The sequence below is a fragment of the Schistocerca americana genome, chromosome 8 (assembly GCF_021461395.2).
Source record: "Schistocerca americana isolate TAMUIC-IGC-003095 chromosome 8, iqSchAmer2.1, whole genome shotgun sequence".
NCBI lineage: Eukaryota > Metazoa > Arthropoda > Insecta > Orthoptera > Acrididae > Schistocerca > Schistocerca americana.
Window position 1 is genome coordinate 221,075,896 of NC_060126.1, and position 72,089 is coordinate 221,147,984.

Sequence of the window (72,089 nt, forward strand, 5' to 3'; positions counted from 1 at the left end):
TTGGTGTAGGTATAGCTTGAAGCGGGTAAAAGCTGTTCATGCGATGAGATATTTGTAAACGATGTCAATTCCTTGTACATTTGAGGGTTTTCATGGTAACGTAACAAAATATTTATGGTAAATATTAAGGTGTGTGTGTGTGTGTGTGTGTGTGTGTGTGTGTGTGTGTGTGTGTGTGTGTGTGTGTGTGTGTGTCGTTATGTGTATGTAGGCGTTGAAAATTTAATAATGTCGGCAGCTGCTGAAAACAGATATGCTACTACTGTAAATATTGTCATTTTTGACATTTAAGATGGATTCAGGTTGCCTTTGAAACCCGTCGTGGAGATAAATAAACAGTGACTGGTAACAGTAAACTTGTTGTTTCATTTAATTAATATAGTTCTACATTATTTACCCGAGCTGTGTTCAAATTGTGACTCATCGCGCGCAGCACTTAGCATAAACAGCCACAGATATTTTCTATGGGATTACATCGGGTGATGTAATGGGCAAATCGAGGATCGACAGGGTGCTATTGTCAAACCAGGAGCATATGTGATTTCCATGACTGGAGCTGTTGTCATCTTGGAAGAAGGGAGAGTCTACAGTTTCCTAATAATGGAGGCATAGAAGAAGGGCAACACTCGGTCACCGAGAAGGTTTTATTAAACAACCCCGTTCACGTTGACTGTGACCTGAACTAGCGGGACCACAAAACATCACAGAACCGCATTCGGCTTTAACTACATCCTTCATACCCTGTAAGTTAAACATTTCACTGGGTTATCATTGCATTCAGCACCTTGTATCATCTGAAAACAGGGGAAACTAACACTCATTGGGCAACCCAACACGCCTGCAGTCAACTACTGTCGAATTTCTGTGTTGTTTTGTCCCATAGGAGACATGCGGCTTTGTCCGTGCTGCCAGCAAATGTCTTTTGCAAGGAACCCTATTCTAAATGCCTATTATATGCAGTTCCCATCAAAATGTTATTTTCGAAATCTATTGTGACGGAATTAAATTCACTAGCAGCACAAATTTTCGCAATTTTCACACCGAGACTCCTTGATATGGGCTTACGTTCATTGACAGCAGCTATTGACGTTAGTTTTGAATCCCACTGACAGGTCGCGACACTCACTGTCAGTTAGGATCTTTCACGACCACTGTTCATACAAAGTGTTACCTGGCTGGGATTGCTACATCATTTCTTCTGTCAACGCTGCAGGTTCTAACACAATGTTACCGTATGTTTGCACGGAATCGAAAAGTCAATATCCATTGTGAAAGCGCATATGGTGTTACTCGAATGCTGCCAATGGAAGCTGAAGCGTTCAGTCACATGTCTGCTACCATACAGTCAAGACGTCTGCTGCTGTACACTTTGTAAGTCGCCAACCTATCGTGCGAAATTGCAAGTAGTCATGCAAAGAGCTCAACATATTTACTGCCCGCAGTTTACGCCATAAAGTGACGCGAACCCATTGATAAAGTTCTGTGATCACAGTTACCAAAGATGGTAACGAGCTCAATTATATCCAACCAACGAGAGGGTAGCGGGAGGGGGAGGTGAAGTTACTCAGAATAAACAGCTAAACTCTGAAGACAGGCGTGCTGTTATCAGTTACCTATGACACAACCTACGGGTACTGAAATAGGGCCTTATAGATTCGATTTGTGCATGAGCAAATTTCTTTGCCAAACAGTTACCTACTATGCTAATAATTTATAAGATTCAGCTGATATACTGAATACAATTATCTACAATGACGCAGACTCAGCGCTCGAAGATCCGGGTGTGACGGTATCTGCGACGACTTACCTTGCTGAAAATTATTTATTATTCAATAGCTTTGCATGGAACGCATGTGCAGCATAATCCCAAACATAAGCTGAAGTATAAGCAAGAACATACCAACTCATAAAAATACACGCAGGTCCCGAAACGGAGGCAAAAGGAAGTAGCTGTAATTGGTAATCCAGGAAAAATGTATACATTAATACGTAAATCGACAGATCTAAATACAATAGATAAATCAGTTAAGTTTCCAGTAGGCAATTTGCGCAATATTTGCCAGTGTCGTAATGGAAAAACATCGCGTAAGAAAACTAGACACACCCTCTGTAACGACTCTAAGATTAAGAAAAAATGTAATATTAGAAATCCCCTGAATATTTAGAAATGTGCCGGCCGCGGTGGTCTCGCGGTTAAGGCGCTCAGTCCGGAACCGCGCGACTGCTACCGTTGCAGGTTCGAATCCTGCCTCGGGCATGGATGTGTGTGATGTCTTTAGGTTAGTTAGGTTTAAGTAGTTCTAAGTTCTAGGGGACTGATGACCACAGAAGTTAAGTCCCATAGTGCTCAGAGCCATTTGAACCATTTAGAAATGTCTACAAAATTCTACTCGTAAGCCAATCAGGAGATGGATTCAGACCACCACATGTGCTGAATCAAACGGAATATGAACAAAGACACGAGATTCTCAAAATTTTCCGCAAAAGCTCAGGAAAAAATAGGACGTAGTTCCCAGTTAACTAACTCGCATGTAAGGATAACTACAAGCTGTTTTCTTACCAAAGCTGCAGTGCTTGCTGATGAAATACCCTCACATTCCCATAAAAAATGTTTGCAAGACTACTTTTTATACTGTGTTGTTCTGGACGAAGACAAGGAGGAAGCAGCCTTACCCCACTTGACAAATACGGAAGAAGAAATGAGCTTTGTGTCTCGAATCGTGATGGTAATAGATACACATTCTGCCTCGCTGCATTATCAGTGGCCATTGTCGTCCAAACCCTTAGCAACCGCCTAAGAGAGTCCTACGCTTTCTACCTCATGCTGTGATACGTTCTGGTAACAGAAACAGGTGACGCATGACTGAACGTCTATGAACAAACAAATGACATCCGTTGAGCTCGGAACGGTCCCGCAGTGTATGAAATGTACCAATTCTAAAAGGAGAACTCTGAACTTAGCAGCTGTAACGGCGCACTGAGAAAGCGATTTCGAGAAGTAAAATAAGGCACCTCGGTGAAGAGAACCCGTGAGTGTTTGAAGTGGACAATATGCACTGCCTTGCCTTCTGTACGTCAGAAGCAAAAATTATAGCAACTGAAACGAACGTAATATAATGTTGAACGAAGTGTGCTTTATGCTACAAGAGTGTGAACCACAGACAACAGTGGAGGAAATTGAAAAACTTTGTATTCACAACACTGGATAGGAAACATGACATTGGGACCTGGAGGAGACGTAGTACTGGCAGTGAAGATTATTACGCGCCAAAAGGATATTTTTTTCACAGATTTAGCGTCACCAGTAGCACAATAGTTGATAACTTCTCGGAAGAAGTAACTGCTTTTGTCAGCTTCTTTTCTCAATTTCTGTTTCAATATCTTCCAGTAAGAATTTATAATTATCCTCGCTCACCCTCAATCTAATTTCGAAACGAGTTCTAGAAAGCGAATTATTTTCGTATATTTTCCTTTTGCTTCCACTTGCTCGTCCGTTTCTTTTTTTTTTTTATTCACCCTTAATGATTGTTTCCTACTTTTCATGTTGTCCACTCCCAAGGCATATAAAATGGCCGCAGAGTAAGATAGAATGACCTATTTCCCTTCGGCACTAAACGCAATGATAGCTGCCATCCGTACGTAAAGTAATAATGAGCGGTTTGTGCCGCAACAAACCGTACGGGTCATTCAACGGTCGCTGTAATATGTTCTGCGTTCCGCGTTCGTACTCCAGCAAATCGCGGAAATTCATTCACGGTGTTGTCATGGGCACCTGAGAACACGGTAGCTCATATCCGCCTTTCTTTCGCGTCCCTGCGTGGACCCATCTTGCTGCACGAATCCAGTACAACCGACTATCACATGCACACCGCTGTCTGCCGTGGATTAGAAGATGACTTAGAGATGAAAAGTCACCTGACTATCTGGTGCCGTATCTGTACCATCCACGGCGCACCGAGTGGTTATAAGTAAAGAACAGCTACTTGCAGAGGTCCAGTGTGCCAGCGAAACGTGTATATATCATAGCCGGTTAATGCCGAACCGATTCACGCCGGAAAAAATTTGGTTCCCGTTTTGCCCACCAGATTGGAGCTGTGAATGCAGGATAAACATATAGAAATGTATCCTTGTGTCATGGAACAAGAAAGGGTCGTGGGCAGAAAAGGTCAAACAGGTGAGAGAGGCATACTTTTATTATTAACCACCGTAAAACAACATGATCAACATTTGCTCACAGCAGTTCCGGTGGAATCTGAGAAACATTTTCCTATATACTGGCCTTCAGATCAGGTAGAGATGGAACGTGTCCCTGGTAAGCGCGTTTAAACATCCCCAGAACCCAAAGTCAAGTAGATTCAGACCAGGTGATTTTACTGGATAAGTATCTGGAAATCCTCTGCAGATAACAAATTCGCGGAGCATTGCATTGAGCTGATCTTTCACAGGGCGAGCAACGATAGGTGTAGCCCCATCTTGCATGAAAACTGTGGTACGCGTTCAGCTGTGCTCTTCCAAAGCAGGAATCACATGCTGTACAAGGAGCTGTCAATAACGTGCAGAAGTCACGGTATACCTAAGACACCTTAATCCATTCTCTTCAGACCGAGAATAAAAGTGCTTGTGAATTCATACCACACAGCTACATACTTCGAGTACAATGGCTCTTCGTGAATAACATATGACTTAACAATACACTGTATTCGGCAGTTCTGAGTAGTCACTGCAGCCTGTAGTGCCAAATACGCCCGGCCATATGTCATCAACTTCGATCGGTGCCCGAAGCAGAAGAGAAAGTTCAGAATGTTGCTGTGGACTATGAGGTATGAAATGCTGCACCGTCTGGATCTTGTGTAGGTACCAGTGTAAAAAAGATCGCAAAACTTTGGGTATTGTTTATCATGGAACAGACAATTTTCGTCAATGCACGAACATTGTCACTTTCCAGGTCACGTGTCACTTGCTTAATTATACCAATAGCAACCTCATCAATGGCTTTCTCACTCAAATGTCACATCAGGCTCACCCTTGTTTTCGTATTTCATTATTCCGTATTAAGATATCTACGAATTTTCGCTGCCGTTCAGCGGTTATAACCCAGACTGGACATCCCCGAGGAACTGCAGTTTAATTATATCCAATCAGTATATACAGAAAGTCACAATCCATTTTTCTCTAAGAAAATATTCTTCATAAGTTTTTACGAGATGATGTCGCTAAACCAGTTTAGATCTCACACTATTAGCTGATATCCATTATACGTTTGGCTGATACTTGTTAAGTACGAAAAACAGAAGCACAGCAGTAGACCCCCGGTTCTTTAAAGAACAGAACTCCTGTGTATGAAGCAGCAGCATATGTCTAGTTACTGTCCAGTTAATTGGTTAAATATTTGAATTTAAGCATTTAAGCACGAAAAAGTTTCGTAAGGGTTTGAAATTATGCCCGAAGTTTGTGGAAGTCGCTAAGAGCTCTCAGTCTCAAATACTGGATGAATTGAAGTCCGGGAATTTGCGCGCCGTCAGTTACGATGGCTCTAGAGTCTAGACAGACACACAGCGTCTGATCTTAAGAGCTGTCTTATTGTGTTAAACTTTTAATATAAGGTTATACAGTTTTTCGGGTAGATTACGACAGAATTATATTTTTAAATTCACTCAATAATCATGCGATATATTAAAAATAAATTTTTTGTTGTCCCAGGAAACAGTTAGACTGGCAACCTACAACCTCATACTCCGATGATAGTAGTATAGATCCTCCAGGTCGTTGTGATGAATATAAAATAAAAATAAGGTATAAATAAATAAAATAAACTTTTCATTCTCATTAGTTATTGTCTATTGGCGAGTCTATCATGCTCGTCCCCAACATCTGTGCACTGTACCTGCCAAAATCACAGGCCGTTGACTTCGTAGATCATTGCTCTTTTTTGCGAGAGCGTTCGACTGAGAGTGCATCAGATAGCGTAATCATTGTAAAAAATTTCATGCTTTCTCGCTGTTGCAAAAAAAAAAAATTGTCTTATGTTACGTGTTATCGATTTCTGAGGTCTTGAAGAATCCCGGACTCGCCTTTCGTCACTTGGAGTTCGACGTCGTAGCGCCTTTTTTTTTCTTTCTTTCTGTTCCACGAAGCTTTTAACGCATTGCGTGAAAACGCAGGGTGGAGGAGTTCGCTTCACCCGCGACCACTTACTGCGGCGCTAACGTACTGCGTACTCGGTTAAGGCGAACGTAGCGTCCACAAAATTTTGAATATTTTGTTTACAGTTATGTTGTAAATTCACTTTGTAACCTGGCAAATAAATACAGCCGACTACTGCTCAAGGCACCACTGTCCACATTTTTCACACTGCTTTACACTGCCTTCTCACAACTGACTGGTCGACTACACGTCTGTGGTTTACAGTTGTTACTTCCTGTTACTACAGTAGTTACTGCGCAGACGTCGCTTATTTCCCAGGAATAATACAGCGTCGGAAATTTTAGGACTGGCGGTAGACACTGCATGACAAACAAAATGTTGCAACCAGAAGACATGGCTGAATGTCAACTTCGTACGAGTATACACCATCGATTACAAAAGATGCAATTCGGAGCGAAAGGTAAACCGGCCACGGCAGTGCACTAGTGTCGTTCTTGTATAGTGTTGTCACTGGGATGTACGGGAAGAGACGGGCACAACGCCGAATACTAATTGATAACTGTGAAGGATACAGCGATGTTGCGGACTCAGCAACTGTCAAAGCTGTATAGGGCCTCATTGTGGGACACCATTTTTCCGGCTGGTTGAATCATGCAGCATCCTGATTTGTAGGGCATTGAAATATGACAGTGAGTGCATATCTGAACATGAGGAAAGGAAAAGTTCGGTCTATCACGCCTAACCACCATAAGGAAAGATTGCCATACTGTGCAACAAGAACATCATAACCCTTTCAGTCTGCACCTGCCATCCGATAACAAGAAATCGACTCCCTAAAACATTCTGCGTCATTCACCACCATTGATGAGAGTCTAGCAGCTGTCGGACTAGGGAATTACAGTCTCATACACCGCTTGCTATTAATACCACAACACAAACGGATGCGTCTGGAGTGGTGCCGTAAATGGGAAGCATGGCCTGCTGATGAATGGTGTCGTATTGTCTTCAGGAATGAATAGCTGTTCTGCACTACCCTGCAAGACCATCGTTCTCCGAGTATAATGGCGACATGGCAATGGTTCCTATTCTTCCAGTGTTTTGGAGAGGCACAGTTGTGTTTCTCTAGTGTCATGGTTGTGGGGCTATGACTGCAGGTCACGGCTGATTGTGACTGAGCGAACTCTGACGGCATAATGGTACGTCTCGGTCATCCTACACCCTCATGTGTTATCTCTCATGCCAATGTGCTGCGGTACCATTTTTCAGCAGGATACTGCTTGTACACACATGTCGCGTGTCACTATAAATTGTCTGCGTAGAAGTACTACAATGGGCAGCAAGATTCTCAGACCTGTTCCCGAGAGAATATCTACGTGACTAGTTCCGATGTCGAATCTGCTCATCATTTTCCATGCAATGAGCGTAAAAACACGTCCTAATTACATTTGGTGAGGTATAGCTTTCTTGATAATTCTGTATGTTTTATATCCCTTGTCAAACTCTGTGGCCGGCCGCGGTGGTCTCGCGGTTAAGGCGCTCAGTCCGGAACCGCGCGACTGCTACGGTCGCAGGTTCGAATCCTGCCTCGGGCATGGATGTGTGTGATGTCCTTAGGTTAGTTAGGTTTAAGTAGTTCTAAGTTCTAGGGGACTGATGACCACAAATGTTAAGTCCCATAGTGCTCAGAGCCATTTTGTCAAACTCTGTTAGCAATAATTGATCACCATAAGGCCGCGAATCAGTTAAATGTTTCGCAGTAGTCAGAAACAAATTAAAAAGTTATGCTATGCATTACTGCAGTGTAGGAGGTGTCAGTGACATTGAGAAACAGCTGAAACTAATAAATTTGAACAGAGCTCTACAGCAAGATGAAATCCCATCAAATCTTATACAGTATTGGCAACCGAATTAATATCACGTTGACCGCAATTCATCCCACATCCTTCAAACAAAAAGCTATGTGCAGTAGCTGGAAGAAAATACAAGTCATACGCAGCTACTATACGGGTAGCAGAAGTGATGCACAAAAAAATACATTCCAATATTCTTGACAATATTCTTGTTTTGGAATCTTAGAATTTATTGTGTATTCACGTGTAATGAGGTAACTCGGATGCAATGTTCCACTGAAGGAAAACAACATCATTCAGAAAACGTTGGTCATGCGAAACCTAAAAAATATGGTTCAGTTGGCTCTAAGCACTATGGGACTTAACATCTGAGTTCATCAGTCCCCTAGACTTACAACTACTTAAACCTAACTAACCTAAGGACATCCATTCTCGGGGCATGATTCGAACCTGCGACCGCAGCATTAGTGCGGTTCTGGACTGAATCGCCTAAGACCGCTCGGCCACAACGGCCAGCATGCGAAACCTAGCTTTAACATTTTTCATATGACATCCTGAAAGGTATGTATAAAGATAGTCAGGTAGCTTCAGTACTTCTTTATGTTCGAAAAGCATTGGTGTCAATATCACACCTACACTTACTGTCGACAGTAGTACAGATAGTTGACAGAGACCCCCTCTCCATGAAGTAAGGACAGCTGTTGGAAAATTGTGAAGAATCAATGACACAAGTAACACATTATTAGAATTCAGTCATTTCTTCACAATGTTGGCAACACACAAACATCCATGCCCGAGGGAGGACTCGAACCTCCGCCGGGACCAGCCGCACAGTCCACGACTGCAGTGCCTTAGACCGCCACAGCTTAAAATCAGAAGAAAGAACAGGTAGAAGCTATCAAGAGTCTTAAAGCCGACAAGAGTATATTGTTAGTCTGCCGATAAGGAAAATGCGGCCGTCGTAATCAAGAATGAAGATAATGAGGAGAAGATCCGGGGCCTATTAGATCCGACGACGTACCAGCAACTAAGGGCAGATCCGACGCTGCGGCTGGAAAAACACTTGTCCTTTCTGCTCCAGCCGCACGTGAAAAATGGCTCTGAGTACTATGGGACAACTTCTGAGGTCATCAGTCCCCGAGAACTTAGAACTACTTAAACCTAAGTAACCTAAGGACATCACACACATCCATGACCGAGGCAGGATTCGAACCTGCGACCGTAGCGGTCGCGTGGTTCCAGACTGAAGCGCCTAGAACCGCTCAGACACTCCGGCCCACCCGCACGTGAAGAAGACATACATATATAAAGACTCAGGACATTTCATTGAGTAGCTGAAGAAACTAAATCTTAGTCAGAAACGACATCTTAGTCAGCTTTGATGTGCTTTTTCCTTTGTTTACCAGAATGCTACCCAGTGATTCTCTGGAGCACATCGGTTCAGCTTTGTCGCAAGACATCACCAAACTCTTTCATGCATGTCACACATTGGCCATTTCACGTGGAATGCCAACTCATATGAATATTTGGAAGGCGTCGCCGTGAATAGTCATCCTAGTCCAGTGGTGGCCAACTTATTCATAGATATTTCGAAGCACAGGCACTGGAATTGGCACGTTGCAAACCAAAGGCGTGGTTCAGATACGTCGATGATACCTTCGTTATGTGGAGCCGTGGTGAGGAACGGCTCAGTGACTTCCTAAGAAGTTGGATGCTTGGACAGCATCCATGTCAAAATAAACTTTAACAGGGAAGTAGACTGGAAGTGACTGGTACCAGTAAACTTGTTGTTTCATTTAATGAAGTAGAAAAGGGCAAACACTTACCCCTGCTAGATCCGCTGATCACAAGGGACAGTGAAAACGTGGGACAGAGCGGGTATTGAAAACCGACACACACGGACAGATACGTGCACAAATTGTCAAATAACCACCCGAGCCAGAAAAGAGGTATGATTAATACGCTCGTAACACGACTGAGACGAATATGTAAGCCGCAGCCCCTCAGTCACTAGACGTAACACCTGGAAAGCATTCTGAGGAGCAATGGGTACTACAGCAGTTATACAAGAAGTGTAACAGAGTCAAACACTAGGCGAAGTGACACGTTGGAAATAGAAATGTCGGGTACAGCCATTCTGCCATACATTCCCCTAGTGACGGACAGACTCGGCAACGTACTGCGCAAACACGGTGTAAAGATTATTCATAAACCGAGAAAGAAGATCGAAGAGTGATATCGGCAAAGGAGAAAAGGGAACCACTTGCAATGTCGGAAATATACCTCATACGACGTACATGCGGAAAAGTTAATTTTGCAATGACTGAACGATCAGTCAACGCCATGATCATAGAACATAAGCGGCATTGCAGGTTGGGGCAAGTGGAGAAATCGGCCGTGGCAGAGCACGCGCTCTTTGAGGGCGATCAAATAGTAAAATTCGCCGAGACGGAAGTTCTGGCTGCAGAGGACAGCTACCACATCCGCTTGTTCAAGGGAGCTATAGAAATACACAAACATGATAACATCTTCAAGAAGAAAGAAGGTGGACGGATCCTGAATTCCCGTGCAGCAGCGAGCGACCGTCGCAGGTAGCATGAGGAGAACCGCAATGGAAATGACCACGGAAAAGCCCTTGGACGTCGGCGCGCCCTGTATGAGGCGTGTTTTATAAGTAAATACCGTTTTGAAATTAAAAAAAGACGTGCTAAGATATCTCAATAATTTTATTTTTACATGAAAGACTGTACCTTAATCTACGCACTAACGCCATTACAGTCTGATTCTTCCTTGTTTACGTTGTGTACTGAGTGTTTAAGATGCCTCCGATAATCGTGAGTCCCGGGCTGTTATAAGATTTCTTAGTCCTAAAGGCCTAAAGGCGATCTATATTCATCGTGAGATCTGTGCGGTTTACAGAGAAAACATTATGAGTGATGGAATGGTAAGAAAGTGGGTGAGAGCACTTAAAGATGGCCACGCAAATGTGCATGATGAACAACGGAGTGGGCGTCCTTCGGTTGTAAATGAAAGTTTGGTGCAGGAAGTGGATAATAAGGTGAGGGAAAACATACGCTTTACGATCTCCTCCTTGAGGGATGACTTTCCTAATGTTTCTCGTAGTCTTTTGTAAGACATTGTGACCGAGCACGTTGGGTACCGAAAATGTTGACGGATGTGCACAAAATCAAACGTTCAGACAGTGCATTGGCCGGCCGCGGTGGCCGAGCGGTTCCTGGCGCTTCAGTCTGGAACCGCGCGACCGCTACGGTCGCCGGTTCGAATCCTGCCTCGGGCGTGTGTGTGTGTGTGATGTCCTTAGGTTAGTTAGGTTTAAGTAGTTCTAAGTTCTAGGGGACTGATGACCTCAGAAGTTAAGTCCCATAGTGCTCAGAGCCATTTGAGCCATTTCTTAGACAGTCCTTGAGCGGTACCACAACGACGGTGATGGTTTCTTAAGCCAAATTGTTACGGGCGATGAAACATGGGTGGCCTACGTCACATCAGAATCAAAGCAACAGTCCACGGAAGTTGAGCAAGGGCATCGTTTAGCGGCAAGACAATGCCCGCCCGCAGGTGGCGAATCAGACCAAAGATCTCTCCACATCTTTTCGATGGGAAACTCTAGATCATCCTCCGTACAGCCCCGATCTTGTGCCCAGTGACTACCATCTGTTCCTGCACTTGAAGGAACACCTGGGCAGTTAGCGTCTTGAAGACGATGACGAAGTCAAAACAGTGGTGATTCAGTTGTTAACAAGTCAGGCGGCAGACCTCTATTAGGAGAGTATTCAAAACTGGTACAACGTTATGACAAGTGCCTCAATATTGACGGAAATTATGTAGAAAAGTAGATTAAGGTACAGGCTTTCATGTAAAAATAAAATTATTGAGACATCTTAGCACGTCTTTTTTCTTTTATTTAAAACGGTACTTACTTAAAAAACACGCCTGGTACATATGTATAATCTGCGGCTACGAGCTGAACTCCGGTCCACCATCAACAATGGAGGGTGAAACTTTGACAATGGCAGCCGCTCGTCCTGGTGAAACGTCAGGAGAATCATCAAACAAACATCAGCCAAAGAACACAAGACAAAAACCAACATATAGTTTGTCAGTATTCCTCAAATTTGTGGGAGCAGTAAGAAATATTACTAACATGGGATATCAAACGTATACGAAGAAGGGCAGAAAGGATGATTGCAATTGTGTTTCATCTGTGGGAGACGATCAGGTAGACGCTGGAAAATCTGGACTACGATGCGCTGGAAGACAAACAGAAGCTGTCCCGGAAAAGTTTGTGTACAAATTTCCAAGATCCAGCATTAAGCGAGGAATCAGGAAACGTACTGCAACCCCCTACATTTTGCCCCCATAGGGATCTTGAGGACAAGTCTACAATATCTAGTTCGTGCATAATTTCGTAGCATTTTGCCATAAGTTTAAAAACATAACAGATACACATAACAGAGATTTCAGTCATCAATAATATATTCTCCTTCACTATTTACAACACTCTGCCCACGCTGAGGTAACTTTTCTATTCCACGTCTATAAAAACCACGTGGGTTTGAGGCTAAGAACTCTTTGAGCCGTGTTCGGCGCGTGTTTTCATGCGGAAAGAAGTTCGTGAGGATTGTTCCCTAGAGAGCGGAAAAGATGAAAATCTCAGGGCGTAAGATCAGGTGAATAAGGTGGGTGCGGAATGACTGTCCATTCCATCCCCTGTATAATTTTTTCACAATAAATCTCAGCAGTGTAGGTTAAACCTCCGGGTAACAATTTATAGCAGGCCACAGCGTCGCTGTTCCACAACATGCATAACATTATCTTTTGTAGATGCGCGCAGGTCTTTATACGGAGATCGGCTGCTTTTTTTTCGGTTAAACCTATCCTTTCTGTTCTCTGTATTAGAATAATCACAGCATTTCACATCGCCAGTAACCATACAAGATAGAAGTGGTCGGTGTTGTTCACGAGCCAACTGATGACGAGCAAGCACTTTTGTGATTTTGATAAGAATATGCTGTGCCCATACACCCCATTTTTGAATCTTCCCCAGCGCAAGCAAATGTCTGACAATGACGGAGTGATCACAGTCTATCACATTTGCCAGTTCTCGTGTATAGTGACGTAGATCATTGAGAATTAATGCGTTCAAACGATCTTCATCAAACCTTAAAAATCTTCTTGAACGTGGAGAGTCATTAATATCAAAACGATCCTCTTTAAACGACAAAACCATTTTCTTGCAGTGCTCTGACCAATGGCGCTATCCCAATACACGGCGTAACTGTTTCTAACTGCACTGCTGTCACTCCTCAACTGAAATCAAACAGATGAATATGTCGGAAGTGTTCCGATTTCTGCAACTGGCACTCCATTTTGTAGCATCCACAGCTCCACTATCTCCGAAAGACAAAATGACAGTATGTAAAGTGGAACATCAACAGCAACTAGAAATAAAATGTGAAAATCAATAAATAAGCGCATAGTAATAGAAATACCAACACGCCAAGCAAAAACGCTACGACATTATGCACCATCCTAGTAATTACAGTTTAACAAAAGGAATTTGGCAAACAGCCGTGCAAACTGAGTTTCAGTCAACTCTTCGAAGGACGATATCCAGAAACAGATGGCCCAAGAATATCAAAAGCAATTATTTCTGAGGGGTGCATATGGGGCCTGAAGATAGCATACTGAACTGCCGAAACTGATAGCGAAAATAAAGTAAAATAACTTCGCAACTAGCACCACTGTTTGGCGAATTTCTTTGTTAAACATTTGACGAGCTGCTGTCCGGTGTCCACAGTGGATCACGAAAGGCTAAAGATTACAGTGTGCACGTGGGCAAATAAGCAATTATTCTTTCCGGACTCCATACAGGAATGGAACGAAGGACGCTCTAATCATTGATTCAATTGGAAGGTGCTCAGCTATTCATTTCACAGTTGTGTTTACAGTATTTATGTAAATATAAGTATAATATGTAAATATGTAAGTATAAATATGTAAATATAAATATAAATAAAAACTATTGCCACATATTAGTTAACTAGTTTCATAATAAAATTCAGATGTGTATTATATTCAACAAGCTATTAGGGTAAAATACAATAAGAAGAACAGATTCTGTAACTGATTACAAAAAGTGTTCGATGCTACATAGAAACTGAACTTTTAGTTAGTTAAAATTTTCTAAGCATCACCGTTCTAGATGTGGAAGCTATAAATGAACCGGTGTAAGGCGCTGCAGTCATGGACTGTGCGGCTGGTCCCGGCGGAGGTTCGAGTCCTCTCTCGGGCATAGGTGTGTGTGTGTTTGTCCTTAGGATAATTTAGGTTAAGTAGTGTGTAAGTTTAGGGACTGATGACCTTAGCAGTGAAGTCCCTTAAGATTTCACATACATTTGGACATATAAATGTACTATAAAATTATCGATGTAATCAAGTTTTGGAGAACATTGTATGGGAAATGATAATTACGACACTTAACTCTCATGTTTCATAAAACGTAAACTAAAGATTACGCTTGTTCTTCGAAACTGTGGCAGTTTCTTTGTCTTCCAAATTCAACTTTTCTCTGCTGGCAGGCGCTTAAATAGAACAAAATATTATGAACACACCACACCGCGAAACAGATGACGCGTTATGGCGGTATTGGAGTGTGCCGTGGTAAGTCAAGTATACACTCAGAGGAGGCGAATGGGCAATCAATCTAGCAGTAACACTGACCATGTATGGGGAAATCCACACATTTCAGCGACTTTCACAAAAGGTGATAGCCATGGCCTGTCGCTTGGGAGCGCTCATCTCGGAGACGGTGAAACTGTCTGTTAGCGTGCTGCCGACGTGAACATTTATTGAAGGTGGTTGAGGGCCGGTGATACCACGACTAGGCGAAAAGTTATTGCACGTTCACGACTAATCACAAGACGCGGACGTCGAAGCCTTTCTTGCTCTATGAAGCAGGACAGGCGTACCTCTCGACAGAGTGACTTGGTGCAGGCACAAGCGTTCGGAGCATACCGTTTAGCGCAAGTTGTTGAACATGGCGCTTCGCAGTAGACCCCTACGTGATCCCATGTTAGCACAACTTCATCGTCAGTTACAACTACAGTGGGCATGGGATCATCGAGAGTGGACCACGTCGGAGGAATCACTTTTCGCGTTACATCAGGTCGATTTACATCTCCGAATATGCCGTCACCTAGGCGAACGGCTGCAAGAATGCACCGCTCCACTAAAGACGCATGCCTGAGGGGCCATTATTATGGCATGGGCGACATTCAACTGGTCCTCCACGTGGTCTGTTGTAGTAATCAAAACTCCTATCTCACCTGTAATTACGTGACCACTTGTATTCCTTTTCCGACGATGATGGCCTCTTCTAGCAAGATAGCTGTTCGTGTCACAAGGTCAGAATCGTGCTACAGTGATGTGCGAAGGATGATAATAAACTCACGCTGTCTTGGTCACCAAAGTCCCCTGATCTGAACCCGATGCCACTCATCTGGGACGCTATCAGGCGTCAGCTCCGCTCCGACAACCAACCGCCACATAACTTACAGGAATTGTATAACCTGTGCACAGACATCTGGGGCCATTTACATGCGGAAACCTACCCAGGACATGTCGAACTGATCCCACGCAGAATCGAAAGTGTATTGCGTCCCAAAGGTTTCTCTATTAAGGAGTTGGTCATAATGTTTTGGCTCCTAACTTAGTGTGTGCCTATATGGTTATATATTTAACTTCGCTGACAATCAAATTATCTAATAATAATGTGACAAGTATGAAAGATGAAATATCCTTCACGATTAAAGAAAGTCGGTTATCTAAATACTAACTAGCTTAGAGCCCGCTGCTTCGCTCACGTAACCTGTATAGCCTGCAGTGATATTTTGTTTTGATTTAATCGAATTTTTATATTGTTCACAAATTGCAATATCTTCTAAGCTTTTCACTCCAATTAAGGTCATATAAACATGATCTTTTCCGGATGTACTTCTGACCAAAAAGCGATACTGATAGCTGAAACCAAAGCTTTTGTTAATCATGACTTTTGCGTTATTGTGGGAATATTTCCATAGTGCCCTAACAAATGTAATTTTTTATAAATTTAGCTTTAATTTTTCTCAATGTGACGAAACATTTTCTTAAAAATATTCACCCTCTATTGCACTCACATATGCGTTGAATTTCCAGAAACAACGAAACACGTATTTTTTTTACTTCTAGCAGAGAAGTCTAATACCGTCATAGAGGTAGCCTTATAAATTCTTTAGTAGTTCTGCAGTAGTTATTTATTTTTTTAATCTCATTTTGTTCGTTATAGTTCGTTCCAATTGTTCGTGGCGGACGTCACCTGACGCCTGTTGAAGTCCGTTATTGATCCATTCACTCATTTTTTTTTATTACAGAGGGCAGCTAACCCTCTAACCGTCTAACCGAACACGCTGAGCTACCGTGCCAGCGTTTCTTTTTTTTTTTTTTTTTGTTCGCTTTTGTTCGTTGTATTCGCTTGGGGTGGACGTCGTAAGACGTCCAATTAAGTTCGTTGATGATCGATTAACTCAGTTTTTTTTATTACAAAGGGTACGTAACCCTCTGACCGCCCACTCAGCTACCAGGGGTGGACACTGGAGGCTGTTAGTTGTCGGTGGCGGTTTTAGAGCAAGAATTGGCGCGGAGACGTATGCGCGTTGTTGCCCGTCCCAGGAACGTCCTTTGTCGAAGTCTAGGCCCTCTGCTAATACTGTTTGCATGGGTTTCTGCACCATTTAAGCTGGAAATCCGATACCGTGAACTAGCTGTCTCCAGTGGCGGACGCACGGATGACAGTCCAAATATTGTGGCAAGAAGTCAACATGATTCGGCTGCAATCACGAAACCGCGTAGAATATTCAGTACGCCGGGAAAGTTTGAACAATAACGCGTATTTTTTATGTGTAATCAGGAAGTCAAACATTACTGTCCATAGATGTAGCTTCATATTTCCAAAAAAAAAGTTTCACCCACTGTTTCACCCTCCTTAGTGTTAAATTTTCAGAAATGCTGATACACGTATTTCTTTATTTCTGACGGAGAAACCAAATACAAATTTTCGTAGGTCTAGCTTCAACATTGCCTTATTTCATCCCATTAGGATTGTAATTTTGAAAACTTCCTTCCTAAACAACGCCTACAGTACAAGATCCAAACCTCCTCGAAATTTCAAGTTTCTGTCCTTAGCGGTTTGGGCTGGGCGATGATGATTCAGTCAGGACATTGCCTTTTGTGTATAGCAGTTTCGTAAATATGAGAACAAATTATGGAGTGAAAACACATTTAAAATTGAGATTTTCTCTTCTTCAGTTGAATAACTCAGTGTTGTTGTTGTGGTCTTCAGTCCTGAGACTGGTTTGATGCAGCTCTCCATGCTACTCTATCCTGTGCAAGCTTCTTCATCTCCCAGTACTTATTGCAACCTACATCCTTCTGAATATGTTTAGTGTATTCATTTCTTGGTCTCCCTCTACGGTTTTTACCCTCCACGCTGCCCTCCAATGCTAAATTTGTAATCCCTTGATTCCCTCATGCCTCATAACATATGCTACCAACCGGTCCCTTCTTCTTGTCAAGTTGTGCTACAAGCTCTTCTTCTCCCCAATTATATTCAATACCTCCTCACTAGTTATGTGATCTACCCATCTAATCTTCAACATTCTTCTGTAGCACCACATTTCGAAAACTTCTATTCTCTTCTTGTCCAAACTATTTATCGTCCATGTTTCACTTCCATACATGGCTGCACTCCATACAAATACTTTCAGAAACGACACTTAAATCTATTGTTGTTGTTGTTGTTGTGGTCTTCAGTCCTGAGACTGGTTTGATGCAGCTCTCCATGCTACTCTATCCTGTGCAAGGTTTTTCATCTCCCAGTACCTACTGCAACCTACATCCTTCTGAATCTGCTTAGTGTATTCATATCTTGGTCTCCCTCTACGGTTTTTACCCTCCACGCTGCCCTCCAATGCTAAAATTGTGATCCCTTGATTCCCTCATGCCTCATAACATATGCTACCAACCGGTCCCTTCTTCTTGTCAAGTTGTGCTACAAACTCTTCTTCTCCCCAATTATATTCAATACCTCCTCACTAGTTATGTGATCTACCCATCTAATCTTCAGCATTCTTCTGTAGCACCACATTTCGAAAGCTTCTATTCTCTTCTTGTCCAAACTATTTATCGTCCATGTTTCACTTCCATACATGGCTACACTCCATACGAATACTTTAAGAAATGACTTCCTGACACTTAAATCAATACTGGATGTTAACAAATTTCTCTTCTTCAGAAACGCTTTCCTTGCCATTGCCAGCCTACATTTTATATCCTCTCTACTTCGACCATCATCAGTTATTTTGCTCCCCAAATAGCAAAACTCCTTTACTACTTTAAGTGCCTCGTTTCCTAATCTAATTCCCTCAGCATCACCCGACTTAATTGGACTACATTCCATTATCCTTGTTTTGCTTTTGTTGATGTTCATCTTATATCCTCGTTTCAAGACACTTTCCATTCCATTCAACTGCTCTTCCAAGTCCTTTGCTGTCTCTGACAGAATTACAATGTCATCGGCGAACCTCAAAGTTTTTATTTCTTCTCCATGAATTTTAATACCTACTCCAAATTTTTCTTTTGTTTCCTTTACTGCTTGCTCAATATACAGATTGAACAACATCGGGGAGAGGCTACAACCCTGTCTTACTCCCTTCCCAACCACTGCTTCCCTTTCATGTCCCTCGACTCTTATAACTGCCATCTGGTTTCTGTACAAATTGTAAATAGCCTTTCGCTCCCTGTATTTTACCCCTGCCACCTTCAGAATTTGAAAGAGAGTATTCCAGTCAACATTGTCAAAAGCTTTCTCTAAGTCTACAAATGCTAGAAACGTAGGTTTGCCTTTCCTTAATCTTTCTTCTAAGATAAGTCGTAAGGTCAGTATTGCCTCACGTGTTCCAGTGTTTCTACGGAATCCAAACTGATCTTCCCCGAGGTTGGCTTCTACTAGTTTTTCCATTCGTCTGTAAAGAATTCGTGTTAGTATTTTGCAGCTGTGACTTATTAAGCTAATAGTTCGGTAATTTTCACATCTGTCAACACCTGCTTCCTTTGGGATTGGAATTATTATATTCTTCTTGAAGTCTGAGGGTATTTCGCCTGTTTCATACATCTTGCTCACCAGATGGTAGAGTTTTGTCAGGACTGGCTCTCCCAAGGCCATCAGTAGTTCCAATGGGATATTGTCTACTCCGGGGGCCTTGTTTCGACTCAGGTCTTTCAGTGCTCTGTCAAACTCTTCACGCAGTATCATATCTCCCATTTCATCTTCATCTACATCCTCTTCCATTTCCATAATATTGTCCTCAAGTACATTGCCCTTGTATAGACCCTCTATATACTCCTTCCACCTTTCTGCTTTTTCTTCTTTGCTTAGAACTGGGTTATCATTTGAGCTCTTGATATTCACACAAGTCGTTCTCTTATCTCCAAAGGTCTCTTTAATTTTCCTGTAGGCGGTATCTATCTTACCCCTAGTGAGATAGGCCTCTACATCCTTACATTTGTCCTCTAGCCATCCCTGCTTAGCCATTTTGCACTTCCTGTCGATCTCATTTTTGAGACGTTTGTATTCCTTTTTGCCTGTTTCACTTACTGCATTTTTATATTTTCTCCTTTCATCAATTAAATTCAATATTTCTTCTGTTACCCAAGGATTTCTACTAGCCCTCGTCTTTTTACCTACTTGATCCTCTGCTGCCTTCACTACTTCATCCCTCAAAGCTACCCATTCTTCTTCTACTGTATTTATTTCCCCCATTCCTGTCAATTGCTCCCTTATACTCTCCCTGAATCTCTGTACAACCTCTGGTTCTTTTAGTTTATCCAGGTCCCATCTCCTTAAATTCCCACCTTTTTGCAGTTTCTTCAGTTTTAATCTACAGGTCATAACCAATAGATTGTGGTCAGAGTCCACATCTGCCCCTGGAAATGTCTTACAATTTAAAACCTGGTTCCTAAATCTCTGTCTTACCATTATATAATCTATCTGATACCTTTTAGTATATCCAGGGTTCTTCCATGTATACAACCTTCTTTCATGATTCTTAAACCAAGTGTTAGTTATGATTATGTTGTGCTCTGTGCAAAATTCTACCAGGCGGCTTCCTCTTTCATTTCTGTCCCCCAATCCATATTCACCCACTATGTTTCCTTCTCTCCCTTTTCCTATACTCGAATTCCAGTCACCCATGACTATTAAATTTTCGTCTCCCTTCACAATCTGAATAATTTCTTTTATTTCATCATACATTTCTTCAATTTCTTCCGTCATCTGCAGAGCTAGTTGGCATATAAACTTGTACTACTGTAGTAGGTGTGGGCTTCGTATCTATCTTGGCCACAATAAAGCGTTCACTATGCTGTTTGTAGTAGCTTACCCGCATTCCTATTTTCCTATTCATTATTAAACCTACTCCTGCATTACCCCTATTTGATTTTGTGTTTATAACCCTGTAGTCACCTGACCAGAAGTCTTGTTCCTCCTGCCACCGAACTTCACTAATTCCCACTATATCTAACTTCAACCTATCCATTTCCCTTTTTAAATTTTCTAACCTACCTGCCCGATTAAGGGATCTGACATTCCACGTTCCGATCCGTAGAACGCCAGTTTTCTTTCTCCTGATAACGACATCCTCTTGAGTAGTCCCCGCCCGGAGATCCGAATGGGGGACTATTTTACCTCCGGAATATTTTACCCAAGAGGACGCCATCATCATGTAATCATACAGTAAAGCTGCATGCCCTCGGGAAAAATTACGGCTGTAGTTTCCCCTTGGTTTCAGCCGTTCGCAGTACCAGCACAGCAAGGCCGTTTTGGTTATTGTTACAAGGCCAGATCAGTCAATCATCCAGACTGTTGCCCTTGCACCTACTGAAAAGGCTGCTGCCCCTCTTCAGGAACCACACGTTTGTCTGGCCTCTCAACAGATACCCCTCCGTTGTGGTTGCACCTACGGTACGGCTATCTGTATCGCTGAGGCACGCAAGCCTCCCCACCAACGGCAAGGTCCATGGTTCATGGGGGGGGACTTATGTTAACAAATTTCTCTTCCTCAGAAACGCTTTCCTTGCCATTGCCAGTCTTCATTTTATATTCTCTCTACTTCGACCATCATCAGTTATTTTGCTCCCCAAATAGCAAAACTTCTTTACTACTTCGAGTGTCTCATTTCCTAATCTAATTCCCTCAGCATCACCCTACTACATACCATTATCTTCGTTTTGCTTTTGTCGATATCTTCCTTTCAAGACACTGTCCTTTCCCTTCAACTGCTCTTCCAAGTCCTTTGCTGTCTCTGACAGAATTACAATGTCATCGGCGAACCTCAGAGTTTTTATTTCTTCTCCATGGATTTTAATACCTACTCGGATTTTTTCTTTTGTTTCCTTTACTGCTTGCTCAATATACAGATTGAATAACATCGGTGAGATGCTACAACCCTGTCTCACTCCCTTCCCAACCACTGCTTCCCTTTCATGCCCCTCGACTCTTATAACTGCCATCTGGTTTCTGTAAATTGTAAATAGCCTTTCGCTCCCTGTATTTTACCCCTGCCACCTTCAGAATTTGAAAGAGAGTATTCCAGTCAACATTGTCAAAAGCTTTCTCTACGTCTACAAATGCTAGAATCGTAGGTTTGCCTTTCCTTAATTTTTCTTCAATGATAAGTCGTGAGGTCAGTATTGCCTCACGTGTTTCAACATTTCTACGGAATCCAAACTGATCTTCCCCGAGGTTGGCTTCTACCAGTTTTTCCATTCGTCTGTAAAGATTTCGAGTTAGTAATTTGCAGCTGTGACTTATTAAACTGATAGTTCGGTAATTTTCACATCTGTCAACACCTGCTTTCTTTGGGATTGGAATTATTATATTCTTCTTGAAGTCTGAGGGAATTTCGCCTGTCTCATAAATCCTGCTCACAAGATGGTATAGTTTTGTCAGGACTAGCTCTCCCAAGGCTGTCAATAGTTCTAATGGAATGTTGTCTACTCCCGGGGCCTTGTTGCAACTCAGGTCCTTCAGTGCTCTGTCAAACTCTTCACGCATTATCGTATCTCCCATTTCATCTTCATGTACAGCCTCTTCCATTTCCATAAAATTGTCCTCAAGTACATCGCCCTTGTATAGACCCTCTATACTTTGCTTAGAACTGCGTTTCCGTCTGAACTCTTGATATTCATATAAGTGGCTCTCTGAAATGAGATTTTCACTCTGCAGCGGAGTGTGCGCTGATATGAAACTTCCTGGCAGATTAAAACTGTGTGCCGGACCGAGACCTGAACTCGGGACCTTTGCCTTTCGCGGCAAGTGTTCTACCAACACAGCTACCCCGTCCTCACAGTTATACTTCTGCCAGTACCTCGTCCCCTATCTTCCAAACTTTACAGAAGCTCTCCTGCGAACCTTGCAGAACTAGCACTCCTGAAAGAAAGGATATTGCGGAGACACGGCTTAGTCACAGCCTGGGGGAGTGCTAGTTCTGCAAGGTTCGCAGGAGAGCTTTTGCAAAGTTTGGAAGATAGGGGACGAGGTACTGGCAGAAGTATAACTGTGAGGACGGGGCATGACTCGTGCTTGGGTAGCTGTGTTGGTAGAGCATTTGCCCGCGAAAGGCAAAGGTCCCGAGTTCGAGTCTCGGTCCGGCACACAGTTTTAATCTGCCAGGAAGTTTCAAGTGGCTCTCTTTTCTCCAAAGGTCTCTTTAATTTTCCTGTAGGCACTGTCTATCTTGCCCCTAGTGAGATAAGCCTCTGCATCCTTACATTTGTCCTCTAGCCATCCCTGCTTAGCCATTTTGCATTTCCTTTCGAACTCATTTTTGAGACGATTGTATTCCTCTTTGCCTGTTTCATTTAATGCATTTTTATATTTTCTCATTTCATCAATTAAATTCAATATTTCTTCTGTTACCCAAGGATTTCTACTAGCCCTCGTCTTTTTACCTACTTGATCCTCTGCTGCCTTCACTACATCATCCGTCAGAGCTACCCATTCTTCTTCTACTGTATTTCTTTCCCCCATTCCTGTCAATTTTTTCCTTATGCTCTCCCTGAAACTCTGTACAACCCCTGGTTTAGTCAGTTTATCCAGGTCCCACCTCCTTAAATTTCCACTTTTTTGCAGTTTCTTCAGATTTAATCTAAAGTTCATAACCAATAGATTCTGGTCGGAGTCCACATCTGCCCCTGGATACGTCTTACAATTTAAAACCTGGTTCCTAAATCTCTGTCTTACCGTTATATAATCTATCTGATACCTTCTAGTAGCTCCAGGATTCTTCCATGTATACAACCTTCTTTTATGATTCTTGAACCAAGTGTTAGCTATGATTAAGTTACGCTCTCCCCACCAACGGCAAGATCCATGGTTCATGGGGGGGGAATGACTCTACCTCTCCCAAAGTTTAAATGCTCCAAGATAGCTGTTTCATCAGTACATGCAGTGCACTACGACTGTTCTGAACGAAGCACAGTGGTGTCAGCGTCTAGCTGGATCATGTTAATTTTGCCTTGCAGCGTCATAAAAACGTAATAATATTGTGATCTGGGGCTCTGTCACTTATTTGATACTGTTATTTTCCTAAATTTATAGAAAATTAAAGAGAAACGTGCATTTATTAGCATGATACAAAGAGAAAAGGACATTGATTAACATGATACAGGGAAAATCTATGTTAATTAGTGGTGTAATAAGGTGAAACAACTTTTAACAAAATCCTGAAAAAATAATCCTGCAGATAAGACGAAAATTACAGGGCTTCCGAATTACGAAATGTTATCAGTGTAATTAACTGCAGCAACTACAACGAAATAGCCCGAAGGGAGGGACTGAAGGACACTGAGTACTGGAAAACCCCTGAAACGATTTTGCAAAGTGTGGACGACAATGAAACTTTACTGTTAGATTAACAAAGATTATCTAACAGGAGAGAAGATATCAGTCAGGGAGTAATGGACAGAATGAAGAAGACGAGGTCAGACCCATTCCATTAAATGAATGTATCTACAGACACAAAGATCAGACTGTACAACGCTACTGTAAGGAATGCGGTACTATAAACGGCTGAGACGATAGCACTTGGAAGACATAACGCAGAATAAATAAAGAAGATAGAAAAATAACGACGAAAACACTGCGTCGTAAAAGCGATTGTGAGAGATGGATGTGACGACCAGGGTAAAACTGCCCCAGATCGTGATGATACTATCAGGGAAATTTGGTAATTAGGAATATAGATAAAACGATCAAAAGTGGAGCATGTGAAAGGGCAGATAGCACAAGGGGGACTACAGTAATCAAATGATTTGTTAACCCTCTAACGATAAGGTGAAGTTTCCTGATATAAACGGTAAGGTGGGGTTGGATCAGACCCCACCCTACAAATATTGATTTTTTGGGGTAAAATAAAAAATGAATAATGGGAAAAGTTTTATTATCAATTACACACATATAATATTTCTTATAAGAAGAAGTTTTTTATTTTTATAGTAAATAAATAAGAAAATAAAGTACTTTGGAAAAAATAGGAACTTGATTACAAAAAAATACCTTAATAGAAATATTCTCTATAAAATTATTGAAAACATAGTAATAATCAGTAGATTCAGACATCAACTAGGAACTTGAGTGCTTTAGAAATTCTAAAGATAGGAACTAAACGAGAAACATCTCTTACTAATTGTAGAAAAAAATTATAGTGTCAGCAGTTTCGAAATATAAAGTTCTCAATAATGTCTTTGTACACATAATGTAATAGGAACAAATAATGAATGTATAATGTTATCCTGGAAACGATCACGTACAGCCCTGAAAATGCATATTTGGCCCAATTTATCATATCTCAGTTTCTCTACAGCCAGAGCATATAATAACTTTATGCTCCCCACATATAGAACGATTACACTTACTACAAAAAGCATTTCCCTTCCTATCTTTTGATCTGTCACAAAAATCACTTTTCTTTAGTGGCTGTGCTTGGGTAGACTTGTCTAATTAGATTGGTTCTTTTTCTAAAAGTTTTCCAAAAGACGAACGGAGCTCACGGGGAAGATGTGTGTTATTCAACCTCTTATCCATAAGAGGTTTTGTCAAAGAGAGCGCAAGATTTTTGAGAAATGAGATTCTCGCGTCATTTGAAAAGCTGTCCATTTTACTATTGCTTTTGTAAATGATAAAACTATTTGTAGCAGCGATGTCTAAAATAGCATAAAAGTAGCCTACCGCATGGGCCATCTTCTCGATTTTCTTTTTGTGGTGCTGCTGCTGCTGTGGCAAAGCTTATCTAATACATCGACCGCTCGTTTAGTTAGATTGTAGAACTCCACAATTTCAGGCTTATTTCATTTTTCATTTATCTCTCCAGAGAAGTGCAAAGACGATATCTGTAAAACTTTTTTATTTTTCTTTGGGGTAAATGACACCAAAGTTTTGTCGTCCTGATACAGGAGGAGGGAGGAGGATATTAGTGTTTAACGTCCCGTCGACAACGAGGTCATTAGAGACGGAGCGCAAGCTCGGGTGAGGGAAGGATGGGGAAGGAAATCGGCCGTGCCCTTTCAAAGGAACCATCCCGGCATTTGCCTGAAGCGATTTAGGGAAATCACGGAAAACCTAAATCAGGATGGCCGGAGACGGGATTGAACCGTCGTCCTCCCGAATGCGAGTCCAGTGTGCTAACCACTGCGCTACCTCGCTCGGTCGTCCTGATACATTAATGTTGAAGAGCCTACTGGAGCGGAAAGCAGCATTGATGATGGTATTTGCGGTTTGTTCCTCCTTAATGTATCTACTAATGTGAGTTCCTTTGCCGGCCGTAGTGGCCGAGCGGTTCTAGGCGCTTCAGTCTGGAACAGCGACCGCTACGGTCCCAGGTTCGAGTCCTGCCTCGGGCATGGATGTGTGTGATGTCCTTAGGTTAGTTAGGTTTAATTAGTTCTAAACTTCTAGGGAACTGATGACCTCAGATGTTAAGTCCCATAGTGCTCAGAGCCATTTTTTTTTTTTAGTTTCTTTTGGAGGAGGGCGTCAGTTACCTCTAGTAAGGAGAACCAATTGTCCGCTGTAATGTTTCTATTAGAACCACTGATAGATTCCGTCAGGCGCAAAACATACTGGGCAGGTAAAGGCAAATCTCCAGGTCTCTTCTTTATTCTGTTGTCCTTGTCAGTGTATGGAATGCCACGCCAAAAATAGAATGTCCTTACGTCACATGTGACATTATTTTCAACCCATATTTGTCGGGTTTCGATGGGATATAAGTTTTGAATGGACAGGCACCCCGAAAACTCAGTAGAGTCTCATCTACTGTGACATTTGCAGATGGACTATAATTTTTTTCACTGATAAGTTCAAACATGTCCCACACTTCTCTGAAAGCCGCAAATTTGTCGTTGATCTTTCTGGCCTCTGGTGGCTTTATCATCGAAGCGGAGGTTTTCTAGAAGAAATGCAAACCTTTTCTTGCACATAGTGCAACGGAATACCGGAGGTCCATAGGTTGCTGAGAACATCTCATCTACAATGAGCATAGAATTTTTTAGGACACCACTCATGAAGAGAAGGCCCATCAACCCTTTTATTTCAACGCTCTCTGTCGGTGAATGAAACTGAACCGTATTGTACTTTTGCCTAGATTTCTCAATTTCAAGATTTGTGTACAAAATAATTTTTTCAATAATTTTCGAATCTATAAATAATAAAAATATTTCCAATTCACTAGACCCCCCCTTGCTTCCCCACGTGGACCAGGGAGATGAGTAATAACATCTGATAATGGTGTCCTAGAAAATTTTGAGTGGATGGGTTTGTTGGTCCATACTGTCTCTAAGTCTTTACCTAGCTCAAAATTTCTCTCATCTCACTGAGAATTAACATACTCGACTGCTCCTGCCGCACAATGAAATACATCATCCTCGTCATCAGTATTAGATAATACATCATCCTCGGTTTCTGAACTGTTTTCTGCATCGATATTGTCGCCATCCTCTGACTCAACCTCCTGTCGGAGAAACTCGTTGTATATCTACTCAGGAGTTCTAAGGAGCTGATGCGCCATTTTAGTAAGATACTAGAAGAGAAAACAAAATTTACATGTAATATAAACATCAATATGGGGTTGAATCCTCCCCACAAAGGAAACTAATAAGTGTGACGTAAACAGTAAGGTGGGGTCGGATCCAACCCGAGCGTGGGTAATATAGGTTTCGGATAGAGAGGGTAGCTACAGGTCACTCACCAGACTGACGTGGCCTTCTCGGCGTTCTCGGGACGACTGGCTGGTAGGGTAGCTGGAACCACAGCGCTCTCAGAAAAGGGAGTGGGGAGTTATAATCAAAACAGACTCGCTGGGGTCGGATCCAACCCGAGCCTTACCGTTAGAGTGTTAAATTCAAAAAGAACTGGTCGGAATTGTGGATCATTATAGAAGGTGAGAGAAGACGTCAGTTAAGTCAAATGCATGTGTGCAAGTGCCGAATCAGCAGAGAATAAGGTGGCGTGGCGAAGATGAGTCGGAAAAAGTGTAGTCTGCTACAGACAGCAGAGTTACGGATGTGCAGGTCATTTATTAACGGCGCTGCATAAGAAAGGCTCTGTACTGTGGTGGGGAAAGGTGCAAAATGTTCACACGGTACAGGGTGCCTCGTAACGGCCAAGCAGCATTTGGCGCGTATACATTGTCGAGGTAAGGAAACTCGTTGCGGGACCTTTATACAGCTGACAGGTATTATCTGTATCGTTTTCAATAGGTTACCTCTGGCTCAGTCCGATGCATGACAGGAGCCGAAGCGAAGTGATGAATTACAGGCTGTACGCAATAAAGAAATGTCATTTGGGTTGTCAGCACAGCAGGCGTTAAACAGCGAGACGACGTACTTCTGAATTTGTAATTCCAGTAGAGGGCGACACCTTTGCTGCCCTACTTGGCATTGCCTGTTACGTAGGTGGAAATAGAGCGCTGCTCGGTACTATTCCATCTGCTGGATATGCGGACTGGACGGCCTGACATATAGAATCGATTTGAATATCAATCGGCGAGTCCACTTCCGGAGCCGACTCCCAGCCTTCTAGTTACGAATAGAGCTAGCGCACAACAGCCTGCACCCAATATTCGATGATAGCCAGCAATCCACTACTTTTTCGATTCGGGATAGGACAATTTTTTGAAAATATCTACCAGCCAGGTTAGGACTCTTGACTCAGAATAACACTTTTCTAATATTGTCCTTGAGGTCGGATCTCTTCCAAACCAGAGTTAGACATTGTGTTAAATTGATTGCTTAATAATTAGTATGAACTGTGACTCCACACTGTCATTCAGTAGATGTGTTACCTGTAGCCAACTTGGAGGAACCGATATAATCACTTTTATACGTGTTAATTATTCTAGTGCTGTCAGGCCTAGCAAAGCTTTTTGCTACAGGGTACAGTGTAACAGAGAAAAATACAGCAGCAACCATGAAAAGGGAAGGACAATTGGAGAAACAAATACTCTCCAACCAGTATGCCAGAAGTGATGAATGATACAGGAAACGGGAAGGGAGTAACGGATGGAGGATATTGAAAGTCTCGGAAGAAGAGGAGGAAAGAGGTGATTATGGGAGAAGAGGAAGGACACGCAATCCATGAATGGGCTACAGCTGGTCCTACAGCAGCCAAGTAGGTTGTTGAACACGAAAAGGATCAGCTGGTGGCTACCTCACTCCGTTGTCTTCTACAGCTCTTGCCGTCCCAGGCGGAGAAAATGAACGGAGCCAGCCCTGTTTGGGAGCACGGTGCATATTAGCATGATGGCAGGACTTTACATTGATTATATATCCAGTATTGAACAGTGTAGGGCGTCGGAATTGTTTCTAGTTCTTTGAGTTGTTGAATTCTGGTAAATGCGGGGGAATATCACGACTGTAATTAAAAAGAAACAAGTTGTAAGAAAAATATTGAGATAATCTAAAATTAGAATTAATCTAAGCACAATATTGAGGGTTGGGGTTTCACTGGCTTTATACAATGATAAAAGACACCATAGCAAGGTACACAGGACTACGATCGAAGTGGAGAGGAGATACTGAAGCAAGAGAGCATATCAAGCTAACAGAGGAAGAAATGCTTCAAATGGCTCTAAGCACTATGGGACTTAACATCTGAGATCATCAGTGCCCTAGACTTAGAACTACTTGAACCTAAGGACATCACACACATCCATGCCCAAGGTGGGATTCGGACCTGCGACCGTAGCAGCAGACCGTAGTTCCAGACTGAAGCGCCTAGAACCGTTCGGCCACAACGGGCGGTGACCGAGGAAGAGATTTCATGGTTTGCGGCATGGTTTGCCATTGTAGCGCGGTATACTGACAGTGGTGTGTTCTGCTCAAGGCGGCAAACAGTTGGAGTGCTAGTAACTGCAATGCGGTAAATGCCTGAAGCAAGACACATCTGCGACAATGACGAAGCTGCAGCTGTTGGTCCGACTCGAAGCTTTATATGAATGGGCAGCACGTGGGTTCGCTTGTGCCACACTCCTGTAAGCTTAAGACTTCAAAAGACAGACCCGGGGCATTGTCCGAAGCCTACCTGCTTAGACATAGGAACTGTCTTTCGCTGGTCAAGGTTTCTCATTTTGATGTGCTTTCAACAGTCGGAAAGGTGGGTCTCTCTGCATCTGTATGCCTCGATGAAGGAGAAGCACGCTAGTTTAAAACATTCGGTTCTTAACGGTTGCCGCTGTTTCCAGTAAATTATTAACTCTCGTCAAAATGACGGTAGCCTAACTCTGTTTCCATATTTAGTTCCTCAGTATGTTAGGAACGATTATCATTAAAATTATTTTCTTCCGTAAGTTCGATAATTATTTAAATCGTAATTCGATATTCAAGTAACTCGGAATAAAATTTAGCGCAAAATTATGGTTATACTGATGGGTTGTTAGTTGCTAAGGAGGCTTGAAACTTTCACCTGATTGATTGTTTGTTAATCCCTACGCGACTCTCTGTTTGGATCCTTGTGTGGATGCTCACGATCTGGCGCTCCTGGGATAGTACGTTGTGCTACAGGTTAAGTAGGAGACTAAGGTGGAAGTGCGGGAAAAATGTAGAAGAACGTACTCATTGACCTATTTGCCAGAGATCAACGTTGGGATAGCGTATAGCAAAATACAGGAAAATTAACATTGGAGTACACAAGAGAAGAGGATACTGAACATTTCGGAGGAAGAAGAGCTGGAGAGGTGAAGAGAAAGGATGAAGTGACAACAGCGGTATGAGAAACAAACGCAGTCAATTAAGGTGTTACACTGAGTAACACAGACTTTGTAACGAAAGGAGAAGAGTGCTTTTCTGGCAGTCGCTGCCCAAAACCAGCCAGCGGCGGAAGCTGGCCCTTCCAGAGCCCATTGAGCCCATTAAGCCTTGCGGCTCGCAGCGAACGCTAGTCGGCTGGTTGGCGCGTGCCTGTGTGAGCGCGTCCCCCTCTCGCCACCCGCGCCGTGGCAGCCCCACGATGACGCCGCTCCTGATGCCGCGGCGAAATTCACGCAGTAGGATACGCGGCGCCGGCCTGCGTGAGCTAACGCGCCGCCCACTGCCACATTACTGCTCCATATACCGCAGGCATCCGCGGCCCGCCGGCTGTCATAACAGTAACCATTCCACGCGAGATGGGCCGGAACGTGAATGGACCTACCTGCGCGTGTAATCACATGTGGGGCGTCGCAGTTCCCTCTCCCTTAAAGGGGCCACGTGCATGAGCGCACATCCAGAATGTTACACATTTCGGCCACACTTCAAAAATCGAATCCGCTCAATAATTCAGCCCGAAACAATAGTTACTATTCAAATAATCACGTGGAGATTGACAGAAGTGTCATAAAAGCATGAAATAACTCGTCCAATTACAAGTTACATCAAATTCCTCTATAATGCACAGTTATTACACGTCCGAAGAGAAGTATTTTTAGTGACAAACTAGAAGACATGGAGGTATATTACATATACAGTGTGTTAGGTGTATAAGTGCAGAAACGTTTATTGTTGATTGAGGACAGTGTACTGAACAACGTAATACATCATCTACATCTACACACATACTCCGCAATCCACCACACGGTGCATGGCGGAGGGTACCTCGTACCACAACTAGCAACTTTTCTACCTGTTCCACTCCCAAACAGAAAGAGGGAAAAATGACTGTCTATATGCCTCTGTACGAACCCTAATCTCTCTTATCTTATCCTTGTCGTCTTTTCGCGAAATATAAGTTCGCGGCAGTAAAATTGTACTGCAGTCAGCCTCAAATACTGGTTCTCTAAATTTCCTCAGTAGCGATTCACGAAAAGAACGCCTCCTTTCCTCCAGAGACTCCCACCCGAGTTCCTGAAGCATTTCCGTAACACTCGCGTGGTGATCAAACCTACCAGTAACAAATCTAGCAGCCCCCCTCTGAATTGCTTCTATGTCCTCCCTCAATTCGACCTGATAGGGATCCCAAACGCTGGAACACTACTCGAGAATAGGTCGTGTTACTGTTTTATAATCCGTCTCCTTTACAGATGAACCACATCTTCCCAAAATTCTACCAATGAAACGAAGACGACTATCCGCCCTGCCATTACATGCTTGTCCCAATTGATATTGCTCTGCAATGTTACGACGAAATATTTAATCGACGTGACTGTGTCAAGCGCTACACTATTAATGGAGTATTCAAAGATTACGGGACTCTTCTTCCTATTCATCTGCATTAATTTACATTTATCTATATTTAGAGTTATCTGCCATTCTTTACTCCAATCACAAATCCTGTCCAAGTCATCTTGTATCCTCCTACAGTCACTCAACGACGACACCTTCCCGTACACCACAGCATCATCAGCAAACAGTCGCACATTGCTATCCACCCCATCCAAAAGATCATTTACGTAGATAGAAAACAACAGCGGACCTACCACACTTCCCTAGATGATACCCTCACCTCCAATGAACACTCACCATCGAGGACAACGTACTGGGTTCTATTAGATATGAAGTAAGATAATATAGACAAGATAATCATAGATATTAAGTGTAGTAAGTTCTTAGGTTGATTAGTGCCTCGAAATACATGCGGCAAAATCAAGCAGTAAATGTTTATTTTCCCCTCTGCAGCAGATCGTTGTTGAAACGTGGATCAGTGGATGCAAATAGGTTAGTCTATACTGACAGGCATAATCCACTTAGAGAGCTGTTACGGCTGTGAAGAAAGGTAATAAATTATGTGACTTGTTTGCGGAAAGACTGTTAGACGCTTTAAGATACCAATAATCACAATAATTGCACTTATACCCGTAACGCCCTGTGTATTTGTCATGTGACATGCAGATGAAAGGAATTTCTACTACCTTTTCATAACATCTGCCATACCACCCAATAAAAAATACATTTTACTAAAATATGCCAAACATGGAACAGCAGCTGGCAAGGATAAAAGTGTTCTAATTGAGAGGTGTTTTGTAATAAGTATTTTGTAAACCATGTACTCACTCGTTCCATCACCTAGCATCTACGATTCGCATGGTTCCACAGAGTCTAATAAATCTACACAACACAATTAAGTGGTCACTTTTTCGAAACCCCGTAACTGTCTCCTATTGCGACGTAGCAGTTTTAAATTTTGTTCAGAGGTGCCTATACTACACATGGATTTCTTTTAATTCCACTCTATAGCCACAAAAATTTGTGATTGTCTCTATAAACTTGATGCATGAGTAGGTTTCAATTGTTACCTGAAGTTATCGTATGGTATTTCGGCGTAACATAGTGCCTGTTACCCATTTCCTCTTTCGATAATTAAAAGAAAATAAATTAAATTCTGTTTTTTATATATTTTGTTTTATTATTGTAAGAAATTAAAGTAGTTTTATCGCCTACTTGTGCATACATACTCCTTAAATGTACACAGTAGCGGTACTTGAAAACTTTGTATGATAAATATATTCGTTTTTCTGTCGCAACTGCATCCCATTTCGCTGCACATAGAAGCGCCGTTCACGCACCGATTCTCGTGGCACTGTGGTCTGGTTTGCATTATGTAAGGGGGAGTGAAACGAAAACGAGAGATACTATATGACTGTCATGGTGCGGAAGTTGGAAACGCAGTGGGTGTGTGTGTAAGGGGTGGGGCAAATGAAAGTGGCCGGGAGAGTAGAGTTACAGGGTACAATGAAACACAGCGTAGGAAAGAAAATATAGTGTAGACCGAGTGCAGCAGATAAGGAAAGTGACCACCATTCATCTCTTGGAGCTTTTGGGTCCTGGTCAGCAGGTTGCTGAAGGTGCATCGAAGCTGGACTGCTAGAATTGCTGCAATATTATCCCTAATACTCTGCTGCAGTTCTTGAAGACTATGAGGGTTGTTGCGATACACCTCAGACTTGAGGGCTCCCCACACAAATTAATCGCACATTGGCAGATCAGGTAACCCGAGTGGTCAACTGGGCCCGCGACCAATCTGACCTCTGCTAACAACAACGTCAGGCGTATTGTAAAAAAATGGTTCAAATGGCTCTGAGCACCATGCGACTTAACTGCTGAGATTATCAGTCGCCTAGAACTTACAACTAATTAAACCAAAACTAACCTAAGGACATCACACACATCCATGCGTGAGGCGCCCGCACCTCGTGGTCGTGCGGTAGCGTTCTCGCTTCCCACGCTCGGGTTCCCGGGTTCGATTCCCGGCGGAGTCAGGGATTTTATCTGCCTCGTGATGGCTGGGTGTTGTGTGCTGTCCTTAGGTTAGTTAGGTTTAAGTAGTTCTACGTTCTAGGGGACTGATGACCATAGATGTTAAGTCCCATAGTGCTCAGAGCCATGCCTGAGGCAGGATTCGAACCTGCGACCGTAGCGGTCACTCGGCTCCAGACTGTTGCGCCCAGAACCGCACGGCCACTCCGGCCGGCGCGTATTGTAAAGATTGTGTAAATGTGCTCAAAGGATTGGCCGGCTTTGTGAGCAGTTGCTCAATCCGGTTGGAAGTAATTGTAGGCCATTCCCTCCTCCATTAATGCTGCCAAAGTGGTTTCAAAATGGTGGCAATGCAATTTGTTAAAGTAATGAAACGCGCCGAAGTCAGTGTCTGATGAAAGAAGATGGGACCTCAACCTACTGATCATGAAGTGGCTTTTCGAGAAAGTTATGCGGGTTCTCCGCTGCCACGGAGCTGCGACATTGTGAGTTGACATAACCACTTAGGTGCAACCAGGCATCATCAGACATAGAGAACAGATGCATAAATAAGCCATTCATTTTTATCCCAGCTAACAAAACTGGAGGCGCTAAGGAGCATCTGACGGTTTTAATGTATGTTCTAAGACGCCTGGTAGCGTAGCGACGCACGTGCAGGTTCAGGTGTAGTATTCGTCTGCATGATCGACGTGATTAGACTGTCTCTTACGGCAGTAGTCGTGTGGATTGGGTAGGTTTTTGAAGCATTTTCCGAAAAACAGGTACCATATTTTCTGATATGCCGACGCGTTTCGTAATGTTTCTGCACTTCTTGAAAAGAGATCCTGTCTGACGCCATTTTCGGACTAAGCGTTACATGGCACTCTTTACTGCCACTTTGACAACATTAAATTTCTCAGCAAACAACTGACCATACCGCCTCTATGACTTTGTTGTCACGTAACTTTCCACAACACTCGCTACTCTACCGTGAGTACCATAGTCTTATTTGCACTGCTCCACTCAAAATGACACGGCCAGCAACTCTACGCACTGTACCGGTGTGGATCACGTGGCGGGCGTATAGGTGATGTGCGTGTCATGGATTGTCGTTATATGCATGCATTCACGCCCATCCGTATCCACACGTCCGGGACACATCTACTTGCTCCATGCTGCAGAAGTTACCTCCATTGGGAATCAGGCGGAATCAGGCGGGATACCGCTGTGCCATTTCTCTTTTACATCTGCTCCACGAGGAGTCAGGGAATCGTCTGTGCGTCTGACTTCGATATGGTGGCGGGGAAAGAGGAAATGTGGTGTCACCGCCAGACACCACACTTGCTAGGTGGTAGCTTTAAATCGGCCGCGGTCCATTACTACATGTCGGACCTGCGTGTCGCCACTGTCAGTGATCGCAGACCGAGCGCCACCAGACGGCAGGTCTCGAGAGACGTACTAGCACTCGCCCCAGTTGTACGGACGACTTTGCTAGCGACTACACGGACGAAGACTAGCTCATTTGCAGAGCAGCTAGTTAGAATAGCCTTCAGCTAAGTCCATGGCTACGACCTAGCAAGGCGCCATTAGCATTACATTGCATTTATCTAGAGAGAGTCTCACTTGTATCATCAAGAACGCTGTATACAAATGATGGATTAAAGTTAAGTATTCCAGCAGCTACGTACTTTTCTTTATAGCATTCATTACGTATCCTGTTTCAGACCTCACGCCACCCTGCGTGAGTTAGCGCGTGCATCTTGGCCGCCTCTTTCTATTAGTGTACGTAGTGTTGGCAAGTCTGCCGATACTACACATAAGGAACAACAACGTGTAGTGCGGTTTTGACTACGGTAGGAGTGTCAGAAAATGAAATTCATGCCTGTTGTCTGCTGTCTATGGCGAACACAGTTTGTCCCGTGCGTGAGTGCCTGCTATTTGGAGAAGATCGGGCAGGACAGGCTGATCGTGCCATTCATTATCCCTTCTGCCATGGTTGCGGTGGATGCTGTCGTCAGAAATGATCGATCGTGGAGGGCAAAAGACATTCGGCTCATGTTGCCTGTGGGTATTACGTGGCGTAGAACCGTAATAACACACTTTCAGAGTAAGAATTAACATTTATTTCGGGACTGAACAGAGCGAATACAGAAATGGATGTCGAACATTGCGCGAGTGAACAAGGACAGAAAAACCAAGCCAAAGAAAGTAATGAAAGAAGTGCCACTTCGCGTCAGAGACGCCATTGTCACGGTACCATTCGCAATATCATGACACAGAAAATCTGTGCGCATTCCCACAGCCTGACGGGGGAGCGGAAGCTGTGCAGAACGTCACCACCGCTGCAGCACATGGAACGCTATCAACATGAAACGTATTGTTTCCTATTCCGTATTGTCGCGAGAAATAAAAACACGATGTCGTCATTTTAGCCGGCCAACAAAAGCCGGAGTCAACAATGGAAAAACGTGGGGCACCCCTATAGGAAAAAGTCTAAAGCCATGCAGGCCACTTCCGGAGAAGTCGTATGACCTTTATCTTTGACTGCAATGGCCCGCTGCTCACTTACTTTCTGGAACACGGCGCCACAATTACTGCATAGCGGTATGTGGAGACGTGGCAAAACCGAAGTGCGTTATCAAGTCCAAATTCCCAGGACGGCACCATTATGTTACAGATAATAACTACCCACATGTTGCCAAAGTTGTTGTCCGCCCCCGGTAGCTGAGTGGTCAGAGCGACAGAATGTCAATCCTAAGGACCCGGGTTCGATTCCCGGCTGGGTCGGAGTTTTCTCCGCTCAGGGACTGGGTGTTGTCCTAATCTTCATCATTTCATCCCCATCGACGGGCAAGTCGCCCAAGTGGCGTCAAATCGAAAGACTTGCACCCCGCCAACGGTCTACCCCACGTGAGGCCCTAGTCACACGACCCCTCCCCTCACTCGACAAAGTAGTTTCGACTCATCACGAAGTTTCACTTGGAAAACCTTATACGTCCTCCATACAATCCAGATCTCTCTGTTTCCGATTCCGTATTTTTGGAGCCCGAAAAAAAGCTATTCGTTCGAGTGGATTTGCTTCGGACGAAGTGACGCACGCTTGGACACAGTCACGGATCCATAGACAACCGCAAACATTTTTCCGTGATGACATTGTCTGTCTTGTCCAACAGTGGAGCAAATTTATTAAGAGTTATGACGATTACTTTTGAAATAATAAATAGCTTACTTACTTTCTTCCGATATGTCTCATTTTATTTGACTGTTATCTTGTATTACATACATATAGTCCACGATACTGTAACTCTATTAAGTTAATATACGCTTCTTCTGTTCTAATGAGGTATGTTTCAGCACATTTTTGAGATAGTGTTTCCTACACATTTAATTGTTTATTCTTTGTAAGATGCAGATTGTCTAGTAACTGTATTTTTAATCCTTTTACGGAAAGATGTGAAGATTCTAATTGTGGTCGGAAATCGATTGTCTGAAGACAATTTTGCTATGGTGGTAGATTTTCATAAAAAAAATAAATTATCTTCTTCCTGGAATAATACACTCCTGGAAATTGAAATAAGAACACCGTGAATTCATTGTCTCAGGAAGGGGAAACTTTATTGACACATTCCTGGGGTCAGATACATCACATGATCACACCGACAGAACCACAGGCACATAGACACAGGCAACAGAGCATGCACAATGTTGGCACTAGTACAGTGTATATCCACCTTTCGCAGCAATGCAGGCTGCTATTCTCCCATGGAGACGATCGTAGAGATGCTGGATGTAGTCCTGTGGAACGGCTTGCCATGCCATTTCCACCTGGCGCCTCAGTTGGACCAGCGTTCGTGCTAGACGTGCAGACCGCGTGAGACGACGCTTCATCCAGTCCCAAACATGCTCAATGGGGGACAGATCCGGAGATCTTGCTGGCCAGGGTAGTTGACTTACACCTTCTAGAGCACGTTGGGTGGCACGGGATACATGCGGACGTGCATTGTCCTGTTGGAACAGCAAGTTCCCTTGCCGGTCTAGGAATGGTAGAACGATGGGTTCGATGGTTTGGATGTACCGTGCACTATTCAGTGCCCCCTCGACGATCACCAGTGGTGTACGGCCAGTGTAGGAGATCGCTCCCCACACCATGATGCCGGGTGTTGGCCCTGTGTGCCTCGGTCGTATGCAGTCCTGATTGTGGCACTCACCCGCACGGCGCCAAACACACATACGACCATCATTGGCACCAAGGCAGAAGCGACTCTCATCGCTGAAGACGACACGTCTCCATTCGTCCCTCCATTCACGCCTGTCGCGACACCACTGGAGGCGGGCTGCACGATGTTGGGGCGTGAGCGGAAGACAGCCTAACGGTGTGCGGGACCGTAGCCCAGCTTCATGGAGACGGTTGCGAATGGTCCTCGCCGATACCCCAGGAGCAACAGTGTCCCTAATTTGCTGGGAAGTGGCGGTGCGGTCCCCTACGGCACTGCGTAGGATCCTACGGTCTTGGCGTGCATCCGTGCGTCGCTGCGGTCCGGTCCCAGGTCGATGGGCACGTGCACCTTCCGCCGACCACTGGCGATAACATCGATGTACTGTGGAGACCTTACGCCCCACGTGTTGAGCAATTCGGCGGTACGTCCACCCGGCCTCCCATATGCCCACTATACGCCCTCGCTCAAAGTCCGTCAACTGCACATACGGTTCACGTCCACGCTGTCGCGGCATGCTACCAGTGTTAAAGACTGCGATGGAGCTCCGTATGCCACGGCAAACTGGCTGACACTGACGGCGGCGGTGCACAAATGCCGCGCAGCTAGCGCCATTCGACGGCCAACACCGCGGTTCCTGGTGTGTCCGCTGTGCCGTGCGTGTGATCATTGCTTGTACAGCCCTCTCGCAGTGTCCGGAGCAAGTATGGTGGGTCTGACACACCGGTGTCAATGTGTTCTTTTTTCCATTTCCAGGAGTGTATATTTACTCGCGATTATGTCTCAGACTGTAATAGTACATACGAAAATAGGTAAACTATCGTTATTTGCTATCCTCCCTTGTGCTGCAGCTTTTAGGGTCAGCAGGTGCAAATTTGTTGTAATGGTGTTCAATTTTTCTTTTTTTGTCACTTTCCATTCCACCCTGTGATGGAAGGGGACAGGTTGTTTTAAAATTTACTTAGGCTCCTTACAGCCCAGCTGAGTTTTAGTTTTAGTTTAATTTTTAATTTATTACAATTTATTAGGTGAAGGTGTTTATCAGTTATTTTTTTATGCAATCTCCTACAGTAATACTTCAGGTTTTCCATTTCTTAAGGATTACATTATTGTAATTAAAACATGGGGAAAATAAAGAGATTTCTGATATTATATTGAGCTGGATATATACTATTAGATAAATTTATATAAACAAAATATATTTAGTAGGAAAGAAGGAGTTGGTTAAATTCTAATTGTGTGTGTCTTTTTTTGGATGAGATACTCCGATACTATAAAAATTTGCTGCCGAAACGCGTTATTTGATATTGCCGTGTTGCCAGTTAGCTTACTCTTTCATGATACTCCTTTCAATGCTATAAAATTCTGTTTATTAAAGGTGTTGCATTGTTTCACAATTTTGTCAGTTTCGACAACTACGTTCTTACGTGTGAAAATGAAAAACCGGGGGTGGGGCTGTTGTTGTGTATGCGTTACGTATATTGTTGACTTCGTACATGTGTAATTACTGTGTAGCTTATTTCTTAAAACTGCGTTTTTGACCATATTGAACTCTAGTGTCTGTGTGTGTGCGTGTGTCCGTGAGTGTGTGTGAGTAGCGTTTGTGAAATATATGGTACATGGTGGTAAGCTTTTGCTTCGTCGTGAGGGTGGAGGTTGGTTGCTGTGGGAAACGGCAATGAAAAATTCAAAATGATTCAAATGGCTCTGAGCACTATGGGACTTGACTTCTGAGGTCATCAGTCCCCTATAACTTAGAACTACTTAAACCTAACTAACCTAAGGACCCAGAATGAGATTTTCACTCTGCAGCGGAGTGTGCACTGATATGCAACTTCCTGGAAGATTAAAACTGTGTGCCCGACCGAGACTCGAACTCGGGACCTGGCCGTGCGGTTAAAGGCGCTGCAGTCTGGAACCGCAAGACCGCTACGGTCGCAGGTTCGAATCCTGCCTCGGGCATGGATGTTTGTGATGTCCTTAGGTTAGGTGGGTTTAACTAGTTCTAAGTTCTAGGGGACCAATGACCTCAGCAGTTGAGTCCCATAGTGCTCAGAGCCATTTGAACTCGGGACCTTTGCCTTTCGCGGGCAAGTGCTCTACCATCTGAGCTACCGAAGCACGACACGCCCGCTCCTCACAGATACAGCCAGTATCTCGTCTCCTGCCTTCCAAACTTTACAGAAGCTCTCCTGCGAACCTTGCAGAACCAGCACTCCTGAAAGAAAGGATACTGCGGAGACATGGCTTAGCCACAGCCTGGGGGATGTGAGGACCGGGTGTGAGTCGTGCTTCGGTAGCTCAGTTGGTAGAACACTTGCCCGTGAAAGGCAAAGGTCCCGAGTTCAAGTCTCGATCGGGCACACAGTTTTAATCTGCCAGGAAGTTTCATATCAGCACACACTCCGCTGCAGAGTGAAAATCTCATTCTGGAAACATCCCCCAGGCTGTGGCTAAGCCATGTCTCCGCAGTATCCTTTCTTTCAGGAGTGCTGGTTCTGCAAGGTTCGCAGGAGAGCTTCTGTAAAGTTTGGAAGGCAGGAGACGAGATACTGGCAGAAGTAAAGCTGTGAGGACCGGGCATGAGTCGTGCTTCGGTAGCTCAGATGGTAGAGCACTTGTCCGCGAAAGGCAAAGGTCCCGAGTTCTCGGTCGGGCACACAGTTTTAATCTGCCAGGAAGTTTCTTAACCCAAGGCCATTACACACATCCATGCCGGAGGCAGGATTCGAACCTGCGCCCGTAGCGGACGCGCGGCTCCTGACTGGAGAGCCTAGAACCGCTTGGCCACCCCGGCCGGTCGCACCCTGTAGATCGTGTTTACAGTTAATGATCGTCTTTGCTCTAGTGACGCGATTACTTGCGTAATGCAAAATTTATTTAAAGAGCTAGTCTGAAAGTGTACGTTTTGCAGACAAAGATTTCATTGGGACATGTGTCCATAGGGGCCCTTACTGTGAACCTTACGTGGCTGATGAAACTGTTTTCACAGCCGTTATGCACAACAACCCTTCGGTTTGGCGACGTACGAAAAGTCTCCCACGCCAAGATGTTGTAGGATATATGTGTGAGTGTACCTGTCTATCACAGTTTGAAGGCGATTGATATTGACTTGGCTGGGAAGTTTAATAAACAGCAATTGATTGGAGGTCCAAATGTTTTTCGTGGACTGCATCTGAACTTTACCTTTGATGTGCAAGCAGTGTTTGGAGGTAATACCTGGCTCACACGCTGTAGTATGGGGCAATCAAGCAGATTATGGAGGCCTTGATGCATTTCCAGATGCTAACATTTTGGCTGGGAAGACATGGAGTATTGCTGAGACTACAGGACTGTTGGCTAAACAGCCTTATGGTACTCTTGTTCCAAGCTAGCCTGAAAGTGAACGTTTTGCAGACAAAGATTTCATTGGGACATGTATCCGATGGGGCCCTTACTGTGAACCTTACGTGGCTGATGAAACTGTTTTCACAGCCGTTATGCACAACAACCCTTCGCTCTGGCGACGTACGAAAAGTCTCCCACGCCAAGATGTTGTGAGATATATGCGTATGTGTAACGGCGTAAATGTGTAGAGGTGAGTGGTTTCCTCCTGGGCTGGCGCCAGCGAGGTCTCCGCCGCGCGCGCCGGTCGGACGGCAGGTGGCGGCGGCCCGCGCCTCCCTTGGACGGGCAATCCACGTGCGGCTTTGTTCGGCGCAGCGCCTCGCCTAATTGTGACGCCGCCGAGCCCGCATTGTCAGCAAGTCGCCGGCGGCCGCGCGCCCCGTCTCCTGGTGGCCGCTGCATACCTACCCCGCGCACGTCGCCGCTTGCTGCCCTGCGTTCGTGCGTTCATAGTTAGCCTCACCACTACGTTGCTCCCGTAGTACGCTGTTCAGTGCAGAGCAGGAACTTGCTATGTTGTCAAATCATCGATTACGTTTACGATTACATCATTGACGTTTAATCGTGGAGGGCAGACAATAATCGGTCACAAGACATTGATGTTGAATGATGAAAAAAAAATGGTTTAAATGGCTCTGAGCACTATGGGACTCAACTGCTGAGGTCATTGGTCCCCTAGAACTTAGAACTACTTAAACCTAACTAACCTAAGGACATCACACACATCCATGCCCGAGGCAGGATTCGAACCTGCGACCGTAGCGGTCTCGCGGTTCCAGACTGCAGCGCCAGAACCGCGCGGCCACTTCGGTCGGCTTGAATGATGGCAATATGGAATGGCGAAAGAAGTAACTTACAAATACATCTAAGATCATATCTATTAACATCGAGAAGAATATAATAATTCCAATCCCAAAGAAAGCGGCTGTTGACAGATGTGAAAATTACAGAACTATCAGTTTAATAAGCACAGTACACGAATTCCTTACAGACGAATGGAAAAACCGGTAGAAGCCGACCTCGGGGTAGATCAGTTTGGATTCCGTAGAAATGTTGGAACACGTGAGGCAATACTGATCCTACGAATTATCTTACAAAATAGATTGAGGAAAGGCAAACCTACACTTCTAGCATATCCCCGATGGTATTCAATCTGTATATTGAGCAAGCAGTAAAGGAAACAAAAGAAAAATTCGGAATAGGAATTAAAATCCACGGAGAACAAATTAAAACTTTGAGATTTGCCAGTGACATTGTAATTCTGTCAGAGACAGCAAAGGACCTGAAAGAGCAGCTGAACAGAATGGACAGTGTCTTGAAAGGAGGGTATAAGATGAACATCAACAAAAGCAAAACGAGGATAATGGAATGTAGTTGATTTAAATTGGATGATTCTGAGGGTATTAGATTAGGAAATGAGACGCTTAAAGTAGTAAAGGAGTTTTGCTATTTGGGGAGCAAAATAACTGAGAATGGTCGAAGTAGAGAGGATATAAAATGTAGACTGGCAGAGGCAAGAAATTTGTTAACATTGAGTATAGATTTAAGTGTCAGGAAGTCTTTTCTGAAAGTATTTGTATGGATTGTAGCCATGTATGGAAGTGAAACATGGACGATAAATAGTTTGGACAAGAAGAGAACAGAAGCTTTCGAAATGTGGCGCTACAGAAGAATGCTGAAGGTTCGATGGGTAGATCACATAACTAATGAGGAGATATTGAGTAGAATTGGGGAGAACAGAAATTTGTGGCACAACTTGACTAGAAGAAGGGATCCGTTGGTAGGACTTGTTCTGAGGCATCAAGGGATCACAAATTTAGTATTGGAGGGCAGCGTGGAGGGTAAAAATAGAAGAGGGTGACCAAGAGATGAATACACTAAACAGATTCAGAAGGATGTAGGTATCAGTAGGTACTGCGAGATGAAGAAGCTTCCACTGGATAGAGTAGCATGGAGAGCTGCATCAAACCAGTCTCTGGACTGAAGACCACAACAACAACATCTATTAAGCAAAAGTTGGAGCAATCACTGATATTTATGTCAGACTAATACTAAAGTACATGTTTACTTTTCTGGCTCAAATGGCTCTCAGCACTATGGGACTTAACATTTGAGGTCATCAGTCCTCCAGAACTTAGAGCCACTTAAACCTAACTAACCTAAGGACATCACACACATCCATTCCCGAGGCAGAATTCGAACCTGCGGCCGTTGCGGTCGCGCGGTTCCAGACTGAAGTGCCTAGAACCGCTCGGCCACCCCGGCCGGCTTACTTTTTTGTTCCAGGAGATTTTTCCGAAGTTGTTGTTATATAAATAGTTTACTAGGTGGTTATAATTCAAGTATAGCTACCCACGGAGGTACAGCGTGGGCTGTAATTATCGTACTGTAACGAAACTTGGTATATATGCTGATGCGTTAATGCAGAAGTTGTAAGTAGGCTGTTTATGTTTTCTCTATGTAAGTAGGCTGTTTATGTTTTCTCTATGTAAGTAGGCTGTTAGGCTGTTTAGGTTTTTTATTGGTAACGCCACCTCAATATGAAAATCACTGGCTGTGCTGTGTGCAGTCTGTGGCTAGTTTGCATTGTTGTCTGCCATTGTAGTGTTGGGCAGCGGCAGCTGGATGTGAACAGCGCGTAGCGTTGCGCAGTTGGAGGTGAGCCGCCAGCAGTGGTGGATGTGGGGAGAGAGATGGCGGAGGTTTGTAATTTGTCATGAACTGATATATATATTATGACTTGTGATGATATCAAGGTAAATACATTGTTCGTTCTCTATTAATATCTTTCATTTGCTAACTACCCCTATCAGTAGTTAGTGCCTTCAGTAGTTTGAATCTTTTATTTAGCTGGCAGTAGTGGCGCTCGCTGTATTGCAGTAGCTTGAGCAGCGAAGATTTTTGTGAGGTAAGTGATTTGTGAAAGGTATAGTTTAATGTTAGTCAGGGCCATTCTTTTGTAGGGAATTTTGAAAGTCAGATTGCGTTGCGCTAACAAAATATTGTGTGTCAGGTTAAGGACAGTCGTGTATAAATTGTTCAAAGGGGACGTTTCATATGGCGACCCTGCCAGGATACCTCACTGGAATCTTCTGATTTTTTCTTGTAGTTTGTGTAATTAGTGTAGATTTTGTTTATTGCTAGCGCGTAATTGTAGAGAGAATCTCCTTTGTAGTTGTAGCCTTTCATTGTTGTACAGTAAAACAGTTGTGGCATGCATGTAGATTTGCACCAAGTATTTCGCAGCTGCAATTAACTAGATATTATTTTCAGTGCTAAGTTAATGTGTTCTCTTACTTTTGCTCTTCAAATTGTGCTTTTCTGTGTTGTCGTGTGAAATACTGTGACAATAATGGCGTGTGGAAAACGTAATACTAGGCTCCAAAGTAAACTGAGAAATGACAGTGAAAATGAAAGGAGTGTGTTAGCGCCACCGAGTAATGAATTAACTGATGTTCAAAGTAGTAATTTGGTAATTGTGCATAGGGAAATGGAGCGGGCTGCAAACAATGGTGTAGACAGTGAAACAGGTAGTGAACAGGGAAGCATTATCGATCGATCGGTCGGCAACAGCTCGCCTCAGGAATCCGAAATGACAGGACACAATTTCGCAAATACTGTAGATTCAGGTTTTGGGTTATCACCGTTTTCTCAAATAAGTCAAGACGCATTTTCTGCTTGTCAAAATGTGAATGTTGCCGGTGCAAATGCACTGCCGAAAAGCGTAGAGAAACAGATTCCAGACACTAATACATTATTATTGCAATTAATGCAACAAATGGAACAAAATCAGAGACAAATGGGACAAAATCTTAAAAAGTTAGACACAGTGGAACAAAATCTCAAAAAGTTAGACACAATGGAACAAAATCAGAGACAAACACAGCAAAAGCTTCAAAAGTTAGACACAATGGAACAAAATCTTAAAAAGTTAGACTCATTGGAGCAAACTCTTGAACGAACACGTGAGGATTTAACTGCTGAGTTACATCACATTGAATCGAAATGTCAAAAAGTCTGTAATGACGTAAAAACACAAATTTGTGAGCATTTCCAACCTATTTTTTCGCGTCATGAAAATGCATTACAGAATCATGAAGCAGCCATAAAAGAACTGCAAACTATTGTTCATGAAAATCACAACACCTTGCAAGCTAAAATTGACTCAGTTGCATCTACCGATTCGGTTATGCAACTTGCAAAAACTCAGGAAAACTTAAAGGTCACAGTAGACACGATTGCAACACAAATGGACACTCTGAAACTTGGTTCAGAAAAACATAGAGAGGAAATGATTTCACTATCGGATAAAGTAGCCGAACTTTCAGATCAGTTCACTAACTTATCTACAAAGGTAGATGATGATCTGAATGACACAACACCTGTAGCTTTCATGGACACTGAAGAGTATGAACAAATTAGAAAATTCAAACAAAATCAAAATCAAATCAATACACAGTACAAAAGAGAAATCCGGGAAGTGCAAGATCAGTTGGCACAAGTAGTACAAGAATTATGTATTTCAGAGGACACCCACGCCCCAATACGGGAAGAGGGACATAGAAATACGGAACAGCCACAAAATAATAACACAGCGCATTTCGGAAATTATGAAAGAAATTGGCAATGTGCACCGAATTTTGAGATTGAACAGCCGACACGACGTAACAATGACCGACATGCGACTCGCCGACATGATGATTTTGACTATAAGCTGTTCATTACTACACGTAAATTCAAAACATTTAAGAATTCTGGCAACGACATTCATCCACAAGCATGGCTCCATCAATTCTCTCATTGTTTTCCTCCCAACTGGCCGTTAGAACACAGATTAGAATTCATGTGTGGCTATTTAGAGAATGAACCAGCTGTAAGAATGCGATCGGTCATTCACGATTGCCACAGTGAAGGAGAATTTTACCATGCCTTCCTCTCAGCATATTGGTCTCAAGCTACACAAGACCGTGTAAAACATAACATCATAATGATGAAACACTTCGAACAATCTGAATTTTCCAGTCTTGTGAAATATTTTGAAGACATGTTGCACAAGAATCAATACCTGTCAAACCCATACAGCCCCTCAGAACTCATCCGCATTTGCTTAATCAAATTACCTGAACATTTACGGCATATTATTTTAGCAGGACGTTGCAAAGACGACATTGAAGCATTTCAGGGACTGTTACAAGAATTAGAAATTGACACTGACAATCGTGGAACGCGAAACCAGGAACACAACAATTACAGGTCACATCCGTCACAATTCCGTGACGACAGAAACGATAACTGGACGCGACAAGGCTATTCTCACCACACAAATCGTGACCAAAATAGACACCACCCGTACGACAACCGTTGGCAGAGTAGTAATAACTACAGAGAAAGATCGCATTTCTGTAGTAATGACTATCACAGAGACAATCAGAGAAACAGACAATATGGGAACCAAAACAAGTATTATCAAGCGAGGCAGAATAACTTCAGACGCAACAGTTCGGCGCAGAGTTACGATTCAGGGATAAATTCTCCACCACATGACCGACAAACAAGAAACTATGTAAACTACCGACAAAACGACAGACGTGAATTTCATCAGAACTGGCGGGATTCTAACAGAGCTGGGCCCTCTCAGAGAGGCGAATTTGTGGAAGTTAGGCCTCCTAATCCCAGTAACGACGCGCGCCAACAAAGAAACAGACAATGACTCGCACCGCAGGCAGCCGCGTGCGCCGGCTGGCTCAGGGAAAAATAACATTGACGCTAACCTTGAGCAAAATTCCCGTATTCTTTACGGACGAATACCGCATGATAATTGCATTCAAGTTGAAACTCTGCGTATTGAGAAGAGGAAAAGGTTTACACCACATTTCACATGTAAAACCGTTTATTGAAAGATAATCTGATTTTAACTTTGTCTTTGCCATAAAACGTTTCACTTCACATTACTAGTATGCTTTAGAAACTGTTACCATACAACAATGTTTGAAGTTAAATATCCAGTCAAGAACCAAGAGAACTTATTTAAACAGAAACTACGAATGCATTGTTATTGTGAACAGACGTCACAGTGTTATTGTGTGTGTACATTCTTGCTTGTTTGTTGCACGATTACGTAACGACTATAAGGCTCACATACTTAGAACATTTACCAGTACTGCTAATGAGATTTTAATGCAACATTTTGGTTTACTTGAAAATACATTCCGGATTTAAAGTACTTTCTGTGAGATACCAGATGAGACAATAGTTAGTTTATGTGACAGCTACACGATTTTATCACGACGCTACTAATGAGTGACAATTTACAATGTTGCTTTTGCGGTGTTTCTGTTTTATATCTGCACAGTTTTCTGCTTTATTCTGGAAAGTAAAACATGTTTTATTAGTAACTTTTGTGGTATAGCTACAATGAGACAGCCTTTTTTGTGGCACAACAATACGTTACTGTACAGTACTTTCTTCATCACGCCAATAAGCTTAATAACTATGATATCTATACGCAAAGCATTTCACTTTTGTTTATCATGAGGTAAGTACATTGGCTTCTGCAGAACTTAGCTTTCGGAGGACGATAACTACGACACTTCCACAGAGATTATGTTACAAGACGCACAGTTTAGCGCTACAGTACACGTATTTGAGTGATCAATTTTATACTTAAAACATTTATTTTTAAAGATTTTTGAATTACAAAGAAAGTTTTCCGTGATATATTTCATCCCATTGGTGTAATCTGTAACACCTGAGGGTATAATTGCATAAATCCTCAGGGGGGTACACGCCTACTTTGTGTACCATGTGTGTGGCAACCACAAGGAACCCTAGCTAATATGGTATTTGCTTATATAACTTTACACATCGGTACCATATTTCTCTAACACACAAATTACACAGCTATCTGATCATGTAACTGAGAGATAAACTTTTTTTACTACATCTGTGACACATGTTTACGCAATTACACAGTTGGGTAACTTCACACTTATGAAACTGTATTTTGTCTGTACTTTGAGAAACGCTCATATTTTTTGGAATCATTGTGATACTATGAGAGCTTTGAATGACGTATTTCGTATGGATTCATGATTTTTAAAGTACGTTTGAGGCAGCTGACACTTTTGACATGAGCAGAGAATTTTTTTAGGCTTAGAAATTATTGGAGGAAGTTACGACGATTTTGAGATTTGACTGAAGTGTTATGATGTTATTATTACGACGACGATGTGTACTATGCTGTTGAGGTATGTTTATGATAAATAAGCTGATGCTATATGAGGAATCTGATTATGCTATGTAGCTATTATGATGAAATATTGAAGACGTTGAAACGTCCCCTTTGAACAATTTTACACTACTGACCTTAAACTGACACACAATATTTTGTTAGCGCAACGCAATCTGACTTTCAAAATTCCCTACTAAAGAATGGCCCTGACTAGCATTAAACTATACCTTTCACAAATCACTTACCTCACAAAATCTTCGCTGCTCAAGCTACTGCAATACAGCGAGCGCCACTACTGCCAGCTAAATAAAAGATTCAAACTACTGAAGGCACTAACTACTGATAGGGATAGTTAGCAAATGAAAGATATTAATAGAGAACAAACAATGTATTTACCTTGATATCATCATATATAAATATACCAGTTCATGAAAAATTACAAAACTCCGCCATCTCTCTCCCCACATCCACCACTGCTGGCGGCTCACCTCCAACTGCGCAACGCTACGCGCTGTTCACAGCCGGCTGCCGCTGCCCAACACTACAATGGCGAGTATTACAACAATGCAAAGCAGCCACAGACTGCACACAGCACAGCCAGTGATTTTCATATTGAGGGCTACGTAACGTTGCCAATAAGAAAACATAAACAGCCTACTTACATAGAGAAAACATAAACAGCCTACTTACAACGTGTTGATGAATATGAATATGTATATGTGTAATAAGGTAAGGAATAAGGAGTAGGGGTTAGGGACTCTGATTTATGAAAAGGTTGTTGGAAACCAAGAATCGTACTTTAAGAGTTATGAAATGTGTGTGTATATGCATGAATGTATTACAATGCAGACGAAAATTTTTTGGACACTGTTATATCAATAGCATTTTGTTTCTACAGATTTGCAACGCTAATTCTTGACCTGTGAAATATTTCTATGTGAGACTGTCACTGTAGCGGAAACTGCTGTCGTAAATATTTCCGTACGAAAGTTAAGTGACCACCTGCACGTAATGCGTTGTGGCGCCCATCTGGGCCAGCCGCCCGGAGAAAAAGCCATTAGGTAGAAAAAAAAAAAAAAGAGGCCATTAACCTCGCTTCTGACATTCCTTTGTAGAAAGCATCGCAAAAACGACACGGTCGAACTTGAAAACATATGATTACACTAGCTCTTAATTTACGATATTTACTGAAATGCCTACTAAAATGACAAGAAATATTTTTACATCTGCACACCTGATTATGACAAGCGTCTTTCTATGAGCGTTGAGAGAATTTCTACTAACTTATGAAATGTCACATGACTACTGAATGATATTTTTATGCTTTGCTTTTCATAGTTGCTTATTTCATTTGAAATCTGTTTTCCAGCTGTGTTGCAGCATTGCTTTTATAAAATAAAATGCATTTGCTAATGTGAATACTTTCTGTCAACAGATCTATTAAATAATTATTTTATGATCCACATTCTTTAAAAAAGGAGCACTTGGAAAGGAAAGAACAATAAGAAGGAACTAGTAACTGCATTCATAATTTTCTTTTCAAGTAATTGGTAACTTTTTGGTAGAATAACTTCTTGTGGTGCACCACTTTAATTACTTAGGCATTAAGATGTGAATATACATTTCCCTTATCTGCATTGTTGTTTTTACTGTAATATTTTTTCTGCTTGAGCTATGTCACGTTTAGATATATGTTTTTTTTATTTTGCTGCTGCTATTTGCCAGGCATAGTGCTACTGAACTTTAATTTGTGTTACTCTGCTAAGCCAGATTTATTTATTTTTTGTTTTGTTTGCTGCTCATTGCCTTATATTAGTTGTAATTTATGCTGCTTGCTTTGCCTTTTGTATTTTTTATCATTGCTGTTTGTATTAATTGTTTTGTGCTGCTGCATTGCCTCGTCCCTTAGTTTAATATCTGAGCTCAGTAGATTTAAGTTAGCTTAAGAGGGGGTAGACTATATAAGAAACGAACTATGGAGAATAGGGGAAGAATGCTTTGAAAGTTACATGAAAACAGTTTGGGCCTAAATGAGTATTGTACAATGAGCCATATTTATTTTGAAAGAAATATGAATAGAATACAGAAAGCAGGTATAGATAGGACTTTTTGGGAATAATGACGAATGAAGGGACATCTCCGAGAAATAATGCAAAATACTGCAGTACAACAAACCCTGTCCTTTCTTTTTGTGTTATCCCACTATATATTTGTGTACCCTTGTGTATTTGTTTTCTTCCTGTCTCTGTGTAGTTTCATAGAACTTTTTCTTCTTTTAATATTAAGCTACATTCACTATGATGAGGAATACTGTTATCCTCAAATATAATTGGCATTAATAATATGTTATTTACTTTGTAAAGATATTAGACATTATTCATTCTGTTTAAATGCTCATGTGTGAAGTTGATGTTTCGCAAGTTATTCTGATCTTCTATGTATGTACTCATGTCATAATTCCTGTAACACTGACGTATATGTCTATTTCTATTCTTTTGTAAAGCCCCTATTACTACAAATGTTATCTATATTGTTATGTTTTTAATGATGTATTTTGTACCTTTGTTATTGTATTCTCATGTTATAAAATTGTAATTGTTACCAGTTCTTCAAATTAAGTAACATTTCACTGCACACGTTTCTGTTGGTCATAGTACATAGACAATATGTGAGAAGTAGGGACTGATAGTGTTTGCACGTGTGTTAATAATTCAGCAAGGGACTGGATAACAGCATTGCTGGTTCTAAGGACAATTCCAAAAACTTTGTGAGTGCACAAGTGGTGGTTTATGGACTTGCTATATTCTCCGCAAGACTCTTCGATGATGAATGTGCACCTGCACAATCGCAACAGATGGCTGCTGGTCATCTCTACAAGGACTACAGTGGGTCTGCACCTCTGGTGGCCCACCAATACCATTATCTCTACAAGGACTACAGTGGGTCTACATCTTTGATGATCCATCAGTACCATTATTTCTACAAGGACTGCAGTGGGTCTGCGCCTCTGGTGGCCCACCAATATCGTAATCTCTCCCAGGACTACAGTGGGTCTGCTCTGTGATGACCTACCAATATTCATCAAAACTTCGACTGACTCTGCAGTGGGTTTGCTCTGTTGTGACCCAATACTTGTCTGCATGTCGAGAGTCAGCACTGTCTCTCCGTTGGAAGGACAACACTACTTCTTCAAGACTGCATGGAAATCCACTACTTCCGTGTGCATTTTCTTCTACTGCTCAGACTTTGAGAAAAACACTATATTTTACCGTAATGAATGATCAGGACTGTCTTTATGGACTGTGACAAAATTTTAGCTTTTGACCAACGTTGTATAAATAAGTGTGTGCATTTGATATCTTTGTTATTGTAATTATGAAAAATTTTATCAAATCATTATTGGCCACTGCCCAAAAAAAAATTTGTAAAATTTTTGTGGGGAGCATGGGGGCTATGTAAGTAGGCTGTTTATGTTTTCTCTATGTAAGTAGGCTGTTTATGTTTTCTCTATGTAAGTAGGCTGTTAGGCTGTTTAGGCTTTTTATTGGTAACGCCACCTCAATATGAAAATCACTGGCTGTGCTGTGTGCAGTCTGTGGCTAGTTTGCATTGTTGTCTGCCATTGTAGTGTTGGGCAGCGGCAGCTGGATGTGAACAGCGCGTAGCGTTGCGCAGTTGGAGGTGAGCCGCCAGCAGTGGTGGATGTGGGGAGAGAGATGGCGGAGGTTTGTAATTTGTCATGAACTGATATATATATTATGACTTGTGATGATATCAAGGTAAATACATTGTTCGTTCTCTATTAATATCTTTCATTTGCTAACTACCACTATCAGTAGTTAGTGCCTTCAGTAGTTTGAATCTTTTATTTAGCTGGCAGTAGTGGCGCTCGCTGTATTGCAGTAGCTTGAGCAGCAAAGATTTTTGTGAGGTAAGTGATTTGTGAAAGGTATAGTTTAATGTTAGTCAGGGCCATTCTTTTGTAGGGAATTTTGAAAGTCAGATTGCGTTGCGCTAACAAAATATTGTGTGTCAGGTTAAGGACAGTCGTGTATAAATTGTTCAAAGGGGACGTTTCAAAGTGATTTAAGATGGAAAATAGTAGTTCAAATTCTGGCCACGAGATACAAATCTGGCTCTTCACAGCATCTCGTCGGCGTCTCTGGTGCTCATATTCAACAAATTGAGTAAGTGGCGGTTAATAACAAAATGCCCTACTCACGTGTTTGACATTTTCTGCTTACGTCCCACTCCTCATCCATTACATATGTAAACATTTCTAAATGTCTTTCTTGCACTCACAGCGCCAAATTTGCACCTGGTGGCCAAAACTGGAACTAATTTCTTTTTAGCGTAAATCAGTTCTGCTACGTTACAATATCTACCAAGTTTGGCTTCCATACGACCATTACAGCCTACAACGGATCTCTGTCACTAGTTGCAGTTCCATTATACGAGTAATAACACAGTAGATTATTCACCGTCTTTTGTGACTATAATAATATTCTTATTTAGACGATAGACCTTCAGCATTTTTTTAAAAAATTATCCACAGTGGTCACTGCGATAAAGTGGTCTTTCTCAAAAATCTGTATGCCTTTTTCGTAAACAGTTGCAATTTTCTAAAGTTACTGGTGTTACACATGTTGCTTTTTCTCTACATCATTCCTGGTGTTCTTCTCCACATATGTGTCGCATTTTAATACGCTGCACTTCATTGACACAATATATATTCCTTTCTAGACAATGTTGTGTACATCCACTATCGCCTTAGGTACTATATTTTGATGTTGCCGGATGAAGTCTTCTTTTGTTTTATTGTTGTAGTTCAAATGGTTCAAATGTCTCTGAGCACTATGGGACTCAACAGCTGAGGTCATCAGTCCCCTAGAACATAGAACTACCTAAACATAACTAACCTAAGGACATCACACACATCCATGCCCGAGGCAGGATTCGAACCTGCGACCGTAGCGATCGCGCGGTTCCAGACTGAAGCGCCTACAATCGCTCGGCCACCACGGCCTGCTATTGTTGTAGTTTGTGATATTCGCTATTTTTGACTTCATTAAAACAGCAAATAGTTAATACTTTCAGCCAGAAGGCAAATACTTGTTAATAAAGAATGATTATTGTATAATAAGGCGTCGTATAGCGCCGGTGGAATTTTCTAAATAATGTAATTCGTCGTCTTTGGGTAGAAATATAAACAGAAAAATACGGATAGATATGCGATCCTTCACTATTTTGTTCGCTGGAGAACAAATGAAGCCTTGAGCGCTAAAGACTTTTACTGTTTTCTTAAGTAAGACGGACGCAGATTTGTGGGAGTCTGATCTAATTTTTACTAAATGTATAAAAACGTGTTATGTCTAAGTTTGAGTGAAGTGTAAAAAGAAGAACTGTTATAACTTATCGTGACGACGCACGAGCGACTCAAGAGGACAATGGCTACATAAAAGAGCGCTCAATGGACATGAAATGGACATAAAAATCTACTGCCAATGTGGTACTAAGCTCAAGGTACGATATATGTTTTAGTTATAATAAATATTTGTTCTGGGAATACTAAATCATTTAGCAGTGCTCATTCCTGTCATCTCCTCAGTATTATTTTCATTTTAATTATGCATTTTGCTAAGATTACAGACACCAAGATCAGCAGTCCAATGTGCGTGTTACATTGATAAAAAGAAAACTGTTTTATCGTCTTCTTGCATCAGCTTTAATATTGAATTTCCCTTTTGTGTGATGTTACAGTTGTTTTTGCGCCCTTAAGAACTTTCTGGTCCCTTAGGAGATTGTTTTGTCATAACAATAACTTCACACCCGTGCATGATCGTATCTACGATCATGAAGTAATTAGAAAGACGATAACGCAATTTCTTAATCAATAGCACGCTAGTTGTGACTGCCTTAAGCCACGCAAAACTGCAAGTAAAAACTATTCACATTTCACAATGCAATATTTTATGTCAATGGTCAGTCCTCGATTCTTACGCCAGTTGTGATTGATAAAACATTAAGCGAAATCTCAAACTCCAACTTTTCAATTGAATAACAACATCACTTTTATTTTGTTACATCACAAGTTATCGAAGCGTCTGCTGTTCTTCTGTGTACGTGTTGTATTAATAGCAGACATTTCCTTTTCCTTACTTCCGGCTTAACGTACTAAGGAATTCTTCCCCATTTTCCTAATCTCTTTCGTAACAACGCCAATACTAGGACACAAATCATCAACTCACTGACATCGTCCGTCGACGAATACGACGTTTCTATCCTTCCAAATGATTCCTCAGTCATGTTTGATATAAACAAAGACCGCGTGAAAATGAAATATGTCTATTATTTGTGACAGTCATCCTTCGAAGGAGTAAGGTTATTCGAGAAGCGACAGATCCCAAAAATCAGGAAAACCTTGTGTAATAAAGTACAAGCAGTTATATTTACCTATACGTCTATCAAACGTAACGTTACGTATCATAAATCCTCTTAAATAATCCGTAACATCGTTTTTACTCGTATCGTATCGTTTAATACACAGTATTTGACATCACGAAAGCATGAGCTGCATGAACGATGAAGCGCAATAGTGCAATATTCCATCCTTAGCTCCTTCGCTCACATTTACCTGCTCCTTTCACCTTTGATGAGCTGCAATCGTGTTATAGTGATGGATGTTATGAGACATTTTCAGAAAAACATTCGCTTACATGATGAAAAAATTGTTATCAGTGGCAGCTGCTGTGTATATGGGAAGAGTTAAACAACACATACCACGAGAGGCAGCCACCTCACATGCTTACCTGCTAGCCCGGCGCCTTGTAAGTGCGAGCCGGCCGTGGTGGCCGAGCAGTTCTAGGCGCTAGATCTGGAACCACGCGACCGCTACGGTCGCAGGTTCGAATCCTGCCTGAGGCATGGATGTATGTGATGTCCTTAGGTTAGTTAGGTTTAAGTAGTTTTAAGTTCAAGGGGACTGATGACTTCAGAAGTTAAGTCCCATAGTGCTCAGAGCCATTTGAACCATTTGAACGTTAATCTAATGACCTTGTTGTTGACGGGACGTTAAACACTAACCTGCTCTTCATCCTTCTTCCTGCAGCGCCAGCAGTGCAGGTAGTTCCTGCAATTCGCCTAGTACAGGCAGTGCCAGCAATGCCTGCACTTATGTTACAGAGCACATTTCCTCGAGTACCATGCAGAAGAGAACAGTTTCCGACTTAGCAGAAGGGGTGACGGTTCTGGCTGAAAAAATTAGTTTTTTCGATGACACCAGTTCTTTTGGCGTCCCCTTCAACCTGACGGATAAAATTGCTCAAAATAACCAATTTATAAAATGACTGATTCTCGGCTTTTTATTTCTGTTACTTCCAATAATAAAGGTACACTTCGAATAAAGACTAAACACTTCTAATGAAGGTGAAGCAGTAGAACAACACAGACGACCTTATATTGAGGCTGTGGCGGAAATCGGTCTTATTGTCCCCAGCACAGATGGCGAAGGTGAAGCAGACAGTGCCACAAGAGTGAAAGGTCACAGTTTGATGAATTCTCTGGTTTGTCACTTTTGGATGATATCAATTTTTCACGTTAAAGAAACCACAAATGTTGCTGTCCCGACACCAGCATTTGTCTTCAAATAACAGCCACAGTCTCCAACCATGTCATCATACGACAAAATTGCATTGTACTTCACTGCTACCCAATCTGTCAAATACTTCCAAAACAGAGATAGCACCATTCTGCTACAAAACTGATGTCCGAGGACGAAAGCGAGAAACAATCTTATAGATGATGTGAGGGTTATCTTGCACGTTGCACGTACATGCACACCATCTACTAGCGCATGCCGCACGATAACACGTACATTATTGTCTGTGCAGTGCTGCGCCGATTCTTCTGTCAGGTGTTTGTTGCTAGCTTCCGGCTGTAGGTTCAAATGGCTCTGAGCACTATGGGACTTATCATCTGAGGTCATCAGTCCACTAGAACTTAGAACTACTTAAACCTAACTAACCTAAGGACATCGCACACATCCATGCCTGAGGCTGGATTGGAACTTGCTACCGTAACGGTCGCGCGGTTCCAGACTGTAGCTCCTAGAACCGATCGGCCACTCCGACCGGCCCAGCTGTAGGTATTGTTATTAAAACAGAGCTGAGCACTTGGCCCATTTTCAATAATAACCCAATATTTCGAAGCAATGTTAACTTTACGAATAAAGTCTCTTCGATTTAAAAAAAAAATTTTTTACTTAAAAGAAGGTTGTATCATTGATGCTGTAGCAAATTTACGTGCCGGATTTTTATTGAGTTGTTAGTAAAAATTAGAAAAAAATGTTGTACCGGAGACCAAAGAAATACCGAACAATACCGGTTATTCACAACTAAATAAAGGTATCGGCTTTAACCGGTCGATTTTTCCCGACCCTATTTAGCACTAGCTACTTACGGAGCAATAGATTAAGTCCACTACGGGAATCTGCATAGTACTTTCAGTCACAGAGACAATATCATAGACTGCCAAGCGACAGCAAAGTTTTCATATTTCATTGTATTAGGTATAGGACACCAACTGCCACGCATAAAGCTTTTACAAAAGTTAAGCAAAGTTTTGTATCATCACAGTTAATAAACGTTATTAATTACTTGTTACCAGAATGAGAAATTCTCCTGTAGTAGCACAAGAAAAGGCGAATGTGTCCTGGACAGAGTTAGGAATGTGAAGGAAGGGAAACAGCTTCTCGACTTGTCTCGTAGCTGCAAAGATACTTAAATCAAAATACCTTGTGTTATTCGCGATTGTTTACTTGTGAGTATTAGTACTTATGTAATATAATGCATCGTGCCGAGTAAAGCAACATGATGTTATGTAGTATAACATGCCATCCAACATAGCATTTGTCACGTCATGCAGTAAAACACAGCGTGTATTTAAAGTTTAGGATGCATGCATCCTCCCTCTGGGATACTTCCTATCGCAGATGCACCCCCCCCCCGCCCCCCCCCCCCCGCCCCCTCCGAGAGTTCCTATTGCAGATGTAGTCTACTCTCTAGGGGAACATACATTTGTACCTATTTGCTTTTAAACCGCTACCATACACATCCTTGGGGTGGATCTAAGACAGGTCACTACGTTGAGACAGTAGGATTAACTCGTAAAAAACCGCAAATATGTCAAGACTTTTCGATTTAAATGTGTTTGAAGCTGCCAAGTAAGGCTAAAAGCTTGTTCCATTTTTTTACTTCCCCAACCCTGCCCAGAACATATTTGCTTTTTTCTGCTACAATAGCAGAATTTCCATTCTGATTCCCAAATTTCACTCTATCAGAATTTTGATATTATGCCGCGATAGCTTGGCTTGTTGACTCGCAAGGCGACGACACGCTATAGGCTTTTTTATTGCCTTTCGAATCGTGTTGGTTGTAAGGTGGCAACAATTAAACCACTCACAAAAACAAAAACAGGACAGTCATCAATGACATGTATTTATCTATGTTGTTTATAAGGTGGCAACGGATAAACCACTCAGACAAAAAAAAAACACGACAGATAGCAGTGACATGTATTTGTCTATCTTCTTACAAAATTTGAACCTATCCTCACAAGTCTTAAACACACCAGTGGCGCGCGTAAGAAAACTCACTTCTTTGCACATAAAATTCGAATTAAGCTACATTTCTGAAACTATGGTGTAAGCTTTATCGTAAGAAAGCAATCTGAAGTGTTTACTGCCGATATATAGGGCATCAAGTGAATAGTGACGTGTACTTCGATGACTAAAGTGTTATTGTCGACTGTTTACCGGCTAATAAACTTATCATAGCTTACGAAAATGCTTAGGGATGGAAAGAGAAAGTGTCACTTTTCGGCTGATTACACAGAAGAGTGGTCTCTTGCCAAGAAAGGACGTACGGATAAGAAAGGATGGTGCGAGATTTGTAACTGTTTCTCCTCAGCAGCTCATGGCGATAAGATAGATGTGAGGCATAACATTTCTACGAAGAATCATACAAATCGATTCGCGGTGGCATCGACAACAAAGCCTATTTCTACATTCACGACTAAAGAAGATATCAGGAAAACTGCTCGTTGCTGCTGCAGAACTAACAGGACCGTATTCCAAGTGTCCCGCGCGGAGCCCCAGCTAGATATGGCAAGCCCAGTCATAATCCAAAAATAAACGAAGAAATTGAAATCTAGCAAAAAGAAAAGAAAGGATGGCGATTAGATATTTTAGAGGAATTAAGAAGTCTTGGGTCATCGATAAACAACGACGGCCTTCTTTTAAATGAGTAGTTACAACTGAAAAAGTAAGCACAGGCTACAGTAGTTTTCGTGGTAGCTTTGGTCATTTAAGATTGTACCAGAGGTACCCGTACGTTAGGTGTGTTGCATACCAATCGGGCCTTACTTCATTACAACTGCTTTCTTTACGTATGCGATCAGTATCTTAATACATTCCCCTAAAAAGTGGAAGAGGTGGATCGTCTAGAAACTGAGTGAGAATATACAAGGGGCCGGGTAACTTAGGAAATATTGTTGTCCTACATAGTTATCCCCCTATCTCTTATTTAAAAATAAAACAGCAAAACCGAAATTTTAAATATTGATACAGATTTTACTCGAAAATAGTTAGTTTTTGACGTGCAACAAAGCAATGTTGCAGTAAAAAATAAAGAAAACAGTACATATTACTCATACAGCGCTAGGAACTCAGTTTCCTGATCAAAAATTTTAAAAAAACCTGAAACAAAAGTACGTCAAACGGCTCTTCAATACTTGGTCGAACGTATATAAAAAAAATCTGTCGCTTATTCATATACAACTTTCATAATAACAGGAAATCTTGCCTATGATCATGATGAAGATCGTTCTATTGAGTAAGAAAAAACAGAAATAATTATACATAAACTGTTCTTGCATCAAAAGCAGTTGCTTTGGTTCCATAAAAACGAAAAAGCTAGGCGATCAAATAATTTTTGTTACTTATAAAATGCAATTTGTTTTGCGTAAGGATATAAAATGCACATTGGACTAACACTGAATATGTGCGGTTCTAATTATGTGTCGGTTGCCAGTTTCTGTCTTGCACATTCATTTATGTTTCTTTCCCTACCAGTGCTACCAGTACTACCTGTAATCTTACTATCTATTACCTCGTTACGTAGTGTACCAAAATCACGGAACCATAGTACTGGTAGAGCGCAATTCTAGCTGTTACTAAATCAGTACTGTTACGCTGTTATATACTGGTAGCACCATAGGTTACTAACTGCTTCTGAAGATGGTAGTCTGAGCAGAAATAAATAAATTTTACATAATTGAACTTTTCATTATTTCATCAGCTTGCAATATGTGGTGCGCTCTACTGTAGCTAGATGCTACACATTTACTTTGACGTTTGCCTCTGTTCGACAGACATACCTATCTCGCTTCAGCGGTTTCAAAGGACATCTTAATTCTAGTTATTGCGTGTGACTTGAGCTGGTTAGTTCTTGATTCATGTAATATGTTTTAATGTAACCATTGAAAGTTTTGATTTGATTTTTCAACTGGGAATTGTGATAGTTTTCTGAGAGCTGGAAATTATAGTTTCTGTCACAAATTTTTAGTTAACAGCGTATACCGAAAGACTGTAATTAAATTGCCGCTACTTGCTAAGGTCGACCGTGGTCTGTAAGTATCGTCTGACATCGAAACGTGGTAGATACGCTAATACGTTAATGTGGAACCGATTTACGATGGAAAACAAAATTGGTTCTAGCTGTTACCACCAGGTGCAATGCTGGCGCTGTAAGCTGTTTGTATGACGGTGTGACGTTAACGCTGTCATATGATTGCAATAGCATGAGTGAACAGTAAGGCTATCGAGAAGAGGGACTTGTTAGTGAAACTGTTTTATGGGAACGGCAGAAATTACAGTGTTGTATTGAGAAGGCATCGCCGACTGAAATGTCTCCGGAGAGGCTCGATGTCATTAACTGGTTTAAAGAAGATAACAATGAACTTCGAAAACATGTGTGAGCTTGGTGTGCCAACTGGAAGATAAATGTGTCCTGTCCCTGTAGAAGTTACTGATGCGGTTGCTGTTGCTGTAACGGACTATGCAGCAGGTGCCTCATGCAGAACAACCGTATATTGTGCACAAAGATCCATTGGACTCGCCGTGCGCGGCTATTTGGTGTGGATTCACAAGCACCTTTACGCCTGCTCCGTTCTTCTTTGAACAGAATACACCCAGAGGGTCTGTCGGGTGCAGTGTGACGTCTGCACATTATCGACAACTTCTCGTACAGTATGTGATTGCTGTTTCGGAAGAGCGCAACTGTGTGGATACCCATATTTTCAAGCAAGGTTAGGAATTACCTCATGTAGCTGGCCCATGTAAGATCTGCTGAACGCAATCTTCCAGGAACTTGTTATCTCCACAAATTTTCCAGACAAAATGTCTGGAAGATCACCTGATCTGATTTCATGTGACTTTTTGCTCTGAGGATATGCAAAATAACTCGTTAACCAGGAAAATATTCGGCCTCTACCTGATTTGAATGTCAGCATATAGAAACATGTTGCTCAGATTCCACTGTTACTGCTGCATGTAACTAATGATCACATTGTTTTATGGACACAGCATCTCGTCGATTTCTACAGAGCTCATACTGAACGAATTGTGTAAGTGGCGGTTAGTAATAAACTGATCATCATGCTTTTGTCACTTGTTTCACGTTTTCTGTCCTCGTCCCCTTGCTATCCATTACATGTGGAATGATTCCTGTTGTGTACATAGTTCCGCGTAGTCAGCGCGGACACAACTTTCCCACTAGAGCGCGCCCCGCTAAGGACAACAGCGCAGGCGCAGCGCTCGTCCGTCTCCGCACTACGAGATGGCGCTGTCTTAGAGACGGACCAAATTCTGCTTCCGCCGATCCGCGTATTAATATGTCTCGCAGCCAATGAGATTGCTGCTAACACAGAACCTTTTCTCCTCGCGGATCACACTCACGCAGTGATACCTGAACGCTCGAGGTATTATAACGAGTGTACAGACTTCCGATTAGTCAGACTGTATTAGTCTGCTTTAGTCTGTACCAGTTTATAGTCAAGTTTCAGTCTGCGCCTAATAAGAGTATCATATTCCTGTACATAGCCATGCAGATTGTCAATTGTAAATAGCATCCAGAACCAAGTTAAATTATTTCTATGCTTTTTATTATTTTAATAAATGTGTGTGAAAATTAATCAAGTTCTGTTTAAAGTTGGTCACCATCAATCTGCTACTCTAAGCGTGCAAGTGGCATTTCTATCGTCTGACCTAACGGCAGAAGATAAACACGCCACGATAAGACCATGAGACATATTGTTGACACTCACCTACTTCGTTAGAGCGACAAGTCAAATAATCTGATAGTGTGTGTGTACCGAAGGTTACACAGTACGCACACCACAATTCCTGTAAGTCTTGCGTTCACAGCGCCACATTGGCACCTGGTGGCCAAAACTGGTAGTAATTTTTTTCCATCCGCATTAACACACTAGAATGTCTACCACATTTCGCTTCCATACGATAATAACAGCCCACAATGAACCACTGTCAACAGTTCTTCTTTGTAAGTGTAAGCAAGCGCTTCTTCTGAAGGATATACTCATAAAAGTAGGGAACTTAGGTCACGTTTAAGCAAATAAACTTCTGGCAATTAATTGGGTGTTTGCTTTATCGACTAACATGGTGTTGAGTAGGGACTTACGGACAACGGTATAATACATAAACGGAGGAGGCGACAGTAGGAGCATTAAACACAATACCCGGTTGATTGTGCTCCACGTCCCTGGATAGCCCAGTGCAGTGGTGGTGGCGGCTGCAGCCGCCGCTGTTTCATTACGGTAGCGCCCCGCACACTGGTAAACGGCGGCCTGTGTGCGGATTACCGGCTCGTTACGCTATCCGCAGCGCCTCTCGCCAGCCTCTGTGTTACGTCTGCGTCTGCGCAGGAGGGCTGCACCGGGCAGGGCCTCTGAGGGCCGAGGCGACGAGTAGGCCCTTTGCAGGCCTCCAGAGTGGCTGATACAAGGCTAAGGGCCTCGTTCTACTGTCCGGATTCTCTTTGTGAGGTCCCGAGTATCGGTCCAAACGTACGCCGGTTTCCTCGTTCAGTTCCCTAGTTCTACGAACTCTGTTCGCGCTCTGTTGGATATGCGTTCCACCTCGTACTACATTTCGCAGGGACTGAGCTCACCGCTGCAGTGCATCTCGGCAACGATGGCTTCATTTTCTGGCCTGACACAGGTAGCGTCAGGAGTCCCCAAGGAAATGATATACGACTGCTCTTGTTCCTTACGTAAAGCACAAATATACTTATCAGCCAGAACATTATGAACACCGATCTGCTACCGATGCCAGCCCGTCCAGACTATACAAGCGTCACCTGGCGAGGAATGACTAATGGTCAGACCTTCGACCGTAAATATAATAGACTGGCCCTGACGTCATTTTCGTGGCTCCAACATCTCTGAGCTAAAGTCACGTGAATGTTGGCAAAACATGGTTGTTTCGTGTTGCGCTTATGGCTGTACTCAGCGTTTTGTCGGGGGAAATGGCATTAAATTTCACGTGTTAAGTGTTTCTATGATAGTGCAGATGCGTTTATTGAAATCTGCTGAAGTGACTTCTATATGTTTTTTACACTTGAAATAGAGTATCCCGTAATTTAAAGTGTTGAAAGTGATGCCTGTAAAGTCAGACTCATATTACATTTTGGAAAGTATCTGCTATAATTCGGTTACAGAAGTAAGTATAACTGTTTCTCGTTCCTACTCATAGGTTCCCTAAGGATGAAAACCGAAGGCAGCTTTGGATACAGGCCCTGAAACGGAAAAACTTTAAGCCATCTGCACATACCCGCCTTTTTGTATATACAAGTGAGATTATAATAAGATAAGAGCACCTATAGTCGACACATGAAGAGAATTTTTTTCTACCTTCTAATACTATTAAATAAATGTAGGCTCCAAAATTATTTTCTGAAACTTCAAAATCTCACCTTTCATCTAAAATATCAACTTTTTTAAAACTTATAGTTTAAACTTTTGTAAAAATAGTAGGAACTGAACCTTTGAAGTGCACCTAAAATGGATACTCTAAAATGGACCGGCTCCTAAAGTCGACAATTTTGGCACCTATATTTGAGATAATTCTCATATCCCATTTTCTTTTATAAGTGACTAGAGCTTAAAACGCGGCAAATCCAATGTTTAAAGTTTTGACACGAGCCCACTCTTACTGTTTACAAGAATTTTAACGACATTTTACTTTAATTGATAGTTTATAGTAATTTCGTCACGCTGCCCACCAGAGGGGCGTTCGATGTATTTGTTAGATATTATAAATGCGACTGTGAACAAATACAGGTCAAATGTAGTTCTGGCATAATTTTTCGCAAATAAAAAAGTAATTTTTGTTGGAAGCGTTTGGCAGTCCATTGAGAAATGTGGGTTAAATACGATACAAACATAGGATGGCAGACCGCTGATTTGAAATCCCGCCACGTTTTGCCAACAGTCACGTGGTTTATTTTGGAGCCACTATAGCGTCTGCACAGCAAGGCCAGTCTACTAGTATCTATGGTCGAAGGGTCAGACACACTCATGGTGCGTGTAGTATAAGTGAGCGTGCTGTCCGTGTGTAGAATGGGGAAGGCGCGCGATGTATCTGAGTCTGAGCGAGGGCAGATTGTGATGGCTCGGATGCTCAGCACTAGCGTTCCAGAAAGTGCGCGTCTGGTGTCTGAGGAGTACTGTGGTGAGTGCCTTCAACACGTGGCGAAACCAAGGCAAAACCACGTCCAGACGTCGTGAGACTGGGCGGACATCCCTCATTATGGTTGTTGGACGTCGTAGGCTGGACGACTGGCAAAACAGGACAGGTGGCGATCTGTGTGGGACATTAAAGCTGGTCAGAGTACAGGTGTGTCTGAACACAAAGCTCAACCGACGATCCGTGCATGTGCCAATGGAGTATTGTCAAACGGGAGATGGGACAGCCTGACAGTGCCCAGCATACTATAGCAATAAGGTTAAATGATGATGTTGTGAGTGATAATTCACAATCTACAAGTATTTTTAACAATCACTTTCTGAATGTAGCACCAAAGATAGGGTTAAAGGGTTCAGTTGAAGAAGCAAAATAATACGTTAAGAATTCATTCCCCAGGACACTAGACCTTTACAAATAGCATTAACATCCCCCACTGAAATTAAGGGAATTATAAATATACTTAAAACCAAGAGCTCACGTGGTGTTGATGGAGTCTCTAACAAAATTTTGAAGTGTTGTTCTAATTTAATAAGTGGAGTCCTTAGTGATATATGTATTGCTTCGCTGGCACAGGGAATTTTTCCAGACAGATTGAAATACGCAATTGTCAAACCTCTTCATAAGGAAGAGGACAAGAGCGACTTAAGTAATTATAGACCAATCTCAATGCGGACTCCATTTTCCAAAATATTCGAAAAAGTTATGTATTCAAGAGAAGTCTCACATTTAAGTGAAAATAATTTAGTCACCATGTCGCAGTTCGGATTCTGGAAGGGTTACTCGATTGAGAATGCTATCTACACATTTATCCATCAAATAGTACAAGACCTAAATAACAAATTATCGCCAGTTGGTATTTTTCGTGATCTTTCCCAGGCATTTGGTTCTGTGGATCATGTCACACTCTTAGAAAAACTCTGGTTTTATGGGATTGAAGGCTGTACACACAGCTGGTTTGAATCATACTTAACGAACAGAAAGCAAAAGGTTGTGGTGAATAACACAAATAATGTTAGGAGAGTGGTGAATTCTAGTGAATGGGGAGTGATCACGAAGGGAGTTCCACAGGGTTCAATTTTGGGTCCTCTGCTGTTCCTTATTCATGTGAATGACCTCTCATGTAACGTTCAGCAAGCACAACTAGTACTTTTTGCAAATGACACGAGTGTTATAATAAATCCCATTAAAGGAAAATCAGCTGAAGATACTGTTAAGGATGTCTTTCAAAGAATTATTAAGTGGTACTCAGAAAATGGTTTCTCCCTTAATTTTGAAAAAACTCACTATATCCAGTTCTGCACACCGAGCAGAGTCATACCGACAATTGATGTAGCATATGAACAGGGCTCACTTAACAGGGTAAATTTCTTCAAATTTTTGGATGTTCACATTGATGACAACTTGAACTGGAAGTAGCATATTACTGAGCTTCTCAAGCAATGAAGTTCAGCTTCTTTCGCTCTTCATATAATCGCCAGTCTTGGTAATAAACAGATCAGCCTGCTAACGTACTTCGCGTATTTCCGCTCAATAATGTCTTATGGAATAGTTTTCTGGGGTAACTCACCACTTAGACATAAAGTATTGATTGCACAAAAGAGAGCAGTGAGGATAATTAGTGGTGTTCAGCCAAGGACGCCATGTAGGCACCTATTCAAGGAGTTAGGTATTTTAACTGCACCATCAGACTACATATATTCGCTAAAGAAATTCGTTATAAATAATCCATCTCAATTCGCGAAGAACAGTGATGTTCATACGTACAACACTAGAGGGAAAAATAATTACCTTTCCTGCCCGTAATTGAAGCTGTTAGTTGCTCAAAAAGGAGTACATTATTCAGCAACGAAAATCTTTGACCATTTGCCCAACAACACATAGTGTCTGGCAGGCAGCAGATGAAATTTTAAATCTAGCTTTTTTTTTTTTGGACAACTCATTCTATTCCATGGACAAGTTTCTGTTACAAAACTGGCAAAAAAAAAAGAAGAAGAATTGCACCTCTAAATGTAGTTGCAAGTGTATAACTAAAAATTTCAGTAATATTAATATTAGCAAAATTCAAATTTTCAAATGGCTCTAAGCGCTACGTGACTTAACATCTGAGGTCATCAGTCCCCTAGACTTAGAACTACTTAAACATAACTAACCTAAGGACATCATACACATCCATGCCCGAGGCAGGATTCAAGCCTGCTACCGTAGCAGCAGTGCGGTTCCGGACTGAAGCACCTACAACCGCTCGGCTACAACGGCCGGCTTCATATTAGCACTATTCATGTGTGTGTATATATATCTTGTAATCTGACTTGTTCCACATCATATCGATAAAATAATCGTAAAAATGATCTAAGAATCACGACATAACTAAATTAATCTAAACTTAACATCACGACATCGGCAAGTAGGAATGTTTTGGGCATCTGACCATGGGCATTGACCCTTGGTGCAATGATAGAGCGCTGCATGGTCTGATGAATCCCGATACCTCCTTCATTATGCCGATGAGAGGGCGCGAATCCGTCTTCTTCCAGGGGAACAACTCCTTGACAAGTATACTGCGGGAAGAAGACAAGCTGGCGACGAATCCATTATTCTCTGAGGAACAGTCACATGGATGTCCTTGGGTCCAATGGAGCTCGTGCAAGGCATAATGACAGCCAAGGAGTATCCTTCACTGATTTCAGACCACGCATACACCTTCACAACAATCATGTTTCGTGACAGCACTGGCATTTTTCAGTAAGATAGTGCGCCATGTTACAAGGCCGTTTCAGGATAAGTGTCACTGATGAGTGTCTATCGCAAGATACAGACCGCCTAGGATATAACTGATACGCCGCCTGGCATTTAAAAAAAAAAAAAAAATTCAAGCACCCAGAAGAAACGGTCAGATGTCGTGTAACGCGTACACGTACACATTGTCAGCGAATATGTAACTGGCTAGAGTTTCAATTCTCTATAGAGCAGCTATCAGAGTGCATTATTGTCGATCGTGTTTAGTGTTGTTAGTAGGAGTGGTAAGGTATGCTGTATAAGGGACGTGAGCAGTATCAAGCGATCACATTGAAGGACATGGAGATGCCAAGTACTCAGGTGATAGGGCGTTAACAGCACGTGACACAGACTGAAAGAAGCATCACTGAAGGTTTCCATCTGTCTGGCTGATTGAATCGTACAATATCCAGATTCGTGAGGCACTCGGATGTGACACTGGTGACGTGATGATAAGATTCCGGTCCATTACCTCTGACCATCACAAGGAAGGATTGATCTGGTAACCCTTTCACATCTTCGGATGACAATGGAGAACGAGTAATGGACTCCTGACAACAAACTGTCATCCCATACCGTTGATCGAAGAATAGCAGCAGTGAACTAGGGAGTTACCGTCCTCTGCGTAGGCTGCTGTTAAAACTACAACGCAAACCATATTTGGGTGGTTTCGTGACCGGACAGCATGTACTGCTGACAAACGGTCTCACACTGCGTTCAGAGATGAAACGTTGGTCGGTGACATGGGAGAAAGTCCCGTTCCTCCAGCGTCTTCGTGAGCTACAGTGGTGTCACTCCCGGTGTCATGTTTTGGGGTGACGTCACATCATCGCTGGTTCTGACGACAGAACGCTACCCCATAGGCATCGAAAGTCATCATGTGTAACCTCGCAAGGACACTGTCGTCGTGCAGTTTCTCAGCAGCATAATGCTTGTCCACAGGTGGAACTTGCCTCTAGGAACTGCCTGCGTGCCAATAGAACTATGGGACTTAACATCTGCCAATATCTTTAAGGGAAATGCGGTATTCAAAGTAAATGGTGCATATTGTTTTATTATCAATAGTGGAACCAAAAATGATATTTTCTGCCATGAGAAAACAAAAGGAAAATAAAACACATTTCTACATGATAAACACTCCTCCACAGCAGTCTCTATTATCCCATGCGGACTCTGATGGGCCAGGACGATTGCAAACCTTTCATTTTAGTATAACCCACCAATTTTTAATGCAGCTGAGATCTGGAGAATATGGAGTCCATTCCATAAGACTGATTCTTTGTTCCCCTTGGAAGGTGTTCACAAGATTGCGATGATGGGCGGTTGATGGGTGGCGTGTAATGTCATACACCAGCGTGAATCCCACTTCAGTGTGGTCACCAAATGGAATCACAATTAAGGCATGGATGTCGTCTAAAAACAAAGGACAGACGTCGTCCTTCTTATTGGCACAAGTGGTGCCCTGCGGCCATGTGTGATTCCATCCCACAAAATGTCCGAACCGCCTTGATGAGGGTGGCGATTACGATAGAGTTAGAGTGAAAGCGTTGTCCTTCTTGCCTCCACATTCAAATATCAGTATTGTCAGGATGGTGACTGATATGAGTCTCATGAGAAAAGAGCGTTTTATTCCACTGCTGCCTCGCCCACGAAGACTAGTTCCATGTCCATGCGACACTAGCGCGTCTCGGAAGCTAGGAAGAAACTTGTTATCTGACACGCAATCCCTTTTCATGGAGCCTATTTTGTATCGCTTTCGTTGACAGCTGCACTCCTGTAGATGTCCGGAACCATCTCCGTAGAGGTTTAGTGTGTCTATTGCCGTTATATGCCGATATTTGTGTTGACACTTGTCTTCCGCGGCCAATTATGCATCGATCCTCAACTAATCCTGTGGCTGCAAATGTTTTCCAGATTCCAGAGACTGTCCCATTACAGTGATCATAACGAACCTCTGGACGTACGTTATTTTTGTCGGAACCATCCTCAAGCAACACATCTCTCGTAGTGACACACAGAACACGTACTGCAGTGCTTACAGATGACACGGCTGCCATAGACTGGACATCCCTCAAGGTCGGAACATGAACTGTTACCGCTTGAACTACATTAAAATTAAACAAATGTTCTGGTATCACACCGTATCTTTGTGTCACAACGTTCAGTATTTAAGTTTCGACAATGTGAAACATTTATGTGTTTTGGGCACCGTAGTATTCAGAAAGAACCAGCATTTGCGACAGACATCAGAACGATTCTACTGCCACAAACGTATATCTCGCGTAAGGACCAAGATGACAAGAGAAATCAGGACCCTTACTCAGGAATACAAATAATCTTTTTACCTCGTTCCATTGGTGAGTGGAACAGGAAAGGGAATAGCTACCAGAGGTTCAAATTCGTATGTAGATATAGATACGATACTTTTGGAGAACGAAAATGTCCTGTATAAAAATGAGCACTACTGGCGCAAACAGAGATCTTGCGGAACTCTGTTCGCTCTTTTCGTGTATCATTCAGAGAGCCGCCGAAACGGGTGCGTTGGCGGATGTCGCGTTCCTCGACTTCAGAATCGCATTCGATACAATACTGCTCTTTTAGCAAACAAAATACGATTTGAATAGATTCACAACGTCCATGTCGATACACTTTAACACGTTTCTCTTAGCGGAACGAAATCGATATATTTAAAGGCAGTACTGCATGTGGAGTACGTGAATAAAGTATGATACAGTCGCCATTGTTTACAATACATGCAGCATAAATGGTATAGTAGATAATATCCGAAGTTTCAAGAGAATTTTGGCAGACGACGCTGTTTTCTGCAGGAAGGTTCACATGCCAGAAGACTGTAGTGAATTAAACTGAGGCGACAAAAGTTATCGGACACTTCCCAATATCTTGTTAACCTCCATTTGGTCGACGTAGTGCAGGAACTCGACGTCACATGAACTCGACAAGTCGCTGGAAGTTCCCTCCTGAAATATTGCCCACGCTGCCTCTATAGCCATCCATCATCGCAAAAGTGTTGCCAGTGCACGATTTTGTGCACCAAGTGACCTCCTTCTTATGTCCCATAAATGGTCGATGGACTTCATGTTGGGCGAGCTGAGTGGCCAAACGATTCATTCAAGTTGTCCAAAACGTTCTTCAGATCAATCGCAAATAACTTTGGCCTGGTGAGATCGTGCATTGTGAGCCATAGAAATTCCGTCGTTGTGTCGCGTCTTGGCACAGTCTTGATCAGTCTTGATGTGTGTTACCTACGTGGCGCAATCAGGGAATTGGCGTTGTCGGGTTATTTTTCTGAAATAGGGTTCACCCTTCACAACCTTTGTAACGAAGATGAGAGGGAGAATGAATCTCCTTGATTGGTTGGGAGTTAGTATGTCAATATCGTCGACCATAAAGGAGTATTGTTATAGATAGTTTGTGCAGAAGTTCTTACTTCAGGTGTGCTCTCAATACTGTACATTAAAAAGGTTTCCATCACGTGCATTGATACTGTATTGCCCGAGTAGACTCTCCCTTTGGGACAATTCTATCTACAAGCAGCTGGCCGTGGTGGCCGAGCGGTTCTAGGTGCTTCAGTCTGGAACCGCGCGACCGCTACGGTCGCAGGTTCGAATCCTGCCTCGGGCGTGGATGTGTGTGATGTCCTTAGGTTAGTTAGGTTTAAGTAGTTCTAAGTTCTAGGGGACTGATGACCTCAGCTGTTAAGTCCCATAGTACTCAGAGCCATTTCAACCATTTATCTACAAGCTACTGCCTTAAGGCTAGATTACTTCTGTTGTCGTCCATTATGTATCAGTGGAATATTTCCTCTATCTTATTTGACATTGTCCTGTTCTCATCTACGTCTACATCTACGTGATTGCTATTCACAATAAAGGGCCTCGCAGAGGGTTAGTGTCTGATATTAGTGTCTGTGTGCTGGCTGGTCGCCTAAACGAGTGGCTTCCATTTATCATTATCATCACCATATATACTATCAGCTGCCCCGTTTGTCATATACTCCTGCGAGGTAACGGACATGCGCCATCCTCAAGTAGTTCCATTTGACAGTTGAAGCGCTGCGAGTAGTCTCCAACTTTACAGTCAATGATCGGTTAAAAATGGTTCAAATGGCTCTAAGCACTATGGGACTTCACATCCGAGGTCATCAGTAACCTACACTTAGAACTACTTAAACCTAACCAACCTGATATTACACACCTCCATGCCCGAGGCAGAATTCGAACCTGTGACTGTAGCAGCAGCGCGGCTCCGGACTGAAGCGCCTTGAACCGGCCGGCAATGATCGGTTCGGTTGCACCAGAGGTACTAGTCTATTCTATCTAAACACAGTGTGAAGCTACCACTAGTGCCTTGTTGACAACCTGGCTCCATGGCTTCGTAGCCTATGCTCCACGTTCGAAGCCTTCCATCAGCTTTTACCAACTGAAACCGGGACTCATATGACAAGGCCACGGCTAGTCATATGAGTCGTCTAGGGTCTAACCGATATGGTTAGGAGTCCAGGAGAGGCGCTGCAGTCTGTCGTCTGCTGCCATAGCCCGGTAACACCAAATTTCGGCGCACTGTCCTAACGGATACGTTCGTCGTACTTCCCACATTGATTTCTGCGGTTCTTTTGCGCAGTGTTGCTTGTCTGTTAGCACTGACAACTCTTCGCAAACGCAGTCGTTAAGTGACGGCGTTGTCCGTGGTAAGAGGTAATGTCTCAAATTTGGTATTGTGGACATTTTCTTGACACTGTCGAACTCGGAATACAGCATTGCCCAAAGATTTCCGAAATGGAATGGCAAATGCATATAGATCCAACCAACATTACTCGCTAAAACTGTGTCAGTTCC